The 55,909-nt window shown below is 41.4% G+C and overlaps 5 protein-coding genes across 12 annotated transcripts; 3 read left to right on the top strand and 2 right to left on the bottom strand.

Annotated features, from left to right (window-relative positions):
- Positions 1-17,608: 17,608 nt before the first annotated feature.
- LOC133735679 (uncharacterized protein ycf45) lies at positions 17,609-23,569 on the bottom strand. 4 transcript variants are annotated; one of them, XM_062163075.1, is made up of 10 exons: positions 23,273-23,567; positions 23,133-23,195; positions 22,781-22,858; positions 22,386-22,606; positions 21,902-21,974; positions 21,521-21,805; positions 20,006-20,149; positions 19,117-19,161; positions 18,102-18,209; positions 17,609-18,013 (listed from the first exon to the last, which is right to left on the bottom strand). In XM_062163075.1, the coding sequence occupies exons 1-9, from the start codon at positions 23,465-23,467 to the stop codon at positions 18,138-18,140; spliced, it is 1,176 nt and encodes a 391-aa protein (XP_062019059.1). In that variant the 5' UTR covers positions 23,468-23,567; the 3' UTR covers positions 17,609-18,013; positions 18,102-18,137. The 4 variants fall into 4 exon arrangements, with proteins under 4 accessions (XP_062019059.1, XP_062019057.1, XP_062019058.1 ...); XM_062163073.1 differs by having other exon boundaries at positions 19,093-19,161; XM_062163074.1 differs by having other exon boundaries at positions 19,111-19,161; positions 23,273-23,565.
- A 121-nt stretch (positions 23,570-23,690) lies between these two features.
- LOC133735680 (uncharacterized) lies at positions 23,691-25,043 on the top strand. The gene is made up of 3 exons (XM_062163077.1): positions 23,691-23,874; positions 24,160-24,352; positions 24,677-25,043. Exons 1-3 carry the CDS (start codon positions 23,739-23,741, stop codon positions 24,768-24,770), a joined length of 423 nt encoding a protein of 140 aa, XP_062019061.1. The 5' UTR covers positions 23,691-23,738; the 3' UTR covers positions 24,771-25,043.
- A 320-nt stretch (positions 25,044-25,363) lies between these two features.
- Positions 25,364-27,669, top strand: LOC133735678 (acetolactate synthase 1, chloroplastic-like). The gene has a single exon (XM_062163072.1). The coding sequence runs from the start codon at positions 25,449-25,451 to the stop codon at positions 27,393-27,395; it is 1,947 nt and encodes a 648-aa protein (XP_062019056.1). The 5' UTR covers positions 25,364-25,448; the 3' UTR covers positions 27,396-27,669.
- Positions 27,670-34,554: 6,885 nt separating this feature from the next.
- LOC133736481 (vacuolar protein sorting-associated protein 52 A-like) lies at positions 34,555-47,081 on the top strand. The gene is made up of 21 exons (XM_062163981.1): positions 34,555-34,704; positions 34,886-34,959; positions 35,129-35,226; positions 35,582-35,639; positions 36,156-36,251; positions 37,077-37,178; positions 37,349-37,432; positions 38,073-38,153; positions 38,615-38,758; positions 39,402-39,493; positions 40,497-40,578; positions 41,279-41,461; positions 42,403-42,518; positions 42,617-42,675; positions 42,905-43,005; positions 44,474-44,524; positions 44,833-45,012; positions 45,134-45,268; positions 45,438-45,512; positions 46,435-46,492; positions 46,627-47,081. The coding sequence occupies exons 2-21, from the start codon at positions 34,930-34,932 to the stop codon at positions 46,929-46,931; spliced, it is 2,130 nt and encodes a 709-aa protein (XP_062019965.1). The 5' UTR covers positions 34,555-34,704; positions 34,886-34,929; the 3' UTR covers positions 46,932-47,081.
- A 4,950-nt stretch (positions 47,082-52,031) lies between these two features.
- On the bottom strand, positions 52,032-54,996 carry LOC133739964 (uncharacterized). Of its 5 annotated transcripts, none has more exons than XR_009860934.1 (5): positions 54,433-54,988; positions 53,431-53,502; positions 53,145-53,312; positions 52,460-52,576; positions 52,032-52,289 (listed from the first exon to the last, which is right to left on the bottom strand). XR_009860934.1 is itself a non-coding variant. In XM_062167789.1 (5 exons), exons 1-5 carry the CDS (start codon positions 54,500-54,502, stop codon positions 52,058-52,060), a joined length of 717 nt encoding a protein of 238 aa, XP_062023773.1. In that variant the 5' UTR covers positions 54,503-54,996; the 3' UTR covers positions 52,032-52,057. The 5 variants fall into 5 exon arrangements, 2 of the variants coding, with proteins under 2 accessions (XP_062023773.1, XP_062023774.1); XM_062167789.1 differs by having other exon boundaries at positions 53,087-53,312; positions 54,433-54,996; XR_009860935.1 differs by having other exon boundaries at positions 52,460-53,312; positions 53,967-54,987.
- Between the last annotated feature and the right edge of the window lie 913 nt (positions 54,997-55,909).

Consider the following 55,909-nt stretch of genomic DNA (forward strand, 5'->3'; position numbering starts at 1 on the left):
TCAGCGTCCTCCCCCGCTGTTTCCTCATCCCCAGCGGATCGGCTGGCGGCACTGTTGCTCGCCAAGCGCTCGTCGCGCCTAGCTTTGGCCGCCGCCACCTCACCCGCCTTAGAGCTCTCCGGACGTGACGTACGACCCATGGCTACTGCCCAAGGTATGGTCTGTAGCGGTTCGGGCAGTGAGGTTCCTGCATGGGCAGACGGACGCAACGAGTCAATAAATATCCTATCCGCCGTGCTGAACGACACGTCAGACCCGGAATCCTCACTGCTCGATATCTCTATGACGTTAGCCATCCCAAACCCTAAAACCCACACCAGTTAGCACAAGCACAGATCTAGCCTATTCTTAGATCAATTATCGACAAGAACATCACCAACAGTACCCAGAAAACACAAAAACAAGAACAAATAACCAACAAACACTTGACCCAGATTTGACCATCTACTAAACCCAGATTCGACCATCTAGCAAATCCAGAAATCCCAACTGTCAGAAATACCAAAACCCATTCCCAAAAGCCCACTTTACACACTCAGAACACCCAAATTCACAAAACCCAGAAAACTGACAACAGCAGGTACATAGAAATTCAATGGAACAGGGATGAGGATCAGAGCACCAACCTTGATGATGAAACCTTTGCCGTGATTGCAAGCGCTTGTCCTCACCAATAGAAACCTCGTCCCCAAGATCCGATAACTCCACAGCTTTAGCCCCGCAGAACTCTGTTCGCAAATCGCAGAGAGCTTGAAGACGACGACTCGGGTTTGAAGTTTTCACAAAGTGTCAAATCTCGCTAAGGTTCCCCCCCTTTTATGTCAACATCAACGTGTTCTAGGCCGTCCGCTAAAAAAACGACATCACACACCAGCCGTACACGTGTCACAACTCTTCACTTACTCTCCGGATTAACCGAGGCGTCGCCTCGGTTACGAAATCCATAATTACTATCATTAATGACGAGAAGACAGCTACGCTTAGGAGACAAGCCTCCGCACGCTAACCCTCTACGGGTTCCACACGTGTTAACCACCACCAGACGAAGCGTCTGGTGGAAGCAACCGCTTGGGAAGAGTTCACCAATCGTCCGAACTCTCCGCTGAGCGAAACCCCGCCAGCGGAACTTTTCCCTTATCATCTGCCAGGTGACGAAGTATCCGCTGAGCGAAACCCCGCCAGCGGAACTTCTCCCTTGTCATGTGCCAAGTGACGAAGTATCCGCTGAGCGAAACCCCGCCAGCGGAACTTCTCCCTTGTCATCTGCCAAGTGACGAAGTATCCGCTGAGCGAAACCCCGCCAGCGGAACTTCTCCCTTGTCATCTGCCAAGTGACGAAGTATCCGCTGAGCGAAACCCCGCCAGCGAAACTTCTCCCTTGTCATCTGCCAAGTGACGAGGTATCCGCTGAGCGAAACCCCGCCAGCGGAACTTGTCCCTTGTCATCTGCCAAGTGACGAGGTATCCGCTGAGCGAAACCCCGCCAGCGGAACTTGTCCCTTGTCATCTGCCAAGTGACGAAGTATCCGCTGAGCGAAACCCCGCCAGCGGAACTTGTCCCTTGTCATCTGCCAAGTGACGAAGTATCCGCTGAGCGAAACCCCGCCAGCGGAACTTCTCCCTTGTCATCTGCCAAGTGACGAAGTATCCGCTGAGCGAAACCCCTCCAGCGGAACTTCTCCCTTGTCATCTGCCAAGTGACGAGGTATCCGCTGAGCGAAACCCCGCCAGCAGAACTCCTCCCTTGCCATCCTGCAAGCTGGGCATCTTCCGCTATGCACCTCTAGCGGAACCTCCTTTTCAGCTTGCTCGCTGCGTATGTCGTTCAGCACCATCGCTCAACAAAATACCGCCAGGCACGTCTACCGGACGCTGCTTCCTACTGCATTTAGCGAGGGGATATCCGCCAAACGGCGAATCCCGAGGCCACGCCTCACTCTGACAACGACCGCCACGCGGCGTTACCGTCAGACCGTCCCTACGGGACACGGGGACTTGTCAACAGTCTACGACGACCCTGATCAGGCACGTTGACCCCCGTCATTTAGGTTCTAAAGCTTGGGCTCGCTACCCAACACCCTCTGCTCCGTGCAGCTCCCCCTCAACAAACAATTTGCCGACCATCCGGAGGTCTATCTTAGCCGGGGAGTGGGGGACTCCCTGGGGGGCCTAGCAGGGGCCCACCCGAAAGGGTATAAAGCGTTTGCTCAGTAAAACCAACGGTTGACAACGCACTGTCGCTAATTATGCTCTTGCAAGTCTAGCGGAAGAAAACGCTTCAAACCGCCGAACAACTCCCCAACCAAGATTGCCCTCCTTGACTGGGGACTTGGGGGACTTGTACATACATGTACATTTGCAAGCATAATTAGCTCTAATGGGCTACGCTCATTCTACCGCCAAAGGTACTAATTCCAACCAAAGGAATGACATGCAGACACACCGCCAGGCGGGCTACAGCCCCAACGTCGGACCACCTCCAGATCGCCGCTAACGCGCCGCCACGCGCCGCGCCAAGATGGCATCAGAAGCTTCTGAAACTGGGAACTGAGGCATATCAGTCCCACATCGAAAACAAAGAGAAGATCAACCTCTTCCTCACCTATAAAAGGTCCTCTCCTCTCTCCTCATTAATTACGCATTCAATACTTACCTACTGTTACTTTGTCAACATAAATACATTGACTAACTTAGGCATCGGAGAGTTGAAGACCGCCCAACGCGGTCTCCCTCTGACACCCTTTGTATTTTACTTGACAGGTAGCGGAGGCTTTGAGAACGTCACAAGTATAGATCCGCCCACCGGATCAGCGTTAACGAAGGTTCAGCTACCGCCGAACTTTTAGACATTAACAAAGACCAAAAATCTATAAGCTGTACTATTCTTTTCATATCGGATAAATACACAATATCTATAGTTTTTGGTCCAAGTTTTGTTCTCTTTGGGAGAGGAACTTGAACATTAGCAAGACAACCCCACAATTTAAGCTAGCTTTCTATAAGAAGGGATTTTTCCTTTCCAAACTTCATAAGGAGACTTAGTAGTCTTTTTGTGAGGGACTCTATTTAAGATAGTATTTGCAACAAAGAGAGCATCACCCCACGAATTTTGTGGAACTCCATAACTATTGCGCATGAAATTTACCATTTCTTTAAACGTTCTATTTTTACGCTCTGCAACTCCATTATGTTGTGGAGTGTAAAGTGTAGTCGTTTGATGAACAATTCCATGGGAAGAACAAAAATCTGAAAATTCATTTTATTCATATTCTCCACCTCTATCCGAACTTATGATCTTAATTTTTCTGTCAAGTTGATTCTCTACTTCTACCTTGTATAATTTAAACATTTCCAAGGCTTCATCTTTGTTATGTATTAAATACACATAGCAGTGTTTGCTGCAATCATCTATAAAGAAAATGTAATAATTTTCCCCCCACGAGATGGTGTTGCTTTGAAGTCACAAAGGTCAGTATGTACCAGACCTAATACTTCATTGGACCTTTCCACCGATTTGAAAGGTTGCCTCTTAAACTTAGACTCTGTGCAAATTTCACATTTGTGTGCAGAAGCTTTTTCAGGATTGCACTTTGGTATCAATCCTAAGTTTACCATTCTGGTTAAAGAACGATAATTCACATGGCCTAATATAGCATGCCATAAATCAATAGAATCAAGCAAGTAGGTAGAAGCCTTATTTATATTATTATTACACACATTAGTTGGCAATGCATTGAATTTAAAGAGATCATCTGCAAGATAACCCTTTCCTACAAATATCCCACCTTTGGTGAGTACAAACTTATCAGATTGAAATACAAGCTTAAAGCTTTTGTCACTTAAAATGGGACCAGAAACCAAATTCTTTCTGATATCAGGGACGTGCAGCACATCAAGGAGGGCCAATTGTTTGCCAAGTTTAGTATCACCTTTCCCTTCCCTTTCACAGCAGATGCTGATCCATTTCCCATGTACGGATTTTCACCTTCAATTTCTTGATAGGTAGTGAACAAACTCCTATTTCAGTATCACTTTTCCCTTCCCTTTCACAACAGATGTTGACGCATTTCCCATGTACAGATTTTCACCTTCAATTTCTTGATAGGTAGGGAACAAACTTCTATATAAGCATATGTTCCTTGTTGCACCAGTGTCAACCCACCAATCCTTGGTGTCTCCAACCATATTAACCTCAGAAACCATAACAACAAAATCAGTATCAATAGCCACATGTGCTTGATTGTTGTTACCTTGGTTTCCAGCGGTGTTTTGGTCTATTCTATGGCGACAAATCTATGTTCTATGGCCTTAAAAGATTTTATGGAAGATATGTGAGTCTCATAACTGATGTGTTTGGCAATTGGCCTTTGTGCGTCTTTTATAGAGTTCAGATTGAACCGTTGTATGAGGAGTTACAACAGTTCGATTTGAATTTCAAAACGAACAGATGTGTTCTTTGTAACTGCTGTCATATTTATCTTGGTTTCCAGCGGTGTTTTGGTCTATTCTATGGCGACAAATCTATGTTCTATGGCCTTAAAAGATTTTATGGAAGATATGTGAGTCTCATAACTGATGTGTTTGGCAATTGGCCTTTGTGCGTCTTTTATAGAGTTCAGATTGAACCGTTGTATGAGGAGTTACAACAGTTCGATTTGAATTTCAAAACGAACAGATGTGTTCTTTGTAACTGCTGTCATATTTATCTAAAACAAAAGAAAGACGTCTATTCTTTCAAAACAAAAGAAAGATGCTCAGGTGCTTAGGGCCCGAGACCCAAGGCCCAAGGCCCCAGTCTTTGATCACAAAGTTCCAACACCTGTGAACTTCACCTAGAGTTAATCTCACTCCAGGTACACAATTGCTATGGAGAAGAAATCAGGAAGCGCTAGGAAGCATCACATCCCGATGAATTACACCAATAGGTGTTGGCATGCTTGCAACTCAAGCTACATCAACACTGCCAAAAGAGAATCTTTGCTGTCTGGTGAAGACACTCACAAACAGAATTAATTGCTAAACTTCAGTTTAAAAGTTGATTTGATTTGATGAATTGAAATTAAAGAAAACAATCATAATAAACTATTGCTTAAGCTTAGAAAAATCAATACAGAAACAGAGTTAGAGGATTGCATCCACCACCAATCAATCATGTAAACTAGTCATGTTCAACTTAATCTTATTTATCTATGGATGAAGGTACTCAAATTAGTTTATCTTTCCTTACTTTGTATGCTAGATGAGAGATGGTCTACACCTAATCTAGCAAGAAGAAATCGTTAAGATATAGAAAAAAGACACACCACAAGATTGATCAATGAGTCTCAATTAGCCGAGAAACCTAATCACATGTCATACACTTGCTAATCTAGAAATCACTATACACTTGCTACTCTAGAAATCACTAGGAACCTTATTTAACAAAGAGCAAGCAACAATCAGTCATAGTAATTAAACCCTAGATATGCATCCTAAGTTGGCCACCAAAGAAAATACATAAAGAATTCATCAATATAAAAACAGAAATTAGGTTATTATTCATTTGATAATTAAAACTAACTGAAGGTCATAACTAGTTATACAATCATGATTGGGACTTCAACATCCCCCAAGTACTAAGAAATTAGTTACTCATGGTTTGAAGTGAAAGCACAGAAGAAGTCACAGAAGAAAACAGAAAAAACCTAAAACCAAGAGTGAACAAAGTCAGAGTGGACTGGTCACTAAACAGACTTCGCCTAGTCGACGAGGCGTCTAAATTGCTTATGTGCTCGGATTTCTTGATTGATTCTCGCACGCAAGAGTTTCTTCAGACGTTTTTCCAGTCTTTTATATTGCTCATTGAGTCATATTTCATTTCTTATTATAGGTTTGAGATTCCTTGACTTATAAGAGAAGCCAACTTCTTGCTCCTCTTGTTGAATTATGATTCTCCACATCACTTGTCCAATGGAAACGCGCCATGTCATCATCAATTACTGAATATCTTTTACATTTTCTGCGTGTACATATATGTACATTTATAAGCATAATTAGCTATAATGAGCTACGCTCATGGTACCGCCAGAGGTACTGATTCCCGCCAAAGGAGTAGCCTACGGATACACAGCCAGGCGAGCTACCGCCTGAGCCTCGGATTGCCCCCAGATCACCGCCGACGAGCCGCCACGCGCCGTGCCAAGATAACATCAGAAGCTCCTGAAGCACATCAGTCCCACATCGAAAACAAGGAGAAGATCAGCCTTCTCCTCACCTATAAAAGGTTCTCTCCTCTCTCATTAATTACGCATTTACTACTCATTTATTGTTATGCTGTCTATATGCATCGACTGACTTAGGCATCGGAGAAGTGAAGACCGCCCAACGCGGTCTCCCTCTGACGCCCTGTCTTTCATTTGGCAGCTAGCGAAGATCACCAAATCCACAGAGTAGCGGTCCGCCCACCGGACCCGCGTTAAACGAAGGTTCGGCTACCGCCGGACTTTGAGCATTAACATTGGCGCCGTCTGTGGGAATCCTTGAACAAAAGGTCATCCCACCACAATTACCATGACTAACGGTAGCGGGGGAAATGCTGAAGAGCAGGCGGACCAATCGGCCATTCCCCAACCCACCAACCCAGCGGTAGGCATTAACCGCGCACTATTCAGCACCCCAGCCAATCCCGGGGGTGAGGCAAATCCAAGTAGTAGCCACCCACCGGGCCAAGATCTCACCACTATGTATGAGCTGGCACTGGCGGACCTTCACAAGGAAAACAGAGAACGTGAAGAGGAGCGCAGAGAGAAGGCCGAGGCCCAAAAACAAGTGGCTACGCTGATGTCACGTTTTGATGAACTAAAGAGGACGCTGGAGGCAAACGCCAACCCAACGCAGAGCGAGCAATCACGAAGCACCGGGCGTAGCTGGCCCAACACTGGCACGATGGTACCGGGACCAATCATACAGATGCAGGTACCGCTGAACCCACCTGAACTATTAGGGATGGGACCACCGCCAGTCCCCCAACTAATGTTGTAGCAGGAGGCGGAATCACTGCCGCACACCAACCGCTCGGAAGCTAGGGCAAGGACTGAGGGCAATCCGCCTGCCCCAAGGCGCAGACAGGTTTCAGCAGAATATCCAGGCAGGTCCCGCCGGCAATGCAACAGCCCAAATACTGGAAAGGATGCAACAATTGGAGCAGATATTAATCCGGGCGGAGTTGGGCGCCCCGACGCCAACTCCAAAATCCCCTTTTCGCGTCCAGACCAGGGCCATTCACCGCTGCGATTCTGCAGGCTATCAGACCAGCGTACGTAAAAACCCCAAAGATGTCACATTACAGCGGCATGTCTGATCCCTTCGTCCATATGGACACCTTCAAGAAGGTCACCAACAATAAGGGATTTGACGACGCCACCATGTGCCACTTGTTTAGCGAAACGTTGGACGGTGAGGCAATGAACTGGTTCTTCGAGTGTCCGCCGGGATCCATTGACTCATTCCACGCGTTATCACAAGCCTTCCTCTCTCGGTTCATCTTATTGTCCACCAGGCATCACAACACAAGTCAGCTGTTCAGCGTCAAGCAAGGGGCAGACGAATCACTGAAGGCATTCGTCACAAGATGGCGGGCGGCAGCATCTCAGTGCCGCGATCTAGACAAAACAATGGCATCGGCGGCTTTCAAGCAGGGACTCCTCAAGGGGCCATTCCTCTATCACCTCAACTACAATCATCCAAATGCGGTGTATGACCACGTCATGAGTGAAGCGGTCATTCATGCCTAGGCAGAATTCATCACATATGGAGAAACCCCACCGCCACCAGCAACACCAACAAAGTCAACACAACCCTCCTCCAGTCATCAGGAGACCGCTAACAAGACCCCTGTTGCGTCGCCAACTGACAAGAAGAGGGAATGGCAACAGGGCCACTACCAGAACAAGCGGCAGAAGAACCAACACTACAACAAGGGCAACCGCCCATCTCATTGGGATAACCGCAACAAACAAACGGAATCCTCTCAGCGGTATGCAGTGTTTACAGTCCTCACAGCCTCGTATGAGGAAATATACAATCAGTGCAAGGATCAGATCCCACCGCCACCCCCAGGAAGATACCCAAAAACGGGAAAACCAAGAAACACCGGCAGGTGGTGTAAATACCACGAGGACAGCGGTCACAATACCAACAGCTGCAATGCTCTCAAAACGGCCATTGAGACCTTGTACCGTGACTGCAAGATGGAGCAATTCAAGGTGCGCCAACCGCCACCTGTGATCGCCAACATTGAGCCCTTAGGCCGCATCAACACCATCGACGGCGGTGCTCCAATCACCAACATGTCTCACAGGGCAAGGAAGCGCTATGCACGCGCTAATCACCCAAAAGAAGTCTGCAACATCCGCTACGAGAGATCCGCCAAACTCCCAAAGTCTGGTTGGGAGCCCATTACCTTCTCAGAGGAGGAGGAACGCGGAGTGCATCTACCGCATGACGACCCATTCTTGGTCGACGCCATTCTTGGCAGATGGTCAGTGGGGAGAATCCTGGTGGATAGCGGGTCCGCTGTCAACGTCATATTCAGCGGTTACTACAACCACCTCAAGCGGAACAGGAAATTACTCCAGGATCATGAGCCATTGCTCAGCTTCTCCGGTGACGTCACGCAACCGCTGGGTTCTGACTACATGCGGCTGACTATTGGAACTAGTCCATGTATGGCGGAGATACATACAGAGTTCATAGTCGTCGATTGCTTCAGCTCGTATAACGCCATCATTGGCCGACCGGCACTCAACAAGCTCAAATGCATCATCGCCGGGTACATGCTTATCATGAAGTTCCCCACACCCAACTGCACGGGCTGTGTGAGGGGAAGCCAGCAGTTGGCGCGAGAATGTTATTCAACGACTATAGCACGGTCAACGCGCCGCCATGAAATCTTGACGGTGGGAAACCAGGCACCGCCACCAAATATCTTCGAGGACCCTAGAGATGACGAGAAGAAGTATGTAAAGAAGGAGCCGGTCAACCCAGAAACGTCGTTGAAAGTTGTCTGCATCTCGGATGAGCACCCTGAGCGGACAGTCCGCATAGGCGCCCAATTAGACCCAGAAGTAGCGGCGGAACTCACTCAATTCCTAAGTGATAACGCTGCCGTCTTTGCATGGTCATACGCGGACATGCCAGGTATCTCCTCTGAAATCATCACGCACAAGTTGAGCATCAAACCATCCTTCTATCCTATCAAGCAGAAGCGGAGGGCCTTTGATGAAGAAAAGTACCGTGCAATAGGAGAGGAGGTTGCCAAGCTCCAGGGCATTGGGTTCATCCGCCAGGTCATCTATCCCCAATGGATTTCCAACCTGGTTATGGTCAAAAAGCCCAGCGGAAAGTGGAGGATGTGTGTCGACTTCAAAAATCTTAACAAGGCATGCCAAAAGGATAGTTTCCCGCTACCCCGCATTGATCAACTGGTTCATGCAACCACCGGACATGAGCTCCTTAGCATGATGGACGCTTTCTCCGGCTATAATCAAATCAAGATGCATCCCGGCGACCAGGAGTGCACCACTTTCACCACCTACAAGGGCCTATACTGCTACAATGTTATGCCTTTCGGTCTGAAGAACGCCGGCGCAACTTATCAACGACTGATGAATGCCATGTTCGCGGAGCATCTCGGAAAAATAATCGAGGTCTACGTGGACGACATGTTGGTCAAGAGCATAAAAGCCAGCGGACATGTGGCAAACCTCAAGATCATAGTAACCATTCTCCTGGCCTATGGTATGCGCCTCAACCCAGAAAAATGTTTCTTTGGCGTCACCGCCAGCAAGTTTCTGGGTTATATCGTCAGCGAACGAGGTATCGAGGCTAACCCGGAGAAGGTACAAGCCATCCTCGACATGAAGGACCCTGAGTGGAAGATACACGTCCAGAGCCTCCAGGGCAAGTTAACCGCCCTTTCTCGATTCATCTCCAGACTCACTGACAAGTGTGCCCCATTTTTCAAAGTCCTAAAAATGACTCACAAGAAGGTCATCAATTGGAACCCAGAATGTCAGGCGGCGTTCCAGGGCTTGAAAGAATACCTGGCGGCAGTCCCACTCCTTTCCATACCTGTGCAAGGAGAAACACTGTACATATACCTAGCGGTATCAGTATCAGCGGTAAGCTGCGCCATTGTCCGGTATGAAGGCCAGGAAGAACTCCCAGTGTTCTACGCCGGCAGAGGCATGAACGGAGCAGAAACAAGATACCCTCCCTTTGAGCAACTCGCTCTCGCACTCATCGTTGCCGCCAGACGCCTCTGCCAATACTTCCAGGCCCACACAATCCATGTATTAACCAATCAACCGCTGAGACAGGTAATGCAGAACCCTGAACACTCAGGGCGCCTCAACAAGTGGGCCATTGAGCTCAGCGAGTTCGACATTGATTACAAACCAAGAATTGCCATGAAGGGCCAGGCGGTGGCAGACTTCATTGTTGAACTCACCGAGTGTCAACTCGAACCCAGCAGGGAGACAGAACCCGGAACGAAAATGGTAACCGCTGAAGAGCCGGCTCCCCAGCAGTCAGACTGGAACCTGCATGTGGACGGCTCCGCTAGCGCCAAGGCCAGCGGCGCCGGAGTCATCTTAACAGGACCAGGGGGGCTGAACGCGGAATACGCGTTGAAATTCAACTTCAAAGCTTCAAACAACATGGCGGAATATGAAGCACTCATCGCCGGCCTACTCCTCGCCATCGACTCGGGGGCTGACAGCGTCAACATCTTCAGCGACTCTCAATTAGTCATTAACCAGGTCAACGACAGCTTCCAGGCCAAGGACCAACAGTTAGCGGCATACTTGGGATACGTCAGGACACTGCTCAAAAAATTCAAATTTCACACCATCACACAGATCCCCAGGGAAAAGAACGCCAAGGCTGATTCACTGGCGAGACTACCAACCGCTCAGCCACATCAAAGTCCAGCGGACACAAGAGTGGAGTGTCTCGACTGGCCAAGTATTACAAAAACCTTGGTGGAGATCTTCAGCATTGAGGTCAATCCCAGCTGGATGGACGAGATTATCGAGTACAAGCGCAACGGGACATTGCCAGAGGACAAAGTCAAAGCGCGACAGCTCAAGCGGAGAGCAACCCGCTACAACATCCAGAACGGCAAGCTTTACCGCCAGGGATTCACCCACCCCAACCTCCGCTGTTTAACCCCGGAAGAGGGAAAGGTTGTGCTGGCAAAGATACACGGCGAAGAATGCGGAAACCACTCGGGCGCCAGATCCTTGGCCAATCGCACAATGCGACAAGGCTACTTTTGGCCCACACTCGGTGATGACGCCTGGCGGATATCGAGATCTTGCCACAAATGCCAACAGTATGCTGATCTCCCACATGTACCGGCGGAACCACTGTCAATCATCATCGGTCCATGGGTTCACTCAACGTGGGGACTGGACTTGATGGGAAAATTCCAAACCGCCAAAGGCCAGTTCAAGTACATCATTGTTGCTATCGACTACAACAGCAAGTGGATAGAGGCAGAGCCACTGACGGCAATAACTACCGCCAAGGTAATTCACTTCCTCTGGAAGAACATCTACTGCCGCTATGGTATCCCACATACAATCATTACAGACAATGGCACACAGTTCAACAACAAGGAACTCATATCTTTCACCGCCAACCTTGGCACCAAAATGAGTTTTGCATCTGTCGCTCACCCCCAAACCAATGGCCAGGTCGAAGCAGCAAACAAGATAATCAAGAAGCTGCTAAAAAAGAAACTCGACAACGCCAAGGGTTTATGGGCGGAGAAGCTTCCAGAAGTTCTATGGGCCATCAGGACAACTCCAACTTCCGCCACTGGCGAAACTCCTTTTTGTATGATGTTCGGAACTAAGGCTGTCCTACCTATCGAGGTAACTCAACCTACCGCTAGGGTCGAAGGCTACTGCCCAGAGACCAACAGCGACGGCGTCAACCTTGACAAGGACCTCCTAGAGGAAAGACGACACAAGGCCCATTTGCACAATCTGCAAAACAAGCAGCGGATATCGCGTTTCTACAACACCAGGGTCAAAGCCCGGAACCTCCAATTAGGGGACTGGGTAATGAAGGAAGTAATTCCACCACCAACAAAACTCCGCCCAACTTGGGAAGGTCCATACAAAATTGTGGAAGTCGTTAGCCCAGGCACCTTCTACTTAATGGACAAGGATGGCGTCACAACGACCCGCCCTTGGAATACTGAACACCTTCGGTATTACTACAAATAGTCATGCCGCTACCCAAGAGCATCTTGACTTAGCTAAATTTTTGTTCAATATTTAGCTAAGGGAAGCTACCCAATGGGTACTACCCCGCTTTTGTAAACGCTGATCAGTCAGCTATCAATGAAACAAGGAATTATTCAAACCATTGTTACCAAGTCTAGCACTGAGGGCAACTGGCAACGCCAGCAACAGTCAGCGGACCACGTCCGCTACATTGTGCACTTGGACCAATCTTAATTCCTTTAATGTTTCATTGATTGACAAAAGAAAACTCAAGTCAAAACTCTAGCGGTACAGGCATGTCATGACAAACACAACAAAATTTCGAAATGTCACTTCATATACGCAGGGCTGGGACTCCCCACCCAAAAATATTCATTAACATCAAAAATTATGCCTCAGCGGCTACAAAAAAGGAGGAGCTCAACATCAATTTCAAGGATGGGCACGACTGCCATCAGCGTCTTCACCTTCGGCATGCGGCGGCGGATGTAGGCGGCTTGTTTGGTCAGACCCTCAAGCGGTGGGACTGGGAGTCTCTATTGTACCATCCGCCCGGGTATGGGCAGCCAGAAATCCAGCACGCGACACCTCCGACTGAGTGGGAGGTGGGGTCCGTTGGGAACCATCCTCCGGACGCGCGCTGCTTTCTCCACTACCCGAACGTGCACCGTCAACCTGAGTGGGGGCGTCAACCTGAGTGGGGGCCATACCCTTCGCCGGCGGAGTATTCTTAGCTGGCGGCACGGCGGGCAGGGACGCCTTTTTGCCCAGTGAATAGCGCCCTTCTGCCTCAGCATCTCCACGTTGGCAACAGCGCCAGCCTTCGCCGCCTCAATCAGCGCCTTCTTATGTTCCGCCGACTGCTTGAATGCCTCCACAGCACGACTTCCCTCAGCTCCCAGGCGAGCGACTTCACCCTCCAACCTCTTCACCTCGGCCAGTCTGGCGGCAGACTCCCGCTGAAGGATCTCAACCTTCTTATCCTTGGCGGCCACCTGATCTCGGAGCAGGGACATATCTTGCTCCAGCTTGGAGACATGATTATTCCGCTCCAGGTCCCGTTCAACGGCGACGGCCAGCTTGCCACGGGCATCCGCTGCATTACAGTCAGCCTTGCTCAGGCGCCGCTCCACGTCCGCCACCCTGTCCTTGGCCTCCCCCAGCTCCCTCTGAAGACCCTTCACCTCCTCCCTGAGCTCCCGCTCGACCCGAGGCTGTTTCGACGCCGCCAGGAACATCTCGTGCAGTCCAACCGAGAGATGCCCAAAGGCCGTGCTGAAGGGCGATTGGTCAACGACGGTTGAGCGTACAATCCCCTCTAGGCCTCCGAACCCGAGCCGCTCGCAGAGGTGGTAAAGAAATTTCCGCTCATCGTCATTCAAGAACTCTGCATACGCGGCGAACGAGTCTAGGTCGCTCGCGAGCGCCTCTCTCTCCGCGACCACGGGAGCCTTGAGAGGAGCCTGTCGTGCCCTCTTCTGCTGGCGGGCCCCAATGGTTTCCACATCATCCTCCTCTTCCCCGCCAGCAGGCTCCTACCCCTCAGCGGCGGCTCCAACCCCGCAGTGATGACAGTCTCAGCCGGCGGCACCGTTTTTTCCTTGTGTGCCCCGCGCCGGTTGGCAGGCACCTTTTCTTTCAGTGGCACGGCTGCAGGACCTTTACTCCCGCCGGCAGCCCCACTAGCCATACCAGTCCCCGCCTGAACGACGGGCGAGCCATCGCTACCAAGATGAGAGTGGTGCGGCATAGGTAGCACCACGGGGACTTCGGACTGGCTTAGCGCCAGTGTGTCCGGATTAACGACCGTCTGCTGAGCCGCCAGCCCGAAGGAGTACATACTCTCCAAAAAATTATCGATCTCAGCACGATCCATAGCCTTAGCAAAGGCGTCGCGGCTCGCTTTATTACTCGGCGGAGATTCTACAAAAAAAAAAAGAGACGAAGCAACTTAGACTAAGACAAACTGAACGAAGGCACAGTATGGCGGAGACTGCTTACCAATGCCACGCGTCAATTGTCGATCTACCAACAACTCCCAACCAGTGAGGAGACGAAGGTCCAACAAGTTGAGATTTTGCCAACAGCCTCTGATACGTGCCACACGACACTCCTCTTCACGAGTCAGGTTATAGCGCATGCCCGCTACAAAAAAAGAGGTAACCGTTAGTACAAACTACAAGGACTATCACAAGAAAAATCGCCAACTCTGGTCAGCAGAGACCGACAAACAACCTCGGATAGGCTGAAACTCCGACTTAATCCTAAACTTCGGCTCCCCCTCGTTGGACCCCGCTTGGTATTCCCACCCCGCCGTGGCAACACAGAAGGTACCCCGCCAGTAAGACATGGAGTCCTTCAGGTTCTCGATCAGCTTGGGCGCCCCCTGGCGGCGGCTCAAGTTCACCTGCCCTCTACAACCTTGGCGCTTCACGTACACCAACTCGTAGAAGTGTAGCACCTCCGCCACAGTTGGTCCCTCGCAGCCGGACAAGCGCAATAGCGAGTTCAGCGCCATCATCAACCGCCACATGTTGGGGCAGATCTGCCCAAAGGCAAGGCCAAACTCGCACACCAGGATTTGGAGGTTTGGCAGTAGCGGGAATGTCACTCCTTGGCGGAAGATCGCCTCATGCACGACGGCAAACCCCGCTGGAAGAATCGAGGCTTTCCCGTCCACCGTCGGCGGACGCAGCTTAACCACGCCGGGCAACCGGTACATCCGTTTCAACCGGTTGACGGCGGCAACAGTCATCCGCCCTCCCGCCTCGTCAACATAGGTGCCATCGGGAAAGACCCACGCTGACTCGATATCCTCCCCCGCCACCTTTCCCCCGTCAGCGGAGCCACTGGCAGCGCTGTTACTTGCTAGCCGCTTGTCACGCCTATTTTGGGCAGCGGCAGCCTCCCCTGCCCTAGAACTCTCTGGACGTGAAGCACGACCCATGGCTACTTCCCAGGGTATGGTTTGTAGCGGCTCGATCTCTAGCGGTTCTGGCAGTGAGGTTCCTGCACGGGCAGACGGACGCAACGAGTCAATAAAAATTCCATCCGCCACGCTGAACCACACGTCAGACCTGGAGTCCTCACTGCTTGAAATTTCTACGACGTTAGCCATCCCAAACCCTAAAACCCAAATCAGTCAGTTCACACAAAATCTAACCTATCCCTATATCAGTTGCATCAAAGAACCTCAAGAACAATTACCCAGAAAATCCCAAAACAAGAACAAAACGCACACTCAACCCAGATTCGACCATCTAGCAAATCCGTAAACACCAACTCTCCGCCAAACACCATAAACATACCCCCAAACCTCACTTTACACCCTCAGAACACACCGGGGGAGAACAGATCGTACCCCAAAACAAAAACAACAAAACCCAGAAACTGGCAGTAAACAACACAGAAGCAATGAAACAAGAGTGGGATTCGAGATACCAACCTCAACACAAACTCTGGTCTAATCGGGAGCGCTTGTCTTCACCTGTAAAGATTTCGTCCCCAAGGTTCGATAACTCCACAGATTTCGTCCCCTGGAGTTCTCTTCACAAATCGCAGACGAACAGAGCTTGAAGACGACGACTCAGGTTTGAAGTTTTCGCAAAAGTGTCAAATCTCGCTAAGTTCCCCCCCTTTTATGTCAACGTCAAAGAATTCTAGGCCGTCCGCTAAAAAACGACATTACACGTGTCCCACGTCTACACTTACTCTCTGGATTAACCGAGGTGACGCCTCGGTTACAAAATCCATAATTACTCGCATTAATGGCGAGAAGACGGCCAGCCTGAGGAGGCACGCCTCCACACGCTAACCCTTTAGAGGCCAGCCACGTGTCGACCACCTTCAGACGAAGCGTCTAATGGAAGTAACTGGTAGAGGGGAAGATCACCAAGGTGACGAAGTCTCCGCTAAGCGAAACTCCGCTAGTGGAACTTCTCCCTTGTCATCTTCAAGTGACGAAGTATCCGCTAAGCAAAACTCCGCTAGCGGAACTTCTCCCTTGTCGCCTTCCAAGTGACGAAGTCTCCGCTAAGCGAAACTCCGCTAGCGGAACTTCTCCCTTGTCACCCTGCAAGCGGGACATCTTCCGCTACACGACACCGTTCGCGGAACTCCCTTTCCATCTTGCAAAATCCTTACTTTGCTGAGCACAACAGCGCTCAATAAAATACCGCCAAGCACGTCTCCGCGACGCTGCTTCCTGCTACAACCAGCGGGGTGATTTCAGCCAGCGGCGGATCCCGAGGCTACGCCTCACTCTGACAACGACCGCCACGCGGCGTTACGGTCAGACCGTCCTTACGGGACACGGGGACTTGTCAACAGTCTACGACGGCCCTGATCAGGCACGTTGACCCCCGTCACTTGGGTACTAAAGATTGGGCTCGCTACCCAACACCCTCTGCTCCGTGCAGCTCCCCCTCAACAAACAATTTACCGACCATCCGGAGGTCCATCTTAGCCGGGGAGTGGGGGACTCCCTGGGGGGCCTAGCAGGGGCCCACCCGAAAGGGTATAAAGCGTTTGCTCAGTAAATCCATGGTTGACAACGCACTGACGCTAATTATGTTGTTGCAAGTCTAGCGGAAGGTAACGCTTCAAACCGCTGAGCAACTCCCCAACCAAGATTGCCCTCCTTGACTGGGGACTTGGGGGACTTGTACATATATGTACATTTATAAGCATAATTAGCTATAATGAGCTACGCTCATGGTACCGCCAGAGGTACTGATTCCCGCCAAAGGAGTAGCCTACGGATACACAGCCAGGCGAGCTACCGCCTGAGCCTCGGATTGCCCCCAGATCACCGCCGCGCACCGTGCCAAGATAGCATCAGAAGCTCCTGACGCTGAGAACTGAAGCACATCAATCCAACATCGAAAACAAGGAGAAGATCAGCCTTCTCCTCACCTATAAAAGGTTCTCTCCTCTCTCCTCATTAATTACGCATTTACTACTCATTTATTGTTATGCTATCTATATGCATCAACTGACTTAGGCATCGGAGAAGTGAAGACCGCCCAACGCGGTCTCCCTCTGACGCCCTGTCTTTCATTTGGCAGCTAGCGAAGAATACCAAATCCACAGAGTAGCGGTCCGCCCACCGGACCCGCGTTAAACGAAGGTTCGGCTACCGCCGGACTTTGAGCATTAACACTGCGCAACTTTCATCCTTGGCCTTTCGTCGATCCATCATGAATTTCTTCTCGGGTTAGGACTTCTAACTTTTTCCTTATTCGCGCATCTTTTCTCCAATATTATCTCATTTTCTTATAATTGCTCTAAAAAAATTAGTAAATATAAAAGTAGATAAATAAAGAAAAATATAATAAAACAACAAAGATAAAAATAGATTAATGATACTTCACATAAAATGCGCCAATCAGTTAATTACTACAGTGCCACATTCTTGAATTCAAAACAATATATTACACATACAGATACTATGATATTACTAACAGTAAAGTAAGTTAAACTAAAAGTTTATAATTAGGCTTTGACAAAAAATAGAAATGATATTATCATAATTTCTATATGAAAATGTGTATCGTCGAGAGCTTCCCTATCCATTAATAATGCCCTCCAGTTGCAGCTTGACTGCACGATAAAACCACACCATCTGCCTTCTGGCTTCTTCGTTCTTTTCCTTCCCATACTTCTCTTTGGCTAATGCAAACTATCATTCCCTTATGGAAAGCAATACAAGGGTTTCCCCAAGTTGAGTTTTGTTAAATCTGAGTAAGAAAATGACAACTTTGTAAGTGTTATATGCATAGCACATAATAATAAACAGAAAACAAATTAAAGAGCTGTTGTATCAACCTCAGGAAAATGAAGCCCAGATAGGGCTGACGAAAATTAAGCATCACATTTATGATATGCCTTTGATCTTTCAATTACAACCTTCAAATTATCATCCCTTGTCCTGACCTGCAAACCAAAATGTTAATAATTTTACCAGTTGCTACATGCTAGACAGACAGAGAGCAAAAAGAAATGATGGCAAAAAAAAGTTAACATTAAGCATGGGAAGAAAAAGCAGCTGAATAACTCTTGGCTGACACCAGAATACAAGATGGAAACTTCTTCATTCTGTTCAATGTGCATCCCTTTCCTAACTACACCTTTGCGAATTTAAATTACTACTACTGCTAACATAGTCCTGGTGTTTTACCAGGGCAATATTCTGAATTAAATCACTATCTGGATACATTAGAAGTGTTGAAATCTATAATATTGATCTGCATTATGAAATGGTTGGGGTCAACAACAGAAAATGAAATTGTCATAATAGATCAAAGGGTTACTCTGGCATGCTTGCAGCAGGTGAACTACCAGCCAGGAAAATCAAGGTATGCTAAAGAAGTTATTAATAAGAACAATTTTGGTTTAACCTATATGCAGACATGGAAAATTATAGGATTGAAAGACCTACCAACTATTCTCCGACCAATTTTCTGATTAAAAAGGGGGCAAGAAAAATAAATCAAACAACAAGTCCTGTAGCTTGGCTATGTCTTGGCTTTGTCAACTATTATATTTTTGGCGATATATACTTATATACCATAAAACAAAGAATTGATCAAATATTAGAAATACCGAACTTCAAAAGTCTTGGGATCTGCAAATTCAGATAGAATTACGAACAAAGAGATATTTATACATTCAATTATGCATCTTGATTTGAAATTTTATATATAACTAATGTGCCATGCGATAACTTACAGTCATCTGAAACCTAAGAGGAAAGATTTAAGTTTAATATGCAAGACAAAACAGCTTCTAAAAAACTCAACAAGATTTCAAAACATACAATTACTGAGAAATTCACCTCAACCTGTGGACTTTTGCCACGAAGCAATATATCTACACTCTTTTCTGTCTGTGGATAAGAATGGAAGAAAAAGAAAACATATATATAAGTTACTGCAGAATGAAAAAAAAAAAAAAACACACACACTTACATATGTATGGAGAGAGACGGACAGACACACATACATACAGTGACAAGGACCTTATCGGTTAGTATTTTAATCGTCTAAGACATTGGACCAAAATTCAAGGGTTAATATAATGTCATTTAATAACAAGCTTGAAGCCTTTATCCGACAGAGTAATAATCTTTCATCTAAATGTTTATAATATAGCAGGTGTGCTATCAGAAAACCAACAGGAAGACCATTAGGTGAAACCTTGGAGTATGACAATTACTCTAAGCCTCTGCCTAATATGCTGTAACTTTCGTACAAGAATATAAGATACTAACCAGTAGGTGTATGAATATTACGTGAGCAGGCATGTTGTGCGTGGTTGTTATAAATTAGAAAACGAAGGTATAACGTTCAGCAGATAGGTTTATATTTATGATGACATGTACAGTAACTCCTTAACCCTCTATAAAGTATCTCATTAGACAAAGAGATAAAAGAATAACATGTCTAGAGGATAGACAGGCACAAAACTAATTTTCTTCTACTATGTTGACTTCGGCAACTGAACTTGAGTAAGCTGTTTCAGCAGTCCAGATACCAAGTATAAGTTCCGGGTTTATTTTTACTCTTTCCGTACTATGGTGAGAGGAGAGTAATCCAGTTATCAAGTATAAACATTTCCGAGTTTTCTTTTACTTTTTCTTTCATACTTATGGGGAGAGGGAGGAGAGGAAATCAGGTCAAGTTTAAAATTTTGAAAAAAAAAAAAAAAAACAGAGAAATAGATTGACACACCTGATGGGTAACCCAATAGTGTCTGTGTCTCATCTCAATCAAGAATTCAAACGTTGGAGGCGCTTGCCTCTCAAGAATGGTTTTCTGGCATTTTCTAGCTTTGGCTTCATCATCCCCCAAAGTAACAGTTTCTACTCCTCCAATCTGAAAACACAAGATAAGAATTGGAAAGGCACTTTTGACCAAACAGTAAGCCATATACCTAGAGGAAACGTGATGAAGAATACGAGCAGAATATTTTAAGTCAGGATTTGGAAAGTAGTTCAAATAAACCTAGGCTTTTATTATTAGGATTCTTATTATTATTATTAGGACTATTTCTTTAGGATTCTTTTAAGCATAAGGATATTCCTAGTTATTCTAGAATTGTCTGAGCCTCCCTATATATAGAGGCCTTTGTAGTCTTTTATTTTCAGAATTGAGTTAATAAAAATTGAAAGCTTTTGCTTCTCTCCAGGTTTGCGTGATGCAACCTAACCTTAGGTGTGATGCCTAAGTTCTCTGGGTGTGATGCCTAGAAACCCTACTGGTGTGATGCTAGTAGTTCTATCCCTTTTCTTCTTAAGTTTCTTATTCTAAATCCCTTTTCTTTCTAACAATCGAGACTGCTGCAAATAAACCCTAGTTCTACAGTTCTTTTGCTAAACGCAACACAGTGTTAAACTATTCTTTTTTGCATTATCTTAAGGAAAACAGAAACAGAGGATCAGAAACAATCAAATCATATTTGGCGTGTGCTCTCATGAAAATTGAAAAATGAATCGACTATCTTTCTCACTCTATGCAAATTTGCATCTTAGATATCATATCACATTTGACTTGGAAGCCTATGCCGCATATGATATAAATAATACCTAATCATTTCCAGCAGGGAATCAACATACAATGGTAAAACGGTGTTGAGAGCTATAGAGTTTTCTAGTACAAGTTTCTCTCATCAGCGTTGTTGACATCTTAATAATTTCTTTGCTACCAATTCAATCAACTTGCAGGACATACTATTAGGAAGGGGAGCATAAGACCATAAGTCCCTCAAAGTAAATTAACAATTCTAGTAAATCATGATTGGCTTCATATGTTATCTTCCTTTCATCCTTCTCTGCCTAAAGAGATTATCTTCAAATGCACATTGATGATGCAGATTTAATATTCCTACTTATCCAAAGATTCCATCTTTGTGCAAAACTGGCAAAATCCAGATCAAAACTTCCCAGCAAAAGTGAAATAGAAAAAGAGAAGATATTAGCATGCTGAAGTACTGATCCTATAAATCATCTGGAAAAATAGTGTACAAATCCCTTAACCATGGCCACTGGCTCATCAAGAGTTTCCTTTATTACTCTAATTTACTATAAGGATATTCATAGCTATTATCTGGAAACTACGATATGCCATCAACACAAAATTAAGATTTACAAGCAGAAGGCAAACCAAAATGATGTCTCTGATGTAAAGATTAAGGAGAACTTAAAGGGATAATTCAACATTTAGTTTCTTATGAAGATCAGAACAAACCAGGTCAGATAGAGTAGGATTCTTCATTATATTCTCAAGCTGCTGTCCATGAGCAGTAGCAATAAGCATGACACCTCTCTGAGCAATTGAGCGACATGCAAGAGCTTCAGTTTCCGTGCCAATCTCATCAACAATGATGACCTCAGGCATGTGATTCTCCACAGCCTCTATCATGACTTTGTGTTGCAAGGATGGTTCTGCTACCTGCATTCTTCGTGCACCTCCTATTGATGCATGTGGAATATTTCCATCCCCTGCTATTTCATTGCTTGTATCCACAATAACCTGTCCCAGTGGTAAACAAGTATTGAACTACTGATTGAAATACTGAGAGAGAGAGAGAGAGAGAAAGAGATAGATTAAAGAAATAAATCAACTTACCACTCTTTTGTGAAATTCATCTGACAAAACACGAGCAATTTCTCGCAAAACAGTGGTCTTGCCGACCCCAGGCCTTCACAAATTGAAGGACATCATCATTAAGACATTATATCAACTAGCTCAGAGATGTTATGTTCTTATTTATAGTGAGTAGCAATGGCATGATAATGACAATTTCCATTGTTAGAATATTCCAAGGGAGGCATCAAATTTGACATGGGCAACAATAGACGCCAGAAATACATTGATATTATAAGATCACATAATGTGATTTCTAACAGTAAATAATGAGGGAAACTATGCAGTCACAGTTATCTTCTTAAATTTTTTTCAACTAAACTCATCATAAACAAGTCATTGACATGTCAGTGCCGTGCAAGAGGCAAAGAAGTGGTTTAATATAATAATATATATGCGCCATCTGGATTGCTAATATTTGACATGTTACTAGGAAAACCATTTTAACAGCAATCAGATGACATACTTTCCAACAAACAAGATGCTCTTCCCATATTGAAGCAGATCATTAACCATGTCAATGTGACCACTGATTGCCCTTCCGACTCGGCAAGTCAATCCAACTATCATTCCATTCCTACTCCTAATAGCGGATATTCTATGCAACGTACCCTCAATGCCAGCTCTATTGTCCCCTCCAAAATCTCCAACTTCATTTTGAGCATGCTCCAACTCTTGCAGTGATACCTAGGCAAGAGACACTTTGAATACATCAGTACATCCCACTACATTGTTATTTTCCTAATGAAATTTACCTGTTTCATATATCATTTTAATTTTATCACTAAATGATGTCTAGAAAGTCAATTTAAATAAAACGGATAGAGAAATTGTAACCTCAAAAGTATGCCTTTACTTTACCACAGTTCCCCTCAGATATTGACCCCCAGGTTCACCAAGATATCGTGCTTCCGGAAAACGACCTAAATCCAATATGACCTAAATCAAATACATCAGTAAGCATGATATAATCATTGCACGAAGAGTAAGCGCAAGCTATCTGAATACAGAAGGAATGCAAAAACTGGTTGAAGTTGAAGGAAAGTTGGTTTCATCATCAAGTGTCGACTAGAGAAACAAAAGTAAGCTGTGGCTTGCTTATAAAAAGTAGATTGAACAGTTAGAAGGGAGTGTCAAGTGATTCAGAAATCATATAAGAAGTGAAGATGAAAATGAGAAAAGTAAAGTAATTGATGGAGCAGAAATGAGAGACCTCTAAGAGTTGAGATCTCTTGGATTCATTGAGGAGATGGTCATGTAAATCATGCGGAAGAATCTGCAAGGGAAACAAGAGTTGGCATCTGAGAAAGAGTGAAGGAAGGCGAATGAAGAGAATGTGGAGCAAAGGGAGACCTGCAAGAAGGAGTGGAGATCGTCCTGGACCACAAGATCAAGAGGACGATGATGATGATGATGGGCAACGAAGCAGCGGCAGTGCCAAGCGGTGGAAGTGACATGTACGTTGTTATAGTTCTTGAATTGGCTCACTCTGCTTGTCGCCCTCACCAGGTTTGCGTTCGCCCACAAACTAGTATGACTATGACTCATGGTTCACTCTTTCAGGCCAAATCCCCGAACGAACGGATGGACAAAAGTTTTCGTGACCAGAAAACCTCTGCCAAGCTTTTTAAGTTTACACTTTACATAACTGCTTCTGGGGAAAAGAAAAGAAAAATACACCCGAGTAAAAAATTCTTAGCCTTTGGGCCATCCTTCCTTGTGGCCCAACCCACTTTCCGAAGACGTCAAAAGTCAAAACTCAAAAAGGGTTGTGGCTGTGAGAGACGCACAACAAAGAGTGGAACACTGTGGGCGAGAGATGGCGAGGGATGAAGAGCACAAGGGTTTGTTGTGGAAGCTTCCAGTCATCAAAACCCAGCAACTCGGCAAGGTGGGTCCCGCCTTTGGCTTCGGCGTCGGCTGTGGTGTGGGATTCGGCATCGGCCTCCTCGGCGGTACGATTTCCTTTCTCATTCTCTCTTCTATTTCCACTCCCAACTGTATTATTGATCTTGATAATATTTGTTTAATTGATTCAATCTTATGGTCAGTTGAAACTTAATTCGTTAAGCAGTTAGTGTATTGACTCAGAATTCCGACCCTGCTATTTGCCAAGCATTAAGTGCTCTTCTGTGGCCACTCTCTTCTTTAATAATGATTATCACTAGCTTATAGTTTATGCATATCAAATGAAATTATATCTGACATGGTTATTGGCTGGTTCATGAAATGAAATTTAGGCGTAGGAATTGGTCCTGGTATTCCTGGCATGCAAGTTGCTTTTGGCGTTGGTGCTGGATGTGGAGTTGGCTTAGGATTCGGCTATGGCGCTGGCAAGGGGGTTGCTCGTGATGACATCCGAAAGTACTCCAATGTTGGCAATCTCTTTTATGGTGAAAATGTTGGCAGTCGTTCTGGAAATCCTACTTCCCAGTAAGTGTTATAATCTATTCGTCTATGTGTTTTTGCTTTCATGCGTAAATTCATTGGGCAACTCATTTTCTGAAAGGGTTCAAAATAGGAAAGAATCAGATTATGCAGCAATGAAATGTGAAATGCTTCGGGAGGCTGTTGTTTTGCGATGCATATGAGATATGACTATATGATGATATTAGGAGACACTGCTAGGAGGCCTGTAAATCAATTACTTTAAAGAACAACATTATGTTAGTGCAGATCAATTTCTGGTGATAATTTTGTATTTCTTCCTGTGTGATTGGATGTGGGTATTGATCTTTTGTGCTTTAATGTTATCAGGGATGAAATAGGCGCTCTTGTTGACGAGCTTGTTGATAATACTAAGAAACTAGTCAGAGCTACTACAAGAGAGATCGACAAGTGGAGAAAATGAGTTAAGCAGCTTGCTTGCTGAGTTCTAGGGTACATTTGAATGGATTATGGGTTTATGACTTGTTAAGATTATCTAGGGATTGGAGTATATGTGGAAATTAGGGATAGATTTTTTTGTGTGCATGGCGATTGACATTGTCTAAGCATACAAGTTGCTTATGTTATTTTAGAAGTCTGTTGGTTTATCTGTGTACAGTACGGTTTATCTGAAACTTTGGAAGATGAAATCATGTCATTCGGATTGGATCAATAATGGATTCTGAATTTCCTTTTAGAGTTTGGCATCTTCAGAAACCCATCAAACAAAGAAATGCGGACCATCATCAATTCAGCCAAACTCTAATAACAATGGAGGAAGGTCCAGAGGAGACAAATGCCTCTTTTATTTCTTCATTTTCTGAACCCTATGCACACAATTATTCTTAAGGAGAATGAAATTTACACTCCATGTATTGCAATTAATACTCCATATTTCTTTTTGAGTATCATACATTTTGTTTTTTCATTATGGATTGTAAAAATATGATGTTTTAGTATACTAAAAAAAGAAAAACATAAAATGATTGTAAAATTAGGAGTGAATTGCACTCTCCATTCTTAATACGGGCCGGGCCGGGCCCAGCTGGCCGGTTGGTACAAATTCCACCTCTGAGCATATGCAGCATATGAAAAATCGAAAATGGCGGCCATTGCTCCACTCTCTTCCTCCTTGTCGAAATCGAAACCCTCGGCTTTCCCTTCTTCTTCTTCTTCAACAAATGCCATTTCCAGATGTACTTTCCGCCCCTTCCCGCCCATTACCCACCGACCTCTGCACATTTCTAGTTCCCTCCCTCCTAAAGCCGCGACTGCCCCTTCGGACTCACAAAGTTTCACTTCCCGATTTGCCCCTGACGAGCCCAGAAAAGGCTCCGATGTCCTCGTGGAGGCCCTCGAACGCCAAGGCGTCACCGACGTATTCGCCTACCCCGGAGGCGCATCCATGGAGATCCATCAGGCCCTCACGCGCTCCTCCACCATCCGCAATGTTCTCCCCCGCCACGAGCAAGGTGGCGTCTTCGCTGCTGAGGGCTACGCGCGCGCCTCGGGCCTTCCCGGCGTCTGTATTGCAACCTCGGGCCCTGGCGCTACCAACTTAGTCAGTGGCCTTGCTGACGCACTCCTTGACAGCGTTCCGGTCGTCGCAATCACTGGACAAGTCCCCCGCCGGATGATCGGTACCGACGCTTTTCAAGAGACCCCAATTGTAGAGGTAACAAGGTCCATTACAAAGCATAACTATCTTGTTCTTGATGTTGAAGAAATTCCTAGAATTGTTAGTGAGGCATTTTTCTTGGCCACCTCCGGGCGCCCCGGCCCAGTTTTGATAGATATACCAAAAGATATACAGCAACAGCTTGTCGTGCCGGATTGGAATCAACCCATTAGATTAGCGGGGTACATGTCTAGGCTGCCCAATCCTCCCAATGAGGCCCATTTGGAGCAGATTGTGAGGTTGGTTTCTGAATCCAAGAAGCCAGTGTTGTATGTTGGTGGAGGGTGCTTGAACTCGAGTGAGGAATTGAGGCTATTTGTGGAGCTTACAGGGATCCCTGTCGCGACTACCTTGATGGGTCTCGGGGCATATCCTAGCTCAGATGAGCTGTCACTCCAAATGTTGGGAATGCATGGGACAGTGCATGCTAATTATGCAGTGGATAAGTCTGACTTGTTGCTTGCATTTGGGGTTAGGTTTGATGACCGGGTTACAGGGAAGCTCGAAGCTTTTGCTAGCCGAGCTAAGATTGTTCACATTGATATTGATTCTGCAGAGATTGGAAAGAATAAGCAGCCTCATGTATCTGTTTGTGCAGATGTGAGATTGGCATTGGGAGGGATAAACAGGGTATTGGAGGGAAAAGGATGCAAGTTAAAACTTGATTTCTCAGCCTGGACGGAGGAGCTGAAAGAGCAGAAAATTAGTTATCCATTAAATTATAAAACATTTGGTGATGCCATTCCTCCTCAGTGTGCTATTCAGGTTCTTGATGAATTAACTGATGGGAATGCAATCATAAGCACCGGTGTCGGGCAGCATCAAATGTGGGCAGCTCAATTTTACAAATATAAGAGGCCTAGACAGTGGTTGACATCAGGAGGATTAGGAGCTATGGGTTTTGGATTGCCTGCTGCTATTGGGGCAGCTGTGGCAAATCCAGATGCCATTGTTGTTGATATTGATGGTGATGGAAGCTTCATGGTGAATGTTCAGGAATTGGCAACTATCAGGGTGGAAAATCTTCCCATTAAGATAATGCTGTTGAATAATCAGCATTTGGGTATGGTTGTTCAATGGGAGGATCGCTTCTATAAGGCGAACAGGGCTCACACTTATTTAGGGAACCCATTAAATGAGTCTGAGATATTCCCTAATATGCTCAAGTTCGCAGAAGCTTGTGGGATACCAGCTGCCCGTGTGACAAAGAAGGAACATCTTAAAGAGGCAATTCAGAAAATGCTGGACACTCCTGGTCCATACTTGTTGGATGTAATAGTACCTCATCAAGAGCATGTCTTGCCTATGATTCCGAGTGGTGGTGCTTTTAAAGATGTGATAACTGAGGGTGATGGAAGATCATCTTATTGATTTCCGGGGCAGCATCTATGTTGTCCATGTTCGTATGTACAAATTTGGATGTGCTTGAAATCTTTAGTTCAGTTCAACCACAAAAAAGAAATGTCTTTATTTTTTGTAGTTTGCTACTTTGAACTATACACAAATAGTAGTTTGAATTCCTTTTGGAGAGTGCTGTACTTTTAATAAATGAAGGTGTGGCAAGTTTCACGGATTGAAGTTATTTATAAGCTCTCTAAATGTAATGGTTTATAATTTAACTTCAATATGAATTTTCTTTTCTTGATCCCTGGGCGTCATAAAGCAATTGCTGATAATTAGTGTTCATTTAGTGAGAATTATGTGTTCTAGTTAATTGTAGGTCATTGTCTGTTCTTGCACCCTCATATGTACTTGTACTTTGACTGAGATTGGCTTCTATTCTTAAGATTTGTTGGCTGATTCACTAGTCTTAAGAGTAAATTGCATATGGATTCAATATTACTGCCGAGTTTGCTACCGTTAATGTTAAGTTTTGTTTGTATCGAATGCTAAGACTTGCTGCTGGCAACACTTCATATGTTGCAGTTCAGGACATGGAAAAATGAACTAAAGAACAACCTTCCTCTGTTTGTAATTTACTAAAAGATTTTCATCAGGTTCTGGTGAGGCTGAAGCCATTTCGATCAGCAGCAGAAAAAACCTTCTGATGAGACCTTTTGATGGAAGGAACAAAGTACAAGGTAAGTTTGTCATGGTACCATATCATTTTGGGAGAAATCTGATTCTGAAAATTCAATGCATTCATCTTGAGATTAATTCTGTACATCTAGTATGTATCCACGAAACTTATCTTCTGTTGTGTATTCAATTACTGGCATTTTTGGTCATCCAGTTAGGTGTCTTTTAGTCAATGCAGGTAGAGTTGTTTATGAACACCTTCAACTGTATTTCAGTAATATTGATAAGAAATACAAACTGACAAAGAGCAATACAAACCATTGGGTGGGACGGCATGTTTAGATTTAAAAAGTGCAGAAGATGCGATGCATTTCTACATGGCATCAAGTAGTGTACTATGCTCTCAATAAAGTGCTGTCTTGTTATGGAACAATTATCTGGGGGGCAGAAAATTATAGCAGCATTTACATAATTACTTTTTTCCATACACAGGTAAGTCTTAAAGGAACACATTCATGCGTGGAAGATTTTGGATGGAAATTGCAGCAAATATGAATACACATGTTTTTAATATGGTATGATCATTTTTGGGTTTGTGGAATGTTTGAATTCTGGCACAACTGTAATTACCTTTAACCAAATGTCCAAGTTGATTTCATGAAAGGACTATCATCATTCCTCCTAGTCTGTTGCCCCTAGTTTAATAGAGAGAGCTTTGTGTCTTCCTTTCTCTCCACCTTTTCTTCATTCATCCAATCAAAGTCATGCCAAGGAGTCAGGGGTAAGTGGGTAACCAGGATGCCAACGGAAGCAAAGGATTTTCAGGGTACTGTAATATGTCTAAGAGACGGCTTATATGACAAGGCTGAAGCTTAGTTTGGGGTTTTCAGCTACACTGGGATGAGGTGAGTGTCACGTACTTGATCGACAGGGAACATGTTACATGTATAAGGATAATACATACTTGTCTAAATGTTCATGATTTATTATAATTTAAGTGTATGCAATAAATAATTTATTATTGCAGAAGACCTGACTGATATGATGAGTAAGGATGTAGCTACAACATGCAGTCTGCGGGGCAGACTGTTAGATAACCACTAGCTTGTTATATAGTACATATATCAATTTGGTTGCATCCTCAAATCATTCTAAATATGATTACAGGATTTGCATGGCTGTCCTGTTGGGGTTACATTCTTCGTTTTTAGTAGAAACATTGGAAATTCCAATGGGTAGGTTTCTCTGTGCGCATTATGCCTGACTGCATCGAGCAAGACAATGCAAGTCACAAAACAGTTAGCTTCCCAGAATATAGAGGGTCATATCGGTTTTTCAAAGTTGTAATGCTGTAACTCGGTTCTTCCTCATTTTTAAGGATCTACCATATGACCCTACTGGTTCGATGATTTCCAAGATTCTGTGGAGTCAAACTAAATTATGTTCAAGTGGTAGGCTTGTTGATCAGCACAGGTTCTTTTGTGTTCTGTTAAAGTTACAAGCATATGTGCTGTTCATATTCAACCAGAGTGGCTAAAATTGATGGCTCATTTTACTCAAAACTCTTGAAGATGGTTTTTGCTCTAATTTGCAGGGTTTTTCAATCCTACTGGCCAGGCGGGCCAGCGTTAAGGTCTATATGGCCAAACCAAGAATCAAGCTGTGATAGCGATCCCATAAAATCAGTCAATCAACAGTAAACAGTGTTGCTGACAAGAATGGTAGTAACTGGTATGTAAACCTCACTGCGTAACTTATTAAGAGACAATTGTGTTTCTATGAGTTTAAGATTTGATGAATCACTTATCTATGTATTTTTCTCAGTCAAAAGTTTCTGAAGGTAATTTACGGCATAGTTGTGTCATGACTGGTGTATTCCGTGGAGTTGCTAGTTACTCGGTCCTTTGTTTTTTGGTCCAACATTTGGGTTCTTAGAATCCTTTATGCTGTCAGATGTTTTGCTACCCAAGTTTAATTCTTATGGTTCAATAAAATCTTTTTCCATCTGAATGAAGATGCAGATGAAGATGAAGTGGTTCTATCATCTCTAAATAACATTAATAGCTGAAACAAATGTTATTTATGATAATTCCTGTCCATTATATACTCTTTTTTTTTTTTTTTTTTTTGGGAATGGTCCATTATATACTCTTTGATGACCCAACTCCAAGATTCATGCAAGCTACGACCAGGGACGTAGCTAGGATTCAAAAATGGGGTGGGCTAAATTTATTGTGGCAAATTTTTTGGGCGAAGGCCAAAATTATTTTTTTTGATGTCTCCCCTGCATAATATCAATGCCTCCAATTTGGAGTCAAAATCAGTGCATATAAGTACCACAAAACAAGAACACTCAAATCCATATACACAACATAGCCATAAAAAATTCATCTAAACACCCAAAAACTAAGAAGCATAAAAAGAACCACCATTTGATATAAACGATACTGAGAAAATGAAAACACAAAGTATTAAGAAAGAAATAAAGAATGGTAGAACATGGGGGACTACAATTGGCGAGTAATACTTGACATTTGTAAGTAGTAAAATATCTCAGAAAAGGAGAAGGACGAATGGTGCCTAGAAGTTGAACCATTTGATGAAAGCTATATTGATCTACTAAATACTTCATTAAGCCAAAAGGGAAGAGGGGAAGAGCCAAAATGAAGGGAAAAAAGGAAAAAGCTACATGGAAAGTACTTGCACATCGGCTACAACATCTCCAAGCAATTTTTTTTTTTTTTTTTGCTGGGCTATTACATATCTATTCCTACTTGAAGGTACTTTGGACTAAATAAGGGTTGGGCTGTAGCCCATACAGCCTTTGCTGTAGCTACGTCCCTGGCTACGACTCCAAACCCTCTACTCCGGTGCAATAACTGTTATCACAGTTCTTTTTCTCAATTTATTTTTAACAACTTACTTGTTTTGGTTTTCGGAGTGAGCCTGGGATCCGGGTCGGATCTGGATTTGGGCCTAGGGTCCTTTTGGGTTTTTTTTGCTTTCATTTGGTTTTGCACTTTTGCTTTTTGTTACTTAGGTAGTGTCAGTGACGGAATGTTACCCGTTACTCGATGTATTTCGGTGTGTGGAGGAGGTATGGTGCACCATATCATTGGTACCTTTTTTAGTTTCTTAACCAAGGTCGGTGATGGAAGGTTACCCTCTACTCGTCGCATATCTCTATATAGAGGTATGGTGCACCATATCATCGGTACCTTTTTACATAGCCCGGGTTTTGTCAATTGCCTCATCAAATACTTATTTGCATCCCTTTTTGTTGCTTTTCGTACTGTTTTTGGAATTTCTCTTAAAAGTAGATTATTTTTATGAAAGACATAATAGAAAATTACTCATAAGTGTCATTTATTAACAGTCTAAAAGTGTTAGTTAATAAAATCATTTATCTCGTTCAAAAGTGTTGAGGATAAATAAAAATCATTAAGGTGCCTTGAAAGGTCTAAGGAAAGAGTGAGAGGTTTGGAAAGAAATCGGCATGAGTCATGAAAGTTGACAAGTTGCCTTAAATAAGTTCTTTTGTGTTCTTTTGTCTCGCTTACATTAAAGCAAACTAAGTTCTTTATTTCGCTTATAAGAGACAAATTCTTGAATCTATTTGATCTGAGTGATAAAAAAAAAAGCTTTTTGTTTATTGGTTTTAGCTGATAGGATGCTTAGGAAATCGTTTCTTTTTTTTCATAAGGAGGAAGTATGGGAAATTCCAAGAATGAGGAGGCCACCACCTCCTGTTGAGGAAACCCTAGACGATCTCCGGCGTCTTCACGGTGGCGGCGCCCTTGTGCCTCCCATTTCCAATGACATCTTCATGTTTCCCCTTTCTAGGTGGGGCAATCATGCAACTCTGTTCAGTCATATAGACTCAGCTTCTCTGCTATAACAGGCAGTGCTAGGATCTGCTTGGATTTCACTGTCAGGCTGACACGTCATCTAACATCAATCCAAGGGCCAGAAGTGGAAGTCTCCAAAACACAAATCATATACCACACACAGCATATCACTCTCTCTCCCTCCCTCCACTCCTTCTGCAACTCCGTCTACGATACCACCATTCTGATTCCCACACTTTAATCTCCGCCCGCAGTAACCTCTAAACCATCGGCACTCTCATTGCCACATGTAGAAACCACCACCGCAATATCGTTGAACGAGCATACCCTAGCCTCCCTAATCTCCCAACTCGCCCTCTCCTTAGACGGCGCAGTTTTGCGCACCATTGTCGCCTTCCCCGCCTTCGCCGCCGTCGATTCCTTCCTCAGCTTCGAATCCACTTCCTTCGCCCTCCGCAAGGTCCGCCAAGCCCCCTCCATCAAAGTCTCTGATCTCCGCTCCCTAATCCACGACGACTCCGACCAGCCGCAGACGTCCGATGCCTCCAAGCTCGTCGGAATTCCTCAAAGCTTTCCTTGTCAGGGAGGGTCTAAGCCCCTGACAGTTCCAAGAAATCAACCTCATGGCTGGGTCTGTGACTGACAAAACCAACTGTTGTCGATATGAGCAGTAGGAGCAAAAGCCCAAACTCTCAATCAAGCAAAACAGCGATGAAAGAAGAAAAAAGAAAAAGTGATTTCAGATTGGTGGGTAATTTGGGGATGGCGGTGAAACTGAGGGTTGTGAAGGATGGATTAATTGGGGGATGGAAAATGTTTAAAGGGACTGATTTTGGACGAGAAGGTGGATTAGTTATAGTGGTGGTGGAGGATGGGCGAAATCAACAGTGGATAAAGATGAAGAGAAAAATTAAGGGATGGGAGATAGCGGTGGAGATCGGTATGCGTGAGTATGGGAAGGAACGAAGATGGTTGAAAGACTGGAGGAATAGAGTATGGGGATGGATTAATTGAGAGGAGGAGACGGTTGGGGCGGTGGAGGAAAACTGAGACAAAGCTCGGGGTGCTACTATGAACAGTAGAGAGCTCTCACTAGGAGAAAGAAGCGTTTGGAGACTTCCACTTCTGGCCCTTGGATTGATGTTAGATGACGTGTCAGCCTGGCAGTGAAATCCAAGCAGATCCTAGCACTGCCTGTTATAGCAGAGAAGCCGAGTCCCAGTCATATGCCCTTATGGCTGAATCCAACAATGATTTATGAAACAGTAAGTTGTGCTTTTGTGGGTTGTTGTTGCTTTTGGATTTTGGATTTGCCTCGTCATATATGTTTGGATTAATTTCAGTTTAGTACCCTGTGGTTTGAGGGTAACATCATGTCAGTCCCTGCTCTTTCAATTTGATCAGCAACACCTCTGTGCTTTCAATTTCAATCAGCCGTGCCCAAATTTTACTGTTCCGTCCAAATTTTACTTTGTCAATCCAGTCAAAGTTAACGTTCAAATTGGACGGAACAGTAAAATTTGGGCACGGCTGATTGAAATTGAAAGCACAGGAGTGTTGCTGATCAAATTGAAAGAGCAGGAACTGACATGATGTTACTCCCAAACCACAGGGTACTAAACTGAAATTTATCCTATATGTTTCGTGGAATATGATCAAGGTTGTTTAGGCCTCTTCCCTGGTCCCTACCATTTGATTAAGGCATTTTGGTCATCCTTATGGTGGTGGACGATGACTCAACTTCTCTATTATAATTTTCTATAATTTTTATCATTGCAAATGGTGGAGATTATTCTCTATTTTTTCTGGGACAATGATAGCTGGATTGTTTTTCTATTTCTAGAAAGTGAGCTTCAATTGTGTAATTTCTTTCTGACAGAAGAAAGAGATTTCATTAATTTCAAAGCTAGAATGACGTTAATCTACACCATTAAAATAGCTAAATTTATTTATTTATTGAGATCACACGTTATCCTCAAAGGCTTCCTAATTAAGCATTTAGTGCACCTATTTAATCATGTTCACCTACAAAATGTCTTAGAGCAACTTCAACAGCTTCCCTATAATTTTTGTATAATAGGGAAGCAAAAGTCAAAGTTTTAGCATCTTTTTCTTCTCCAACTCCAACAGATTCCCTATTTTACAGCAATCTCTAAAATCTCCATATTCTTTCTTAAATTTTTAGAGATTGCTGTAAATATAGGGAATTTGGTTTTCTCTTTCCTCACTTTCCTTAAAATAGGGATATTTATAGGGAATCTGTTGGAGCAAAAGAGGCTCATTTTTCCCTAAAGTAGAGAAAAATCAAAATATGGGGAAACTGTTGGAGTTGCTCTTAGACTGCAGCTGGTGGACGTGAGGGTGAGACCCCAAAGGGCACAAAAATGGTGTTCTCCTTAGTCCTTACGGTGTTGAGCGCTGGTCTTTTCGCGGTGGCTTGATGTTGGGCCCAACTTGGATATGTGGTGTCTGCTGTCTAGGTGAGGAGCGGCATTTTGGTGGTTGTTGGAGTGAAGGATCAACGATTGAGGGACATTACACTATCAATCGGTCTTCTGCCATTGGTGTGACCCATCTGTAATTGGGCTTGGGTTCGATGCATCTACGTACGGTCCTGGGCCTGGGCCTGGTTGTGAGCTTTAATTTTAATTTTAATTTTTATTTTAATGAGTGACTTCTGAGACTTGGGATACAGCAAGGCATTTGCAGAAGTAATTAAGGAGAGAAACGAAGAAGGAGAAGTTGCAGGCCCATTCAGGCAACGATTGAAGCAGAGAGAGCCTGCAGTGACCAATCACACATATTTTTAGATGGTAAGTAACTCTGCGATTCACTGATTCTTTGTAAGAACGGATAGCCTTTGATCGCCAACGGAAAATTTGAATGAGTGATCGATAAAGAAAAGCGCAATTGTTCGATACCCATAGATCTGATCCTTTTCTTTCAGTTTTGAATTTTCTGATTATGCGGATTTCATTTGAAATTTCAATGTAGGTGGCGGAGCTGGATCTGCTAACCACCTGCACTTGTTAATCCACATGGCTCATCTTGCAACCAACAACACACAGGTATCTCTCATAATTCTGTGTTTATCTATGCTTGAATAATTAGAATTTGGTCAATTTGAAACAAGAGCATAAGAGTATGCTTCCGAGTTCAAATAAGAAAAGAAGAGAAGAAAGAGGAGAATTTGGTAGCTTCATGTACTTTTACTGACCCTATACCGTGTGGGCGCAGGGTCACTCTTATGATGAGAATAATGATGATGCCCAGAAAACTGTATTTGATTTGGGTGCATTTGTTGGAGACTTGACTGTTGAGGAGGATGCTAGCAGGTATGTTGTCTCTCGTCTTTGTACATGATTAAATCACATCTGAAAGTTTGGCTACTGACTAACTGTATTAGAATTATACACGATATGGATGCTTTGGGGTAGTGTGTTACATTTTTTTGTGACAATAAACCGTCAGCAACATTTACGTGGGTTTTTTTTTATTTTTTTTTCATTTTTGTATAGAAACTAAGAAGAGAGGTCTATGGTTGTTAGTTAGATTGCATAAGCAGAATGCTAGTCCAATTCAACATGTTGTGCACATTAAGTTGATGGAATACATAGTTCTCTAGTATTGCGTTTTATAATCTGTATATAGCATCTCACAAGTGATTCAATTGTAACTTTTCCTCCTCAGTGATGACATATCGTTGGAAGGACTGCAACAAGAATTAGAAGAATGTAAACAAGATGACGTAAGTAACATATCTTACTTTCTATGCTTTCTTTTGAAGCTCCCATACTTGGTTTAGTTGTATTTCTTTTAGACTAGTTATAATTTTCTGGGGTGGTCATCGGAAGAGGAGGGCTGGAGGCATGTGAAAATCCATTTTTCTGCATTCCCATGTATCATGTTATTATTTTCGAGCATGATGTGAAATTAGATCCCCCAATGATAGACATGTTCATTTATGCCAAATGGAATGCCTGGAAGTGAGAGGACAGACAAATTGGTTTCTACTTTTATTTTAGAAAATTTTCTAGTTAGTTTTTCAACCACACATGTCGTACACCACTGGTCCTGTTTCTATGCTTACCTGTAATTCATGCATCAGTTATTTCTGCCTAATTTCCTATCTCTTAATTGTCCTTGGGAAATTACTCAACTTCATTAATCTTGCTACTATTCATCATAAGGCAGCTGCAAATATACCGTATATAGGCCTTCACTCAAATACTTTAATCTCTCTACTACCTACCATCTAATGCAGGTAGTTGCAAATATATTGTCTAAGGGTACGAAACTACGGGACTATACAAAGGGGGTTGAGAACAACATACGACAAGTTGAACTAGACTCGATCCAGGTATTGTGTTCCTCCAAAATATCTTTACCTTTTTTGGGTATTCCATAATTCTTATTTCATATTGCAAGATTTATACCTGTAAAAGAATAATCTTTGAGTTGTTAGTTTTATGGCAATCAGGTTTTGGTTATTGACATGAGTGGGCGTCTTTTACTATTTAATTTTTTTTTTCTTTGGGTCTTCTTTTAGACTATTGTTCCTACTCTTTCAGCTGCAAAATGTGTTACCTTTAACTAGGGATTTTGATATTGACTTTCTAAGCATGTTTAGTCATGATGAACTATTATTCTCTGGGTTCTCAATTCATCATGCATTTGTTAGGAGGTCTATAATTTCAAGATGGTTTTGCTGGATTGGAACAATTTTCTTGGATGCTGTATTGCATATATCCATCTAGATTAAAGCTATTTGTTTTAGGATGAGAGGTTGGAAAGATGATCTATAACCAACTTAAAAGTAGGATGAAATTGATTGGCTTATCTACTGTACTTGGGTCAGGTTCTGAACTTCTGATCCAAAAATATTAGTTTGGTTAGAGGTGTGCAGATTCTAAGGCATACAGATTTTGGATTCACACCTCATGTGGTAGTCAATGTGAAATGATGTTGAGTTTTAGTTTGTTTCAACATAAATATTTCTTGTAACGTTGCATGTGTAGGAATCTCTGACTTTATGAGACATTTATGTATTGAAACATACTCACATGCGGTCTGTATTTCCTTTTGTTAATTACTTGTTCCCACACCAGTCCTTTTTTTATTAGTGGGAAGGGTTCTGGGAACCATTATAATGAACTATAGGATCTTACTTTGTGCAATACTGCAGGATTATATTAAAGAAAGTGATAATCTAGTATCTCTTCATGATCAAATTCGTGATTGTGACAGCATATTGTCACAGATGGAAACTCTTCTCAGTGGATTTCAGGTACCTTGGTCCTTGCTTCATTATTTTGCCATGATTACCTCTTTCACCTGCAAAATGACTGTATTTAAGCTGATTATTTGTCTCATTTTCCCCACATCAAATGGAGTGTTCCTTGTTGACATTGTACCTCTATCATCAATTGCCAGTAATACTTAGTATTTCTTGTCCAGGCAGAGATAGGTTCAATAAGTTCTGACATCAAAGTTCTCCAGGAGAAGTCTATGGATATGGGTTTAAAGTTGAAGAATCGCAAGGTATCTTTTGTCTGTGGACTCTGTATAAAATTCCATTTCATTGGTATTCTTGAGGCTGAGAATAGTTTTTAGGTGTTAACTAGGCTTTCCCCTTTCTTGTTTGTGCAACAAAAATGGTGGAAGGTTAATTCATGTATTGTTTTATTATTTTTCTGTCTAAATAAAATTTTATAATTGATCACATGGGATGAGATAGATTTGGACGAGAGGTCCACAGAAGTTAAACAAACAACAGAAAACATAAGAAAACATCAAAAACTATTAGACTGCAAGCAAACCACCTACAGAAGACAGAAAGCTTAACCTAGAGGTGTCTTCTGATCTATAATCCTTCCGATCTATAATAGAAGAAAGAGTGTAATCTTTGATTCAACTGAGACAGATTGCCTTAAAGCTGACAGGACCTTACTCTCCCAAATCTCCTCCTTCACCCCTTATTCAAGACATTACTCTCTTTCAAACCATTTAAAACTTTTAGACTGCCGATAGTCTGGTTGTCCAAAAGGTTTCTAAATATGTTTTCGCTTTTTCTGCTACAAGTTCCCATCTTCTTTATTTTTTTTTTACACTTCTTTACGCTTCTATTTATTTATTTTTTTGTTGTTGCACATATTGATACACCTTGAATGATTGATAATAGGTGGCAGAGTCAAAATTGGCAAAATTTGTTGAAGACATTATAGTCCCTCCAAGGATGGTAGATATAATTGTTGATGGCGAGGTATGCCTTCTTCTTGATTGTTTTTTTTCTTGTCCTTAAATACCTTGGGGTTGGAAGTTATTGATTGAACTAGCATTAATCTTTTCTAATTTTGCATGTTGAAGTTGAAACCTTTGTCCAGAGATAGATAAATCTTTCTTACTTACCATGCTGGAAAAAGCAGATGTTAATCCATTCCTACATCCATTCTGTATAATTTTATTGTTATTCCTTAATTCTTCTAATTTCCTAAATAAAATCAATTTTGTCAGTTATTTTTTTATTTTAAACTTTTTTGGCCCATATATAATCAAAGGTTCTATTCTAGTTCCGTAGATTAAGAATGTTTCATGCTATATATCTCAAGTGAAACTTAATGGACAGTAACATGTTGCTCTCCTTTTTGCTTATTGAATTTTCATCTCATTATGTTATCTTTTATTCTTTGCTGTTGACACACTCAATGTGGAATTGTTATCCAGGTGAATGATGAATATATGAGAACTCTAGAGATTCTTAGCAAGAAGCTGAAGTTTGTTGAAGTGGATCTTATGGTTAAAACTGCCAAAGCTCTAAAAGATGTTCAGCCTGAGCTTGAAAAACTTAGACAAAAAGCAGTTTCCAAGGTTGTTATCAGTGGTTGGCAATAAACTGGCTCATGTTGATCACTTCATTGCTCTCTGTAATTGTATATTACACATCATATACACCTGGTCTGTGCCAGCAATAAAATAAATGCCCTTTTAACATGTTCTATGTACCAGTCAAGTTGACAAATATAGGAAATTCTGTCAGTTAAACATTTATCCATGTTAGTTTCTACTGCTATATGGACACGAATCTACAATAAGGAGTGTGTCTAGTAACTTGCAAAAATTTAGTGGAGGGACTTGGTACTCTCAAGACCCCAAGTTTTCTCAGTATGTCTTGTTTTGAGTGATGAATTGAAGCCATACATAATACCAAAGACTGAAGTGATAGAATATGTTTGGCCATATTGTATGTTAGACCCTGCAGCTTTATGCACAGGATACCTGATACATGATAGGCCTCCAGTAGATGCGGAGTAAATGGCAGCGACATTTGATGTGGATGATTTCCATTCAACTCTTATGGATTACTAAATGCCATCGTAACTTGCTATGCATTATATTCAATGGCCACGTCTTGAAGCTCATTTTAGTTAACATGCTCTGCTGTTTTAGTTAATATGCTTTGCATTCTTGAATACTCTATAACTTCTAATCTGTCTATATCTATCTTTTGCAGGTGTTTGACTTCATTGTTCAGAAGCTTTATGCATTGAGAAAACCAAAAACAAATATCCAGATCCTTCAACAGAATGTTCTCTTAAAGTACAAGTGAGTAGCTTCTTTAGCATTCCCAATTAATATTCTAATTGGTTTTCATTAATATCATAACATCCAGATCCTTCAACAGAATGCTCCTTTAGCATTCAAATGAGTAGCCTGTAGCAGTCACGATTGATAGTCTAATTGGTTTTCATAATATCATAGTTGGTTTCTCAGGTCATTGAACTATTCCATTGACAGCTGTGGTTGCAGATATTTTGAGTCTATTCGACATGTCTATTATGGGGATAGATGTTTGAGGAATATATATCGAGCTTTTTTTGTTTAGTTTGGTTAATATGATTTAAATTTGATTTAAAAAAAATGGCAGAATGACAAGTGAAGGATAAAGATAATGAAAGTACATGCGTCTTCAATATACCAAAGACTGAATAATTTTCATCAAACTCTTTAAACATAAACACGTGTAGACTCGTTCAGTAATTATGATTATTTAACAGTCTGTTTGGAACCCTTTAAAATGCAGAGTTCAATTCATTTGAAATTTGTATGTGTAAATGTTTATTTAATTTGGAACCCTAAATGATACTATTTGATCGTTTGATACATTTTTAAGCAGAAGAAACTGGATCAGATCTATTCTAGTATCAAATTTTTATGTCCTGCTCATGAGTCCGGGAATGCTAATGATTGTGGTCACCTTTAGCTGTTAAAAAGATCACATTGTTTCTCTGTATACCTATAATTTGTTCAGTATTGTACCAGTAATGAATGACTAAAAGATAAACATACGTTCCATTCAAACTTTTTTTTAGTTACTTCAAAAAAATTCCCGTATTTTCTTTATGCCAATGCGAGGTCTATAGTTTTAAATAGTAAACACTACATGGCAATAACAACCATGCTTACTACTGTGACTTTATATTCTGGAGTGATTTTGGGTTTTGGCTCCTTTCTTTTTGTTGGTTAGTTTGCTCCTTTTTCTTTCTTTTTTTCATTTTTTCCTTTTTTTCAAATTTTACATTTTGTTGATTCGAGTGTGTTAATGCAGGTATGTTATTTCGTTCCTCAAGGAACACGGAAAGGAGGTATACATTGAGGTTCGTGGAGCATACATCGACACAATGAACAAGGTCAATACTATGAACTGATGATCTATGTCCTATCTGTGAATTATGATATAGAAGATCTGGAACATTGTTTTTATTTTTTCTATTTCTTGTTCTCCTTTTCTGGATGATTACTTGTTTAGTACTTCTTTCAATTGTGTGTAATTTATTAACTTATGAAGCAGAAGCAGACAGTTGTAATTGCTTAATCTGTTTCAAAATTCTCTTGTTTTGATGTTTGAGGAAATTGTATCCAAGTTACAATACTTACTAGAGACTAAATTCTTTTTTTGTGGCCACATCTTTGTTAAGTAGTGAAGACAAACTACGTTTCATTGTTCATGGGTATGATGTGAAAAATCCAATTTTGATCATCATGTAATGTAGATCCATCAAAGTGGTTCTTTTAGTGCCTTCACAGACTTAATACTTGATGTCATGTTTTCATATGGTTTTGTTGGTTTTTTCTTTACTTGTGTCATGTTCCATAATTATTCTCAATATGCAATTAGGCTATTCCTTTAAACATTCTAAGGATTTTATAAAAAGGCTTTTTGGTATGGAATATGCCTATGATAGAGAGAAACAAGCTGGTTTCACACCATTGGTATTCGAAGCTTATGGTACATTGCTTGTGGCCTTATGCACTACTATAATTTATTTGATAAATATTATAGGAAGGATAATGTATGTAGCTTATTAAGTTCATTGATTTCCTTTGCAGGTTCTAAGTGCACATTTCCGTGCTTATATTCAGGCACTTGAGAAACTACAGTTGGATATTGCCACATCTAGTGACTTAATTGGTGTGGAGACGAGAAATACAAGTCTATTTTCAAGAGGAAGGGAACCACTGAAGAACCGGTCGGCTGTTTTTGCTCTTGGAGAGAGGATTAAAATTTTGAAGGTACTATTTTTACTTTTTCTCACTGCAACGAACCAATAATCGGATTTAAATTCAAACTTTTGGGAAAAATATGTATTTGTAATATCCAGTAAAAGTTGTAATCCGTGGTTTATGTAAGCTTAGTTGTGTAAGAGTAGAATAAAAACATGCTGGAGGTTTATAATCCTCGGTTAACTAATGTAAGGTTATATTTATAATGTGGACCATTTCATATGATCTTGCCTCTTTAATATCAAGTTGAGATTTACATATTAGGACAACCTCTGTTATGTTCTCCTTTCTTTTAGATAAGAAAAAAGGAAAAAGCAATGTGGGAGGAGAAGTAGTGCACTGATGTTGGGATAAGCTCATGCCTATGACTCTATGAGGCTATAAAAAAGAATGATTTGTATAGGAGCCTTGAAGTAGTATTGATATTGAATGACTAGAGATTGGAGCTTTCTAGGAGCTTAGAATGAGATATGTTTCATAGTTTTTGAATCTGTGGACTGGTATTATTTGTTTTTCTGTGTTCTCTTCTATATTGTAGCTTTTATTGATACATAGACTCATAGTGTCCTAATGAAGTGGAGATGTGTTCGATATTTAGATCATGTTGTGGCTGCCACTAAAAAAACTTAGGCCTTCATCTACTTTCAAATTCAATAGGAATATATGATGTTTTTCTACTCGTATATGAACATTTTGAAAGAGACATTTCAATTAGTAGCAACCTTGAAATGTAAAGGAAATAGGTATTATGACAAATTAACTCTATAGTTGAAAAAGTTTTCACTAGGTATCCTGGTCCTAAACTCTAGCTTTAGATCATTGATTCAGTATAAATGTAGAAATGAAAGCTTTTGTAAAGACCAGATAATGTTAGTTCTGTAACAGTGGAGTTTTATCTATTTATCTTGCAAAGAACACATGTCATTGTCTGTACTTTTGTTTTTCATCAGGAAATTGAAGAACCTGCATTAATTCCACATATAGCTGAAGCCAGCTCTATCAAGTATCCGTATGAGGTGCTCTTCAGGAGCTTGCACAAGCTGCTTATGGACACTGCTACTTCTGAGTATGTTTTCCTCTACTCGTTGATATGGAATCTACATGCTAATGAAAGATTGTCCATACTGATATATTTGTTCCACAACTATTCCCTTTTATCTGCAGGTACCATTTCTGCGATGATTTCTTTTGCGAAGAATCCATATTTTATGAAATTTTTGCAGGTAAATATTACTGATCTTCTTTGATTCTTATGCCAAGGTTGGGTTATTCCAAATTGTGCACTGATTCCAATACGAAGAGCAGAAAGCTCATTTGTGGTTTTCAGCGTATTTCTGCTCATCTACTGGTGACTTGATTGGATAAAGATTATTACTTTTGCTTTTCTCCTCGTGCTTTATGGAAAAAAAAGGGTGACTCTCTTTGATGACTTTTGTATGCTTTTGACACCAGGTCCATTTGCTGTAATTGATGAACACTTCAATTCAATACTTCCAAATTGTTATGATGCTATTGGTGTAATGCTTATGATCCGCATTATACACCAGCACCAGGTAATGTTCCAACCTTCCAAACTTGTACTTTATGTATTTGAGTTACTTGCTTCGGAACTTGTTTTTTGAACTAGTTGTCATGTATAATTAATCATCTAGTTAACAGTTTCTGAAACTCGATATTGTGTGATATGCACAACCAGCTATGTAGTGATGATACCAACGATTCCGAGTGAGTCAAAATTGTATTAAAAACAATCATAATTGCACCAAGATTGAGGCCTAGCATGCACATGACATACCACTGCTATGCAGTTTAGTATATATGATTAGTCATAACTAGTAACTGTCTCTGGACCTCCTTATTTTGTGGCGTGCAAACCCTGCTTCTTAGTGACCACTTTTAGTGACGATTCCAACTGAGTTAAAAACGTATTCACAAGTATTGGATGCTTATGACATGTCAATGCAATTTCATTCAAATGCCATCGGGACTTAAGATTTGGTACTGAAACAGATTTGTGCCTTTGTATTTGGTACGATGTTTTCTCAGTAGTTGACATAGTCTACCACATCCAAATATTGACTGAGAACTTTATAATACCATTGCATATTACAGCTTTTCTGTTATATAGTTGCTCAGTCTCTAGGAAGCCCTTCATAAAGTGATATCATCCTTCTAAGAAAAATGAGGACCTTCCCACCCTGGCCACCTCTAATGCAGTTCAATGATAAGAACCACCCATCTTGGAGTCGTTTAAAGGATAATAAAATTAGCCGAATCTGAACCAGTTTGGTTATGTATCTATGCAGACTTTGTAGATGAATATAATATATTGGATAAACTGAAATGATGATGATGGTCTGAGTGGTATGATACCCTGGAGGACTTAAACAGTGGATGGTTCTGATCATTATATTTCTGACCTTGGTTTGAACTCCGGATGTTTTCATTTTCTTAAAAGTGTGGCCATTCTATGAAGGATGCCCTTAGTGGGAAATCTGAATGATCTCCAGTTATTCAAAATAGCCGTGGTTGCCATTTGAACATTGGATAAAAAAATAAGTCTTTGTTTTTGAGATATTTATATCTATATATGTCCCTTTTCGGACAACGTTAGCCACATTTTCACATGTGTATAACTGTATATGCGAGGATACATTGGCAACAATTTTTGCCGATGTTCCCAATGGCCTATGTTTATTTTTTGTGGAAACGGGAGGGCTAAAACCCAAAACCAGAAAGCCTTTAGAAAGTGTATGTTGGAGAAAGTTAGGGTGCCTTTCAGAGGTAAGGACGTCAGCTGTGCGGCCCAAGAATTCGACTCTCTCCTTTCTCCATCTTTCTATATACATATATACCTTTTCATTGTTGGTGGTAGAGAATGATTTTGACTGCAACAACTTGGAAATATTAGTTTCAATCCAAACTTAGTCTTTTCATTTAATTCTTACAATATATAGCCATCTCTTACAATAGTGTTGAAACTTTGTAGATGAAAGATAATTTGTTGTTTTTCCTTTGCAGCTCATCATGTCTCGGCGGCGTATCCCATGCTTGGATTCATACTTAGACAAGGTGGGGCCTTTTAATTTGCCTGCACAATAGTCTTGAAATATATATTGTATGCATGTTAGGTGAGGTAAACGTGAGCTCTTGAAAATATGGTTATAATCAGCAACAATACTATATTGGCAGTATTTACTTGAATTAAAAATAAGGGAAAGAGCTTTCAGTTGAATTTGTAATTTCTATTTGTGATTTTTTTTTAAACAAAAATAAAATATCCTCTTATGGTGTCATCGGCTCATTTTTTTTTGTATGCTTGTTGGACTTTTATATTTTAACAAATGTAAATCATAATTTATTTATATATATATTTACAGGTCAATATCGCCCTTTGGCCTCGTTTTAAGATGGTGTTTGACCTGCATCTCAACAGCCTGCGCAATGCGAATGTGAAGACATTGTGGGAAGATGATGTTCATCCTCACTATGTCATGAGGCGATATGCTGAATTCACAGCTTCACTTATCCACCTCAATGTTGAATATGGAGATGGGCAGGTTAGATATAGAAAATGAACTTTAGAGAGGAATTCTTACAAATAAGTGGTTGCTCATTAGGAGTTTTGATCATGTAATCTACTTATCCTCATTTACCTAAATATCCTTTTATGACTTGCAGCTTGAATTGAATTTGGAAAGACTGAGAATGGCTGTTGATGACTTGCTTATCAAGCTTGCTAAAGCATTTCCAAGACCAAAACTGCAAACTGTGTTTCTGATAAACAACTACGATATGACTATTGCAGTGCTGAAGGTAATTTCTTGTTTCTTATTTCCTTTTTTTATTGTTGAAAAACAGCCAAAATAAATCAGCAGTCATTCTTTAAGGGTTTTGGCTAAATTTCTGAGACTGTTTAGTCGTATTAGTTGCAGTACTGCCTTTGGCTGTTGTTTGTTTACAATGTTTTTCATCTCAATGCTAGGAAGCTGGTCCAGAAGGTGGTAAAATTCAAATCCACTTTGAGGAACTGCTGAAAAGCAACACAGCATTATTTGTGGTAAGTTTCTGGTCTACCTATCTTGTAGAAAATATTTTGGTGCAAACTGAAAATTGCAATATTGCAAGCAGTTGGGACTTTGAGTTACGAGAAATGCTGAAGAGACCACATTTTGTTGTTCGACTTTTAGTCTACATGATGTGGCAGTCAATGTAGCATTTAAACCTTAGACAATGCTACGGAGATCACATGATGTTAGACAGTGTTTAAATGCCATATGATGTGGCTTCAGTTCAATTTTTTTTTTCCTTTATCTATTCATTTTTCCCATAATGTTCAGTCTTACATTTTGTGCTTTTTGTTTGCAAACTTTGAGGGAAAGTATAAAGGGTTAAAAAAAAAAAAAAAAACTAACAAAAAAAAGAAAAAAGAAGAAAGGTTTTACTAATGGTTATTTTTTAACATGTGCTAGATTTTTTATAATAACAGAAGTGCTATTTCCATAGAGGAGGACAGTATTTTACATCGGTGGCAATAACTCTTTCCTTGAATAATTCGGCCAGAAATCTAAAGGGCAAGTTTGTTACTAGTAAACAGAAGGTGTTGAGGACTATCAAGTGCTTTTAATTGAGTATCCTACTGAAAATGAATTGGAAATAGGTATCAAAACCTAGGTTGGACCGAGCCAAACCTATATATTTTATATGTTAGGACATTTGCAGAGGTTAATATTTCTAATTTGGAATTTATAATACGCCAGTGTAGTCGGACTAGCCTAGCATATGGATTCCTTGTGGCCGAATTGGGTTTTACAGGTTGAATTGGCCACATGAAAAGTAGAATTCCAATGTAGGTTATTATGAACAAGTATAAATAGAATTAAATGGGAGAAGTGGATAAGAAATTCAATCGGAGTTTACCTTCCTTTTTGTATATGTTAGCTGTGATCTGCTTATTTAATGTTTTACCTCTTCCCTTGCAGGAAGAACTATTACTAGAGCATTTTAGTGATTTAATCAAGTTTGTCAAAACCCGGGCTTGTAAGTGTTTAGTTATCTGTGACAATTCTTCTTCTTTTTTTTTTTTTTTGAAATTGAAATGAAGGATGACATCATAATATTCTTTTAACTGCTTATCAAATATACTTATCTACAATTTACTTGTGGCTTATCAGCGGAGGACCCGGGTGCTAATGTTGAGAATCCTGTAACTGGCACGGAGGTTGAGCCACTAGTGAAGGACTTTGCAAGTAGATGGAAAGCTGCAATTGAGCTGATGCACAAGGATGTCATAACTTCTTTCAGCAACTTCTTGTGTGGTATGGAAATCTTGAGGGCTGCATTGACTCAGTTACTGCTTTATTATACTAGGCTCTCCGATTGCATAAAGAGGATTGTCGGTGGGTCTACTCTTAACAAGGATCTGGTGTCCATATCCTCAATCATGTATGAAATTAAGAAATACTCGAGGACTTTCTAAGTTTGGGTGCATATGGGTAACTTGGGCTTGCAGTTGAGCATAGGAGATGCATGGAGATGAAATTTTAAGGTGCTCAAATTGTCCTTTTATGAGATGAGAAATGCTATTCCACATTATAAATCACTTTTGCTTGCAGAGAATACAATGAAATCAGGACTTTGGAGAATCAGAAACTCAGGACTTGTGTAACACAATTTAGAATAGAGGTTTGGAAAAATAGGAATGAAGAATCCAATTTGAAGGGAGTCTCAAGTGAGTACTTCTACTCTCTGAAGACTTCTGATAGACCAACCCTTTTCCTATTAAATCACGGGAAGGTTTCTAGAGAGAGGGTCCTTTTCTCTAGAAATTTTCTCAAATCAGACATACATGGAGAGTCTCATAATCACCACCGTCTCCAACACCACCACCACCACCACCACCACTGCTTATACGTCCATCTCCACCCAGCCTTTATCTTGACTAGATCTGCCCTTTTCCTTCACTTTCTTCCTCTTTCTCTTCCCTCTACTTCTTTCAAATGCTCCATCTACCCATCCCTTGCTGCCATCATGAGCTTTGCCATGACTGCACAGGCTCTCAGTCTCACCATCCCCATCATGTCTCTATCTTTTCACTTCCTCATCACAACCAAAATCGTATCTCATATCAACACATAATCTACCTTTTAGCTCATAACTTCCTCCTTTGTTTTTGTTATTATTTGATGGGTTTGACCTCTTTAGCTTGCAGAGCACTCCGTTCTCCACCACACGTAAACAGACTTTTGCCCGTTGGTGAATTTGTTGTTACCTTAACAAAGGTGTCTAGATTACTTCGGCAATCACTCCCTCATCAGTTACTCGGTTTGTTTTTGGTGTTCTTGAGCCCAGCGTGTGTCATAACTGGTGGACAATATTACGGTTTGCTGCTTCGGAAGCGGATTCACGTCAAGTGATGACTTGATTATTGCGGAAGGAGTTCTTTGCAGCTGATGAAGATATGGTGGCTATTAGGAATTTTAGGGTTTGTATCTTTTATTTTTGGGCTTCTGTCTTGTAACTTGGCTAAACCCATTAGGGTTGGAAGAAATCAGGTAAGGCTAGCATCGGTGCAGACATCAGTGCCAATTTGAGAGCTTCGAACGCCGATTTTGATACTATTGACCACATGAAGTTGTCGTTCTTAAGAAGATCAGTGAGAGGCTTTGCTATAATGTCGTACTGGTGAATAAAGCAACGATAATACCTTGTTAACCCTAAGAAGTCGCACATAGCTTTAAGGGTTTTGGGCTTGGGCCAATCTTTGATAGCTTGCACCTTCTCTGGATTAACGAATACACCTTGTGAAGAAATTACATGGCCCAAGTAGTGGCCCAACGAATACATTTGGAAAGCTTGGCTTTCAAGTGGTTGGCTCGTAAAAGATTGAGTACCTCTTATAAATCATGAACATGTGTACGTAAATCACGTCTATAAACCAATATATCATCGAAAAATACCAAAAGACATTTGTGAAGTTATGGTTTAAAGACTTGGTTCATAAATACTTGAAAAGTAGAGGGAACATTAGTTAACCCAAAGGTATTCAAAGTGACCCTCGTGAGTGCGGAAATGTCACGCCTTGAACCCGGTGTAGGTGAGATTAGATACCTAACACTAAACCCGAGGTGTGAACGTAGAAATATAGAGTGAAATTAATAACACCAAATACATTTTCTGAAATCATTTGAAAATAAAACACTTTAAATAACAAAAATATATTACAAAGATTAGGCATCCACGATGGTAATCTGTTAGAGGTGAGATAGCAGTGCTTTGAAATCGAAATTGAGCCGGAGCCAAAATGAGCAAGAAATGCAAGTACAAATTTCTCCCAAGTTATGAGAGGGTGGCGCTGCTCGAAGGAGTTCATCCACATCGATGCAAACGGACTGAAACAAGATGCAATGGTGGGTACTTGCTCTAACGGAGGAATGCGATATGTGCAGAGGAAGCGGTCTGCCATGGCCAGCTAGCTTACGGCATCATCACCATTAAAATCAGGTAAGTCCATTTTGGGAGGTTTAAAGAAAAAATATGGTTGATGGTATTGATGTTGGTGGTTGATGGTATTGATGTTGGTGGAAATTGGGAGGTTGCAAGGTAGGAAATTGAGCAAATGAAGAGTCAGAAGAAAGTGGTATTTGTTGAGGAATGGAGGTTGTTGGATCATAATTCATATATATATTTGTGCCCTAAAACATGAAAATTACTTGTTCTAAAAGTTCAATTTAGTGTTGACTAATCTAATTTCATGTTTTGTAGAAAATCTTGACAAGAGGAGAAAAAAGAAAAATTCCGGCGAATTTTTCATGCACCACCACTTTTGGTGGCACAAGTACTTCGTGAAGCAATCCCAGAAATCGTGAAGCAATCCTAGAAAATTAAGAGTTTAAATGGAGAAACAAAGGCATTAACCATAAATTACAGATGCTAAGGATACAGTTTGATCATTCCTTTGGCCGGAAATTACAAGGGAAGTCCACAGAAATCGTTGTGCAAAACAGTTGCTGCAAAGTAGAAAACTGCATTTTAGAATCAGCTTATCGGGAACTATTTTGCAGAGCTTTTCTTGCAACCTTTTAAGCGAACTCTAGCAGAAAGGTAGCAAGACATGATGTTTTAATACAACATGAGCCCAAGATCTGGTCAGAAACGTCATCAAGGCAGCGAGAATTAATGATCAAATTAGGCTTCCCGAGAAGGCATAAACTGTCAGTTTTTCACGAAGCTTTTTGGGAGATCTTTTCCGGCCACTTACTTGGAGTTTTTCTCAAAGGTTGTTGATCATCATAGAAGACATGATGTCATAGAGTATGTAGGAGTCGAGAACCATCCAGAAACAGGGCAATAGAAAGTCAAACCTAGTCCAAGAAAGAAGCTTTAGAAGTAGAAAATGAATCTTAGTCAAATAAGGGTAACTTGGCCGAGAATCCTTTTTTTGGACAGCTTTGCTATGCGTTTTTGGAAGGTTTATGATGTTGTAATTATCATGGAGAGTTCTAGAAGAATCCTATAAGATTATGGCAAGATTAATCCATCAAATTATCTTTTGGATAATAGACATCCCTATGCACACTCTCTCTCCCATGCTTGTCACATTGACTTTGGTGACCCAAAACCACTCCAACACTCTTCATTTTCATGTTTCCCATGCACAATAAAGAGAGCTAGCTGCTCCTCACTTCTCCTTAGTTATATTTTTCTACTCCACTCTCTTTAATTAATAGCTCATTACTTCCCTATTTTTACTCCATCTCTTCCATACTTTTTCCCTTTGATTTTGAAATCTATTACCATTTTCATACTCCACTTCTTTCCTCAATTCAAGAAGTGAGCTGCTCTCTTTGTTTTCCATCATCATTTTACACATCTTTATTTTCCTATATAATCACTTCATCTTCCTACAAGTTTTCCATCACCCATACCACCCCATTACATCTTTTCTTTCTCTATCTCCACCATAAAACCTCAATCTCCACCTCCCAAAATCTAAATATATAATACCCATACTCCCATTACTGCTCCTCAACCTCAACCTCCATCACCACTACCACAACTATATCACCACCACCACTACTCCATCACTATCACTCAAAGTTAGCCAAATGAGCATCATATCTTCATCACCATTCCATTCACTATCAACAAAAAGTTCATCATCCATCCATATATTCCACTATCAAGTAGGATTCAAGGAGCATTGAAGGAGGAAAATGAAGGAGAAGCTACCCATTGATTTTGTCAAGCTTTAACTGCTAGTTCATTCTTTCCTTAACTCTTTAATTTATCTTGATGTACTTTATAGATTTGATGTTAATATATATGATTATGAGTGATCGAGTAATTACTTTGTTGAGGCTAGGGTTGAAAGCCATATCCAAACTTGTATGAATTGATGTTTTAATTTACATTTGATGTTATTTGTGATTTTTATCTTCATATGCTAATTCAAGAAGTGAATGCATTCATTCAAACTTAACTACTTTGATTGTGTTGTGTTTGTCATCTCATGAAAAAAATGTTTAGGGAGTAGTTAGCCTTGAGCATTGATAGAATGATAGCATCTTCTATGTGCATGTGAATATTGTGAGTTAAAACCACCTAGATCTAGGATTGGTTTGCTTGCATGATTATCTAAACTCAAAGCTTTTCGCATCTAGGAACAATGAATTTAGACTTAACTGGTAATAGGATTTGTTCTTAGATAGTTAATTCTAGACTTATCCGGTTGGAATTGATAACATTAAAGGAGTTTAAGCTTTTGTAGTTTTATCCGGATGCAAAGAGGGTAATTGGGAAATTAGAATAGCATCACTTGAATTTGAACTTCAATACTTGCAAGGGAGGTTAGTGGTAGACAATCTAGCCCCTAACTTCATCCATTATATTACTAGTTTAGTTTAGAGTAGTTTAGTTTACATTTGAGCATTTATTTTAATTTGATTCACTACTCTATCCAACAAACAATTTCACTACCACCACAATGCACATACTTACCATGACCCTAGATTTTCTTGTGAATTTAGGTTTGTGATTGTACATTTGCATATTCTAGCTCTCCTTAGGTTCACATTCTAGCTAGTGAAAGGAATCCAATCCCCGTGAGTTTGACAACATTTCTTAAATCTCTATACTATTATTTGTACCCCCACTACTAGAATTTTTGCCTTTAACATCGGCCAGAAACCGATGTTAAAAAAAAAAAACGTCCGATGTCTTAGTGGGTGATGTTAAAGATCAGGAAATCCCAGACATCGGTTTTTAGCCGATGTTAAAAATGATTCTGGACATCAGTTTCTTGTAAGGTCCTGATGTATAAAATGACTATAGACATCGTTTGATTTATAAAAACTGATTTCGTATCCTACTATGACATCATTTTACATAAGAAATTGATTTATATATCAGTATTAGACATATGTTCTATAGATAGAACTGATGTCCTGAGTCATTTATAACATCAGTTTGTTATTTCAAATTGTTGTGTCTTCATTCTTTTTGCTTCAATTTCTAGTTTGTAAGTGATTACTAAATCAATTTCTTCACTAGAAAAGTATCACAATGAGAATATCAGTGGTAAGCAAAAGAAAATTCTCATTAATATTATTGATAAAAACAGTACAAAGAGTAGGGAGAAGGGGACATATGGCCTAAACTTCTCCATATACAATAGCAAAAGAAAAGAACAAGATTGAAGTCTCCTAAATAAACCATATGAAGACAAAAACGGTTTGTAGATACACTAAAAAGAAAAAGAAAAAAAAATAGCAGTTTGTTATAAGATAAAAATACTTGTAACTTGAATTTCCAGTCCTTGGTGTAGCTGCGAATGAACCTAGCAGAAATATGTGCCAATGAGTTGAGAACTAGTTTCACAGATATCCACTTAAATTGCAACTTCAAATCACAAAAAGTAGTTAAAGTAGAGGGCAATGACTTAACAGTATCATTAATCTATAGCTAAAATATAAAGTACACAGGGGTGACATAGGCCAAAGTCCACACCTGCATTGTTTGAATGTGAATACATAGGCTACGTAAAAGCCTAATCTTAGTGGCTTTGAATGATAATATTTGAAGTTCTGCATTACCATCCATGGAAACCATGGAATTATATCTTTCCTGAAGACAAAATCTAACTGTTAGTCATGAATAGCATAAATAATAATTATGATGATGGTTACTAATGATTGGTGAAGTATTAGTAAATTGAGAGTTTTATCTGATAAGAACCAGAACTAGAAATTTGTTTTACCAATAGGGGGACTTTGGTGAGATCTCTGACTGATGATATCAAAGGGACAATGAAATAAATGCATTGAGAAAGAGAAGAGTGTGCGCATGAACACTCTCGAGGAAAACAAATAAACTTTTGCATGTCCTTGCGTTATTCCTCAATCCTTTCTTTGCTTCAAGATCGATCATGAACCAGAACTAGTGACTTGTCTTTTAATTAAGGGAACTTTGGTGAGATCTCTCATTGATGATAATGAAATAACCTCACCAATGCTCAAAAACAACAATCCATAATATGACAGTGCAGACAAAGTAGAAAAAGGGTAGAAGAAGCATAAACTGCAAGTAAACAAACTTTGGAAAACAATGTGTCAATTGGAAGAGCATAAATGATACCTTGAAAGTAAATACTTTGAAGTAAATGTGTCAACTGCAAGTAAATACTTTTGCATACATTGGGACAACGGAGGAGTAATCCGAACAATGTTGCTATTAATAGAATCCACAGCAAAGAGCTCGCCATCCTCTGAAATGCGGATCTTGAAAGGAACAACTCCAATGTCAGTTCCTTCCACAACAGTCTCGACTAAGTACCCACTCTCAAACTGAACAACATTCCCATCTACAATACCACAAAACCATATAACACACACCACTGAGTATACTTACACTTAACAAACCACTAATCTAAGAACAAAAATACCAAAATACATCGAAAACAGTAGTCACTTCATATTTACCTGATTGGGGTGCTTTGGCAGATGCCGCCCTCGTCCACTTGACAAGGGAAGAGAAGTGCTTTATCAATGGCCCTGAGCAAACACAATCCAATCCAAATAACACTATAAGCCAGCCAATAATAAGAAACAAAAACACCCAATATGTAAAAACAGATCAGTACGACCCAACTTAGAACAATTTACAGAAAAGATTACCAATTTAAGTACAATAAAGAGAAAGCAAAACTGGGTATCTGATTATCTACATTATACTATACTAAACTCTTTACAAAAGTGAAGCAATTGAAAAAACAAAGCAAACCCAGTAACCAAACAGATCAAAACACAAAACCCAAATCAAAGCTACCTGCAGGAGCAGCATGAGCTTCAAATAGGGTGGATACACACCTTTAGCAGAAGTAGATCTGATGTTTTTTTTATCATTGAAATAACCAATCGCATTATTGAAGAACTGGTACTACCATGAAGGAAAATAATATGAAAAACTTGCAACAATAGTTACTGACAATGCCTATGAGGTGCATTAAATTTAATACCTTTGAAAATAGCACATCAAGGGTTCAACTTTTCAGTTTTCACAAGCGAAAGCAATACTGCTCCGTGGGCAGATGGATACCTTCACATATGTACAAAAGTAGTGTAACTGACGAACAAAGTAAAATAATTGTCAAAGGAAGTGCATCTGTGATTGTGCAGAGCCATCAAGAAAGGGATTAAGCTCCTCTGCAGTCAATATATCTCTGAAGTTATGAATTTCATAAAATCAACAGCAGAACTTTTCTGGGTATACCATTTTTGGCGATAGTTCAATTTTCTGTTCCATCCTCAATCAAAAAAAAAGCCTAGAGGATCTATATCTTCATATGACTATCATGCCAATAATCCAATCCATTCAATAAATTAAAGAAGGAATCACACAAAAGTGAAGAAACTTAAGAAAACCACTCACAAATACTTCAAAGACACAAAACCAAATCCATAAACTAAAAAGATTCAAATTACCCAGACTTCTTTCGGAGTTGCTCCAATTCGTCTCTGAAACGGAGGCCTTGAACTCTGGAACATCCACCATCTTTGAGCCCTAACCCCTCGCACCCGACCTCTCTCTCCTCTTCGTTCTTAGACGGGTTCTGGTCGGAGGTGGAGAAGGAAGAAGAGGACGGTTCGGTGCCGTTTGGAGATGGAGGAGGAGGTTGGGTGCTGAACAGAAAGGAAACAAGAACTCCACGAGACAAAGTGGATCTGGAGGACACTCTCTTCTCCGTCACGATCTCCAACCACCGGAGTGGGCTCACCGTAGCCACCATCTTCTTCGCCATCCTCCGACGAGTCAACGCCAGGCTGCACCTCCGAGATGAGCCACAAAGAAATCTCTTCGAATTCGTTTTCTAGGGTTTTGTGGTTCCAGTTCAGTGTGGACGGGGGTAAGAGAGAGAGAGAGAGAGGAGGAGGAGGAGGGGGATAGGTTTCGGGGAAGGGCGAGAGAGAGTGAGTGAAGTAAAGTGGGAAAATTTTGTTCCCCGCGTGTACGAAATTGTTTAAGTTAGTCTTTCCGCGTTTTCAAAAATTTTGGAATCAAAATATAGACATCAGTCAACAGTAAAAAACGATGTCAGTTATATACATATAAATCGGAATTTGAGGAATCGATGTTAATGATAATTTTTTACATCGCGTGAATTTCTCACAGATGTAATTGTCGTGATGTCTAAGAGCAAAATTCTAGTAGTGCCCTTATACTTGAGGGTGACTATTTGGCTAACAGAGGTATGGGTGGAGTACACAATTGTGAAATGGTTCGAGACTGTGAACTGTGGTGAAGGGGAAGAAGATGTGGGTAAAGAGTTAGAGAGAGGATGAGGAGGGGGCGGGGGGGTTATAAAGTCCTAGACCAATCCAAGTGGTGGTCATGGCTGGGATAGAGCTGAAAGATAGGGGTGTGTGTAAGGGTGAAGGAGTAGAATAGTTAAATGGGGAAGAGGCTGACTGAAAGCACATGATGGAATCCAATATGAATTATTGAAATTGTGCAAACTATGAGGACATCTGATGTTGAAAAGAGTCGAGGGAATGGTGCAGAGCATTTTGTTGAGTCTGTAGTTGGTTGACGAGGCCTGAAATAAGGTTATGGTGGCGGATGAGTGGAAGAAGGGAGTGGTTGAGATGCGGTGGCACTGGCAAAGGCCACATCTGTAAAAGCAGTGAGGGCAGGAAGGGTGGGAGTTGATAGCAGAGAGCTGAGATGTTGGGGCCACGCATCCTTGCGGGCTCTAATACCAATTGATAGACACAACTAGAGAGAAAAAAAGGGTTGAAAGGAAATCAAAAGCAAACTATTTTCATTCATAACCCAAAATAGGAAATTAAATGAAGGAAAAAAAACCAGAATAGGGAATTGTTACAAGATTTAAAGGGAACAACCAAAAGAGTGACGTGTCTCTAAGACCACTGTCTATGTCATCTATGCTAGCTGGCAATG

This window comes from Rosa rugosa, chromosome 3 (genome assembly GCF_958449725.1).
Source record: "Rosa rugosa chromosome 3, drRosRugo1.1, whole genome shotgun sequence".
Classification (NCBI taxonomy): Eukaryota; Viridiplantae; Streptophyta; class Magnoliopsida; order Rosales; family Rosaceae; genus Rosa; species Rosa rugosa.

Bases quoted from the DNA above. Each gene is read 5' to 3' on its own strand.
- LOC133735679 (XM_062163073.1), bottom strand. From the start codon at position 23,467: ATGAGTCATAGTCATACTAGTTTGTGGGCGAACGCAAACCTGGTGAGG. The intron at 21,975-22,385 runs GTATGTCATCTG...CAATTTGTGAAG, and splicing joins AGCATCTTGTTTGTTGGAAA to GCCTGGGGTCGGCAAGACCA. The intron at 19,162-20,005 runs GTGTGTCAATCT...TCTTATCCACAG, and splicing joins ACTATTGGGTTACCCATCAG to ACAGAAAAGAGTGTAGATAT.
- LOC133735680 (XM_062163077.1), top strand. From the start codon at position 23,739: ATGGCGAGGGATGAAGAGCACAAGGGTTTGTTGTGGAAGCTTCCAGTC. The intron at 23,875-24,159 runs GTACGATTTCCT...AATGAAATTTAG, and splicing joins CGGCATCGGCCTCCTCGGCG to GCGTAGGAATTGGTCCTGGT. The intron at 24,353-24,676 runs GTAAGTGTTATA...TAATGTTATCAG, and splicing joins TCTGGAAATCCTACTTCCCA to GGATGAAATAGGCGCTCTTG.
- LOC133735678 (XM_062163072.1), top strand. From the start codon at position 25,449: ATGGCGGCCATTGCTCCACTCTCTTCCTCCTTGTCGAAATCGAAACCC.
- LOC133736481 (XM_062163981.1), top strand. From the start codon at position 34,930: ATGGCTCATCTTGCAACCAACAACACACAG. The intron at 38,759-39,401 runs GTTGTTATCAGT...TATCTTTTGCAG, and splicing joins GACAAAAAGCAGTTTCCAAG to GTGTTTGACTTCATTGTTCA. The intron at 42,676-42,904 runs GTAAATATTACT...TTTTGACACCAG, and splicing joins ATTTTATGAAATTTTTGCAG to GTCCATTTGCTGTAATTGAT.
- LOC133739964 (XM_062167789.1), bottom strand. From the start codon at position 54,502: ATGGTGGATGTTCCAGAGTTCAAGGCCTCCGTTTCAGAGACGAATTGG. The intron at 53,503-54,432 runs GTAATTTGAATC...GTGTTTGCTCAG, and splicing joins CAACTCCGAAAGAAGTCTGG to GGCCATTGATAAAGCACTTC. The intron at 52,577-53,086 runs GTATCATTTATG...TTTTGTCTTCAG, and splicing joins TCAAAGTATTTACTTTCAAG to GAAAGATATAATTCCATGGT.